The sequence below is a fragment of the Benincasa hispida genome, chromosome 6 (genome assembly GCF_009727055.1).
Source record: "Benincasa hispida cultivar B227 chromosome 6, ASM972705v1, whole genome shotgun sequence".
NCBI classification, from domain to species: domain Eukaryota; kingdom Viridiplantae; phylum Streptophyta; class Magnoliopsida; order Cucurbitales; family Cucurbitaceae; genus Benincasa; species Benincasa hispida.
The window spans coordinates 49,195,651-49,267,739 of NC_052354.1; the positions used below are offsets into that span (position 1 = coordinate 49,195,651).

Consider the following 72,089-nt stretch of genomic DNA (forward strand, 5'->3'; position numbering starts at 1 on the left):
TTGAGGAAATGTAGTTGTACGATCAACTTGCACAAAACTAAGTAGCCTTCAGCTCAGATGATGAGCCAAGCAAGCAAGATTTCTCTGGTTTTTCATTGTTTTGAAGAAGGGTTTTTTCAGTTTTGAAGAATAGCCAGCTTTTCTCCTAATATTCCCTTCAATTTTCAACCTATTTTGATTCTCACAAGTCAATCTAAGGTCCAAAAGAATAATAGGGAAGATCAAGTGGTGATCTATTACGAATTGTTGAGGAGAATCAAGTTGAAATTTGAAGAATTTTGAAGTCTTCAAAGGTAATTTTTGAAACCCTCTTTTTATTCAATAAGCATGTTGTCTTGAGTGCTAAAATTGATGAATTAAAGTGGTTATTGATTCTAATTTCTTCCACTAATTGCATGTTAACTAGATCATAGTTATATAAATAAATAAATATATATATATATAAGTTAATTATTATATATATAATATTTATTTAAATTAAAATTAATTTAATTTAAGTTTAATTTTAAATTTAAAGGGAGGGAAATAACTTCGCTCCCTTTAATTCTCTCCTAATCTCACGTAGAGAGTGGACAATTGAAGTGTGTGATTCTTCTTCTTTTTCAGTTTACAGTATTACGAGAAGATCTCAGAAAAATCTTACAGACTCTCTTTTCTCCTCTCAATCTCTCTTTCAAAGTCTTAGAGTCCACACCTCCTAAAAAATTCTCATCCTAAGAGAATACATATGTAACTTCTTATGATGGTGTCCTCACTAGTGTTACTCTGTTCGTGATTGATCGTGATTGTCGTGGAGAGGAGGATTTACAAGAAGAAAGTATTCTTCAAGGGTAAGTAAAAATTCTAAACTATAACTTTTTTTTCCCCATTCTCAAGCATGCTGTAAAATTAATTTATTTAACTGCATAATTCTGTTATGTAATTTTCATTCTATATAAAGATTAAAAATTGGGTCGATCCCCGCTTCCGCAATGGAACTTCACCAATTGGTATCAGAGCCAGATTTTGATCCCACTTTTTCTTATTTTCCAGAATTGAATTACAGTGAATTGGTGGGATTTGCATTCTGTTTTTAATTCATGTTGAAGAATGTATAAAACTTATGATGGTTTTCAATTTTTGGTTGTTTGTGGGATTGGACCTTAGATTTATTACTTTTCTTTATAAATTGGTTTGTAAGGGCACGATGTTTTGGGCATTTAATTGCAATAAAGTCTGTAATTTGTATGTTTTGAGTCGTTCGTGATCATTTTTGTGTTTTTCTGGAGAAAACGAGGTCTAATTCAAAGAAGATTTGATGGAATTCGCAACTATACAATGGCTACTACACAGTAGCGTTGCAATGCTATGCCCTACATTGTGACGCTGCGAAGGGCGAACAGAATAATCTTTTCATAGCGTTGCAACGCTAGGGCACAACATTGCAACGCTCCAAGACGGAAAGAATAAACTGACTCGCATGCGGTTCAACTCGAGGCTCAGTTAGTTCGCGTTCGATTCGCTTGGTTCGAGCAGTTCGTGGTCAGTTCAAGTGTTGGGCGGTCTGGTTCGTGCAGTTCAAGGCCCGGTTCACCTGTTTTGAATCGGTTGGCTATTAATTTTGTAATAGTTAGTTGTTTTTAATTAATTAAATTAATATAAGTGTTATATTAATCTAATTAGTTTTTTAGGAGACCAATCTCAGTCCAATAATTGTTGTTTATATTATGCATATGATGTATGGTTTAATTTATATAATTATATGTGATAATGTATGCCATATAGTAAGATCCTACCATAGATTATACATTATTCATGCATCATTTATATTATAAATGTCATACTATATAGTTGCACGATTTAATTTTACATGCTCATGCATCATATAATATAAATGTTATAATATATTTTTGCATGCATTAATAATATAGTCATGCATAATTTATATTATAAGTGTTATAATATATAGTTGGATGTATAGATGTATGTATGTTATTAATTACTTCATTACTTTAGTATATAAGTATTATGTATGTTAAGTAATGAAATTGAATTGCGTGAAGCATGTCACTACTTTAGGTTATTTTATAATTGTTATAATTTACCTAAATATGCTTTCATGTGCGATGGTTGGTTTTAATTTATTTCACTTCTTTTATAAAAGTTATAATTAAATGAAATTAAAAATTAAAATCAATAATTCAGAATTGCATGCAAACCTTAGGTTAAAGTCATTTTTTGAAATCGTTTTAAAACATGATTTACATAGACCTAAGATCACATTTCTAATAAGACTAGAAATAAGTTTAGTCTTTTGATCAGTTTAATAGGATGAAATTGGTTTTAATAAAAGATTAAATTTGTAGCAAATGTGTCTATAAGAGACCTTTTATCTAAGACTAGTTTTGTCTAGGTTGATGTATTTCAGTTGACGAAAATGGAATACCCCTACCTAGAAATTGACCTGAAAAGGTGAATTAGATAGATTTGCTACAAACATGCAATTATTGATTAAGATTTATTAAAGTGTTTAGTAGACATTAAACAAAGCTATTTAACTATTCAAAGTAAGTGTTACCTTTTGGCAAATTTAAACAATCACTTATTAAAATAATTAGCTGTATTTTTTAAGTTAAATTAACCCTAGGTAAAAAATTCAGTGGGAGGAATATGGGGTATATGATACTTCATTTTTCTTTTTCTTTTTTTTTGTTCACATTTCCCCTATAAGTTCACACCATAAGATCTATACTCGGCCTCTAGGCATCTTTGCTTTTGTCCCCCTATGGGTGGTGTTTGTATAAGTCAATACCAAGGTGAATGAAGAGAGTGTTTATAGTAAGTGAGAGCAAGATGTGTGTTAACACATCCCACGGTCTCCCTCATTAGTTTGTAGTAAATTTTCATACTCGGCCTCGAGATACCTTTGCTTGTGTCCCCCTACAGATGACATTTGCATGATTTTTTACTCAAACTCTAGAAATGTTGGGTTTTATGTCCTAGAACTCGTGGTTTGTAAACAATAAACATATTCTGCAAATCGATAAAGTTGTTATTGAATATATGAATTGCTTATTTCGTTTTATAAATAAATCAATAAACTAAAAGATCTATGATTATTATATGAGTATTTGATCTTTATGTGGAGACATAAGAGTGGACCAAGTTCGAGTAAATAGTCAACATGATTTATAGTATACGAATAAGGTTGAGTACCTTATTCAGGTAACACTATTGGATGTGGCCCACTCTGTAGTTGTTACAGTGAGTTGTAAAGTGTTACAAATGAAATGATCCTGATTTGTTCATGTGGTGACATAAGGAGTGGGGGCGTCTTATGCAATGAGCTTGCATAAGATTGGACCAAGAAATAAGTCACTTGTACTTTATAACATTGTTTACTGTTTCAAACTGACTATTTCATAACCATGACCTAGGTAACTTGACCTTAATCCCGTGGTAACTATAAACTTCTATTTATTCGGGATTATTCTTAGATTTTCATAAGTGAGGGTTGGCTCAACAAGCCTCCCATTTCAGGGGTAAGGCCGGGTAGATAGCTGGGGACACAGGGTGCAAAATAGAATTCAATCATACTCGCTTTCAAAGATAGTAGAAAGGTTGTTCCCTTAAGTGCTAACTCCAGGTCTTGAACATGGGGCCCCACCCTCTCATTGGCTCGAGAGGGATTTGGTTTGTTCATTGGATCACAAACAAATTTTTCATTAGAGAATCAGTAGAACTTAAGGAACAAGAGGTAATCTTGGAGGTAAAATAGCTATTGACCCAACTGTTATTACGAACAACCTGTGAAGGGTTAACTTACTAATCATGGTTATATCGAGTAGACACAATATATCTACAGTGATGGGAGTGCAACTATTGGGCTTTAGTGGAGTGACCCAGTATTTAACGAATAGGGGTTAATTTAGTTAAAGAGTTTAGCCAATTAATCTTGAATCGTTGGAGTCCATGATCTGTAGGTCCATTAGGTCCCCTAATAGCTCATAAACGAATTAGCCTTATAATAGCATGATAAGTTAATTTGAATCGTTCAAATTTGAATTAAAAGTTGAAAATTTTTTTTCATTTTTGAAAATTAGTTTTCAAATGAAAAAAAATAAATTGAAAAAAATGAAAAATTTCAAATGTGGGATTTTTCCACTTTCAAGCAAGCAACTTAGTCACTTTTCCACCATCAATTCCAACTCAAATCTAAAGTATGAGCTAGAACTTATGCATGCAATTCTGATTGCATGGATTTGCTGGTTAAAATACACTTGATTGAGCTGAAAAATGGCATGAAAATTATAGTATTTTGCTGAGAAATATGAATGTTGAAGAGGAGTCTTTAACACTGAAAACCAGTGATCTTTCTCCTTTCATTCCCTAAATTCTACTTTGTCTTGAGTCCTATAACTCCATCCAAGGCTCCTAGAGGATAGTAAGAAAGCTCTAATGGTGGTCCACAGCAAGAATTCGAGAGAATTGCAGCTGATTATCAACTTTGAGTAAGATCTTCAAAGGTATGTTTGAAACCCACTTTTATCATTTGATGTGCATGCTTACTTTAGAGCTAAAATTGATGAATTAAAATGTTTAATGATTATGTTTTCTTCCACTACACATTTATAAAAACTAACAAGAAATGGATAGAATTGCTTTAGTTTTTGCTCCAATCGATTTTCCCCTATGGTTGGCGCATTGGGGCAAAACTCTAGATCCAAAATGAGGGGTTACACCTACAAGAAAATGTTAAGAAAGTTAACAGTTTCTGGATCAAACAATGGTGACTGATATTTACAGTAACAAGGAGTTGTTCTATATATTGGTTGAGATAGTCTCATTTCAGTGACAAGGTACCTAATCACCTTACGGTAGCTTTTGCCCTACCTCACTGAAACATCATTGCAAAATTGATATCACATAGGGTGTATTATACTAGTTTGCTAAATTTGATTGGTTTTTCAAATGGGTAATGTTTGAGTACTAATTTAAATAAATTGTATGTTTTAGCAAATTCATTATGACTTCCGCAACACTAAACATAATCGTCGCTGACAAACTTATCGGCAAAAATTACGCAACATGGAAAACACAATAAACACAATATGAATTATTGATGACCTGATATTTTTCCTAATGGCGGATTGTCTTCCTATTCCTGATCAAAATTCTCCTCGAAACGTTTGGGAGGCATATAAGTGTTGAGTAAGGGCAAATGAGAAGGCCCGAGCATATATCTTAGCAAGTCTTTCTGAAGTCTTGGTCAAGAAGTATGAGCCCATGATCACTGCCCATGAGACCATGGAGTCCCTACATGGGAGTTTGGACGACAACTCAAACATGACGCTTTGAAAAACATCTTCAATGTTCGTATACAAGAGGAGGCAGTGGGAGGACTCCAACTTACTTTACATAATAGATCTTTTTTTATTAAAAAACATATATGTTGTTCCCGACTTAAAGAGAAACTTAATTTCTGTAAAGTGTTTGATTGACCAAAAATATTCTATACATTTTTCTATGAATAAAGCGTTTATTTCTAAGAATGATATATAACTTTGTTCTATTGAGCTGGAAGATAATTTATATGTGCTAAGACCGTTAGCAACTAAAGTAGTCCTAAACACTGAAATGTTTAAAATTACGACAACTCATAATAAAAGACTTATATTTTCTCCTAAGCAAAATTCTCATATTTTGCACCTAAGATTATGACACATAAATGTCAATAGGATTGAGAGACTGGTCAACAAATGACTTATAAGCGAGTTAGAAGAAAATTCTTTACTTGTGTATGAGTCATTCATTGAAGGCAAAATGATTAAAAGATCTTTTACTAGAAAATGTCACAGAGCCAAAAAACTCTTCAAACTTGTACATTCAGATCTTTGTGGTCCAATGAATGTTAAGGTAAGAGGAAGATTTGAATATTTCATCACTTTCATTGATGATCATTCTAGGTATGGGTATGTTTATTTAATGTAACATAAGTCTGAAGCCCTTGAAAAGTTCGGGGTGTACAGGACTGGAGTTGAAAATGCATTAAATAAAATCATTAAAACATTTTGATCTGATCGAGGTGGAGAGTATTTGGATTTAAAATTCCAAGACTATTTGATAGAAAGTGAAATTCTATCACAACTCTCGGCACTTGGTACATCTCAGCAAAATGGTGTATCAGAAAGAAGAAATTGAACCCTGTTGGACATGGTTCGGTCTATGATGAGTTATGCTTCCTTACTTGACTTGTTTTAGGGTTATGCAGTATAGACTGCAACTTACATTTTGAACTACATTCCATCCAAAATTATTATTAAAACACCTTTGGAATTACGGAATGATCGTAAAGATAGTTTATGTCATTTCAAGATATGGGGTTGCCCAACACATGCTATTGAGATAAATCCTAAAAAATTAAAACCTTGTTCAAAATAGTGCCTATTTGTAGGTTACCCTGAAGGAATGAGAGGTGGTTACTTCTATGATCCTAAGGATAATAAGGTGTTTGTGTTGACAAACACTACCTTTTTAGAAGAGAACCGCATAAGGGAACACAAGCCCCCCCAGTAAGATTGTGTTAAGTGAATTTTCCAATGAAACTAATGAACTTTCAACAAGAGTTATTGAATTATAGAAAATTAGGGGACGAGAGTTATAACTCTTCCCTTAAATGAACTATTTATTAAATTCAAATTTTAATAAGTAAATAAAATTTAAATATATATATATATATATGATAACCAACTTATCATATATTATATATTAAACTATATGTTATATCAAATATAACACATAACCTATAGTTTTTATATTGTATTAAATATAATATAATCTATAGTTGAATATTCTCAATCAATCATGGATATTTAATATGAATCCAATTCATATTAAATTCAATTATATGAATATCATCCATACAATTAGTATTTGAATCATATTCAAATATTTAATTTATCTCAAAATAAACTTTCTATTATGATGTATCGAATACATTATATTAACTATATCACATATAATTAATTTAAATGAATATAATTAAGTTTCAATTAATTTGAATAATTCAAATAATCCAAAATTAATTCTCAATAATCCATGTTGAGCTACAAAGGGGACCCTATGGACCTATAGATTGAAGCTTCAATGGTACTTGGATAATTAATTAAATTACCTAACATTCATTAACTGTCGGTCACTCCACTAAAGACCGACAACTGCACTCTTCGCACTACAGATATATTTTTGTGTCCATTGGATATAAACAGTCAACAGTGCGATGACCCTTCACAAATTACTTGTAAGTACAGTTTGGCCAAAATTACCGTTTTGCCCCTATGGTTACATCTAACTCTTTAAGCATTATTGATTCCTCTAATGAACAATAAATCATATTACAACTATGACTAAATCCCTCCCGGGCCAAGAAAGAGTGTGGCCACATTGGTCAAGCCCACCAATCATCGATTTAGTGAGAAATTTATCTACTTACCCCGACATTAGGGAATGAGTGAATTTCGTCTTGTGTAGTTGTGTTCCCAGCTCTCTAATTAGATGAATCTCCAAAATGGTGGGCATATTGAATAGGCGATCTGGCCACTATCACCCATACAAATCAAATGACCGCCTTCATAGGCAGAAGTTCACAATTCACCCAGGATTCAGGTCGTGTCATATATGGTCATCCTGATGAAATGTAAGTCTCTACTGTTAAGGTTATATAATGAGATAGTCATTTCGTAGTCTGGTCTTATATAAACTCTTTGTATATGGTACCCCACTCACATGTCTCCACATGAATGATCAAGATCAGATCATTTGTAGCACTTTACAATACTTGTAACATTTACAAAGAGGGTCGTATCCGTAGTGTCACTATGATAAGGTACCCAACCTTTTCCATCTACTACAGACCATTTAAGTTCTATTTTAAATATGATCCACCTATATGTCTCTACATACATGTTTAAATTACATAAAATAACATAGGATATTTGTTTATTAGATTAAGTGTATGCTCATAAAATAACAATCATTTTAATAATAACTATTTGTTTATACAAAGTTTACAAACTACAAGAATAAAAGAGAGATTTAGAACACCAATTCCAACAATCTCCCACTTGCCCTAAAGCTTAAAGAGTCAAATGTACAATACAAATAAAGTACAAAATACAATAAACTAGAGCAACACTATACCCTAGTAACATGTCCCACTTGCCTTAGACAATATACCACATATTTTGTAGACCTGGACTTTCTAGATGACCCTCGAACACTTTAGTCGTGAGAATCTTTGTAAACGGATTAGCAATGTTGTGCTTCAAAGCAATCTTCGTGACAATCACGTCATCTCGATGCACAATCTCTCGAATCAAGTGATATTTTCGCTCAATGTGTTTGCCTCTTCGATGACTTTTAGATTTTCCACAACACCATTGTCATCTTTTATATCATTTCTAACTTTTATATTAGCCATTTACTTTTTATATTTAACTAAAATTATATCCATTTAAAATTTGATGTTCTAAATATTTTAATCGGTACATCACACGTATTCTTTGATGGAGTTAGCATACAATTAGTGGAAGAAATCAGGATCATCAAGCATTCTAATTCATCAATTTTAGCATCTTAGTAAGCCTATTCACAAAATGAAAAGAGGGTTTCAAAAATTACCTTTGAAGAACTTCTTCAATCCACGAAATTAGCTTGAATCTTCTTAGCAATCTCTCGTAGACCACCACTTAATCTTCCCTACTATTCTCTAGACCCTTAGATTGGATTGTGGGATCCCAAATGAGTTTGAATCGAGAGAATTATTGAAGATAAGAGGTCATAATTTTTTTGGGGTTTGCTGAAGAGTTTTCTTCTTCAAAACCAGCCAACTATCAAAATTGGATGAACCTCATCCATTGAAATTGGATTTTGTCAACTCGAGCATGCATTCCCAATCCATCCAATAGTGACACCACCTCCTTGAGAAACTAAGTGGAATTTTGAGTTTGTAAGTCAAATGTGGGACAAAACCACTTTCACTATTTTCCATTTTTATTTAATTAAAAATCAATACTTGAAAATTAAATTTTATAATTTCAATTTCAATTGATTTTTAAACAATAAATTTAATACAAAATCATATTTCAATTTTGGAAAAAAAATTCTAAAATTAATCTTAACCAAGATTAATTATAATAATTGATTTTAATAATATTAATTCTAAATAATTGATTAAACTAATTAATTAATAAATTAAATTAATATAACAAATAAAATTAATTAAACACCGATTCCATCATGGATCTCTACTCATGAAATCAATATTTAAATCGTATTCAAATATTATTCAATTCTCCAATTTCGTTTAATTCAATAATCAAATGTATAATTACATCGTATATAATTACTAATTCTCTTAATTCGAATTTGAACGTTTCAAATTTATTCATCACGCTGTTATAAGATTTAATCCGTTTATGAGCTAGTAGGGGATCTAATGCACCTACAATTCTTGGGCTCCAACGATCCGAGATTAATTGACTGAACTCTTTAAACCTAATTAATCAACATCTGTTAACTATTGGGTTGCTCTACTAAAGCTTGATAGTTATACTTCTGTCACTGTAGATATATTTTTGTCCACTTGATTTAACCATAAATGGTAAGTCGATCCTTCGCAGGTTGTTCGTATTAACGGTTGAGTCAAATACTGTTTTACCCCAGAGATTACATCGTACTCCTTAGTCCTACTGATCCTTTAATGAACAATTGGTTTGTGATCTAATCACCAAATCGAGTCCCTCTCAAGCCAATGAGAGGGTGGAGCCCATTTTTCAAGACTCAGAATCAATACTTAAGAGAACAACCTCTCTACAAACCCTAAAAGTGGGTAAGAATGAATTATGTCATGCACTCTATGTCCCCAACTATCACCCCGTTTTATCCCTGAGATGGGAGACTTATTGAGCCGACGCTGTTGAGCCAACCCTCACCTATGCAAATCTAAGGATAATCCCGAATAAACAGGAATTCATAGTTAGCTCAAGATTAAGTTGAGTTCCCTAGGTCGTCGCTTTGAAATAGTCTCTTAAATAGTAAACAAAGTTATAAAGCAAGAGTGGCTTGTTTCTTGGTCCGATCTTACACAAACTCATTGCATAGGACGCCCACACTCGCATGTCTCCACATGAGCGATTTAGGATCACATCGTTAGTACTAAATACAAAACGGACAACATCTAATAGTGTTACCAGAATAAGGTACCCAATCTTATTTGTGTACTATAGACCGTTTTGGCTATTTAATTAAACTTGATCCATTTGTATGTCTCCACATAAAGTATAAGCATTCACGTAATAGCCAAGAATCTTAGTTTATTGGATTTAGACTTTTACAAGTGCAAGTTACATATTCAATAATATATTTATTGAATAAAACTCAATAACATTTTTATTTCAAATAGAATATATTTAAATTTACAAACGGTAAGTTTTAGGACATACAACCTAGCATTCACTAATTAATATATCTAAAAACATGAAATATAACTATTTAACTAGCCTATTTCCAAACATGAAATATACCTATTAATTTCATCCAATTTTTTGTTTTCAATTCCCTACCAATTAACCCTAAACATGGTGAAGGGAAATACTTGTCCACGATAAGGCCACAACAATCTTCGTTTCCAAACACGTTCCAATTTCCCCATCTGCGTCTCTCTGTTTGGCTGTGTTTGCCCAAAGCATCCGTACACTCAACTTGCCTGCAGAAGAAGCTTTTTGCAGATCTCGAAACTCCCTCTTCTTTGAACTGACTAGCCGGAGCTCTATCGGCCATGGGTGTCCCAGCCTTCTACCGGTGGCTCGCCGACCGGTACCCGAGGTCGATCGCCGATGTGGTCGAGGAAGAGCCAGTCAATGGCCCTAGCGGTGTCCTTCTGCCGATCGACGTCTCCAAGCCCAACCCTAATGGAATGGAGTTTGACAACTTGTATTTGGATATGAATGGCATAATTCATCCGTGCTTTCATCCTGAAGGCAAGGTATTCAATTTTTGTCCTCCTTTACATTGGCTTCAGTTTCGAGATTGTAATGGAATTGGTTTAGAAGGGGAAATGAGCTTTATCTTTACATTATATGGCTTAGTTTGAGCTTCTTCCGGTGTATATGTGTTTGGCTTGTCTTAGAGTAGAGCAGTATTGACAGAATAGTGGAGAGCTTAGTGGGTTTTGCGAAATTTGACTGTTAAGAAGGAGAATTCTGTATCTTAAGTTCTAGCTTGTGGTCGTTGGCGTGGGAACTTGTCTAATGCGGAAACTGGATTAGCATATATTGTTGTTTTTGGCGTTGGTTATTTCACAGAGCGAAGTAAATTTGATTTAGAAATGAAAATTTGCCAGTGTCGATCAAAATGCTGTTTAAAATATAATCTGGTTGTGTTTGAGACACAAGAACGATGGCATGGTTTCTTCTCGAAATGAAATTTGAAGTTACGCTTCTACTTTTGCTTTCCGAAAAATTATAAGACAGTAAGAACTGTGATTGTTTTGATTTGGCCTATTATGAATGCATTGCTGACAAGTGACGCTAGAATTGGCCTCCATCTTTGATTTATTTTCAATAAGAACTGCTGAAATTGGTTGCTGTTGATTTGTGCTTAATTTATATGTGCAGCCTCCACCCACTACTTATGATGCTGTATTTAAATCCATTTTTGATTACATTGACCATCTCTTCTCATTGGTTCGCCCAAGAAAGGTTCTTTACATGGCAATTGGTATGAAGTATTTTAGGTTCTTGGAGCACTTTTGTTCTCTTTATGGGAGGTCTATTTATAAATTTAGAATTTGGCAGATGGTGTTGCACCTAGAGCTAAAATGAACCAGCAACGTTCTCGACGTTTCAGAGCTGCAAAAGATGCTGCTGAGGCCGTGAGACTGTTTATATGCCATTTATCATCATTTATATTTATGATCAATGAAAGAATTTTAATTACTTTTCGCTCACGTGTTAGGAAGCTGAAGAAGAAAGATTAAGAAAAGCGTTTGAAGCCGACGGGCAAACCTTATTGCCTAAGGAGAAGCCTGAAACATGTGATTCTAACGTTATCACCCCTGGAACTCAATTTATGGGAGTGCTCTCAGTAGCACTTCAGTATTATGCGCAATCAAGATTAAATCACAACCCAGGGTGGAGGTTTACGAAGGTACGACTGGAACAATTTTGTTCTTCTCATTCTTTTATCTTCAATTGGCTTAAAGATTGGATAATTCCTTATTGGTGGAGTAATCCTTTCTGTATCTTCCACCTTTTATACTTCTGGCTTTCAGGATACTTTGTCTCTCTATGTTTATTTATGGGGATGCATTGGATGGTTATTTGAAGGTTATTCTATCTGATTCAAATGTTCCTGGTGAGGGAGAACACAAAATTATGCAATACATTCGCCTACAACGCGATTTACCTGGTTTCGATCCTAACACTCGACATTGTCTGTACGGTCTGGTGAGTGTTGTCCATCTTAGCTTTTCATAGTTTCCTTTTCTTAATTCTTCTTGGCTGCACGCACAGAAAGAGTTATTGCATTATAATTCCTGGACTCTTTATTTTTGAACTAAACTATTTTTGTGTATTAATTCCAGGATGCAGATCTGATTATGCTTAGTCTAGCAACACACGAGGTTCACTTTTCAATCTTAAGAGAGGTCAGTTGGCTGTCTTATGAGTGCTTATGTATTTCTAACTTCTAGCTGATCTCCTGCTTCAAATTGATCGATTACTGAATATACACATTAGTTGTGCAGGTAATAATGCTACCTGGGCAACAAGAAAAATGTTACAATTGTGGCAAAGTTGGTCATTTAGCAGCTGAGTGTCGTGGAAAGTCTGATGGACCAGAAGATTGTAATGCAGCCGATGAAACTCCGATTCATAAGAAGAAATATCAGGTGGGAGAATATGTTATCTTGTTTTCAAAGGTTCAACGCACCTTATATAGTATGTTCTACTGTATCCTGACATGATGTATTCCGTATGCAGTTTCTCAACATTTGGGTTTTACGAGAATACTTGCAGTATGAATTGGACATTCCCAATCCACCTTTTGAGATTAATTTCGAGCGGATAGTGGATGATTTTGTGTTTTTGTGTTTCTTTGTTGGCAATGACTTTCTTCCACATATGCCGACCTTGGAGATAAGAGAGGTAAGGGCATCTAACTATTTTCTAGAAGCATACTGTTATTTCGTTGTTTCCAAAATGGCTAAAGGCACATATTCAGTGATTTGAGTGCGCTTTAAAGTCGTATTTGCTGCCTCTTTTCCATAATTTTATCTTTAACGACAGTATCATGACAGACGTACTTTTCTGGTTCAGGGTGCTATTAATTTACTGATGCACATATATAGAAAGGAGTTTCCTGCTATTGGTGGTTATCTTACTGATGCGGGTGAGGTAATGGTCTATTCTTATTTCTTGCAAACTTGTTCATCGTTGCAGACATATTTTTCTCTGGAAATGGATTTCATCTGAACTCACTGCCTGAACATATCTCTACCCTTTTTCTTCTTCTTTAAAACCTTGTCGCTTACTTTATGTGTGAACCATGTGCATTTCGAGAGCCAAAGTTCAAATCTGTTATGCAGCTCAGTGGAACTGAAAAGTAGCTTCTCTAATTTTTTCCCCTCATTTTATTAATTTTGTAAAGTGCCATTGTGTTGGGTCGAAATAATTTACCATCTCCTCATCTATTGTTTATATGATGATCAACAAGGAGAGTGTTTTGTCACATTCCTGCATTTGTTTGTTTATAGTTTCCCCTTCTTGAGGCTTCGGGATTAGATTACTATCTCCTTGCCAAATCTGGTTATTCTTTTTTGCATTTATGATATGCTATATATCTATTTTCAAAAAGAAAAAAATCTTAGAAAACAGGCAAATTTCATTTTGCTTGCTCTTTATTCTGTGAGTGAGGCATCTATGATATTCCATGCATGCAAATTGGTTGTTAAGGGTTATGCATCGTGAAATTATTTCCTGTTATTTCCTCACTTTCTTCTCTCTTGTGAAATATTTTTGTGTGCTTGACCGTGTGTAAGTTAATGAAGTTCTATTCTGATCAATCTTCCGTTTCTGTTTTCTGTGAACTGACTAGGTTTTGTTAGATAAAGTGGAGCATTTTATCCAAGCTGTAGCTGTACATGAAGACCAAATCTTTCAGAAAAGAGCCCGGATTCAGCAGGTCTATGGCCATCTCTTGTTCTGCGTGCTATAATTTCAAAGCATTTTAAATCTTATCTACTATTTGTTATACTTTGTTTCGTTAGTGCTTTGCTCTGACCCATGCTTGTCCTATACCGATGAAAACTGAACCTATAAAAAAAATGTAGCAAACGATAAGTTTGTTTCCTTTAAATTTGTGGTTCAATAATTATAATGATGACTACCTATAGTTATAATATCTTCTCAAGTTTGCAGCATTGGCCTCGTTTCATTTCATCAATGAAAAGCCTCGTTTCTGTTTAAAAAAAAAAATATCTTCTCAAGTTTGCATCAAACAGAGAGCACTTATGGATTGATTGGTTTGGATGTAGAGATTTTTGGAGTTTGGAAAGAGGGCAGTAGGGTTTGTAAAGGAAACCAGGGTAATAATAGAGTCTACCTTACAGAATACACATTGTTTTTATATGGATCATTTGGTCATTGAAAATTTAAGAAGGAAGGTACAAAAAGGATGGAGAGAAGAAACATACATATATTGGACTAACATAACTTACAAACTCATCCCTTGGTTTACTCACTGCATAACCTTCTGGTTGTATGATGCTTGTAATGATGTCTAATGTATTCTATTTGTATGATCTTTGCGATTATCTTCCACTTGACTCCTTCAAGTTATAGTATGGTTTGAATTCAATTAATTGATCTCCTACATTCTTTGAAAGATTCTCACATCCCTCAGAAAGCGTAGTTTTAAGGATATGAACACGCTATTCCTAGATTATACATTAAAGTAGCTTTAAATAAAACCTACACTATTTCTGAAATGTTCTTATCTAAAGAAACAAAAAAGAAATGTATACTATTTCTCAAGGATTTACAAAATTTCTTATGTATAAATAATATTAAATTCAGTAAAATATTTTTTTGAAATATAATGAATAAAGTCATTTATCAATTAAATGTCAAAAAAGAAATATGAAGAATAAATATTATAATTAATTAATTTATTTGTGATTTTGTAGCAAACTTATAAAAAAATTTGAATACCCAATAATGCATTTTAATTTGTTTCTAATAGCAAAGACTTGATCTGCATTTTTTTGTACCTTATTGGTTCAATGCATTTGGATACTCGGTGGTGTTTCAATAGTGACAAATTTTGTTGCTATCTACCTCTTGTTCATCGTAATCATCTATTTTTTTCTACTTCAAGAACACTTTTGCAATCAACCAGACCAGACTAGCATCCTTCTCTTTCTTAAACATGCCCGTCAATGGAAGTATATATGAGAATGTAGGTGTGCATGTCATTAGGCATTACATAAACAAGAACTTTTCCTTTTCTTTCTTTCGTTCTCCTTTTTTTTTTGGAAATGTTACATTGCATCTTTTGTATCCTCGTGAAGATTTGCATTGTAAGGTAATAATGTCATGTCTTCGTCTGCCATATGTGTATATCTTTCCATACTCTGATCTTTAGCCTTTAGCTATTCATATCTTCAATACTATAATGATGTCCATGGACGTAAAAATTCTGATATAACATGCTGGTCAACAGGCACAGGAGAATAATGAAGAAATGAGAGGTAGAGCTCGGAGAGAGAATGGACCTGCACCCCCACCTCTGACAATTGACAAGGTCTAAAGCAGAACTTTTATTTCTCAATAGTTTTGTATGTACGATAACAGATAGCAGGGATCTATTTGGTCATACTAACTCATTATATCTATCTTTCTTGAAAAAACTAATGTGTAAATTATGTATAAGATGCAAGGTATGTTTTTTACAGGAATATATTAAGAAATTTTAAGAACTAATCCTGTGGATGTTTGTTGTGTTTGATCATCTGCTATTGCTTGTACCAAGAGCTGATTATTTCTTTAAAATCCCTCTAGACTGTAGTATAAAAGTTGGATCGACTAAACCAGGGGTCAGCATGCACTCATTCCAATGATTAAAATATGGACATCAATTCTATCCACTTAGCATTGTGTGTGAGAGAGTGGAAGAGAGAGAGAGACGGAAATTTATGTCTCATGAATGGAAAGGATGAACAATTCCTCCCTTTTGATAGATTTTTTTTTCCTTTTGAATTGGAAGACTTACATGTAATCTCATGGTGATGGGATTTTTGAAATGTGTACATTTTGATGGACGTCTAAATATGGGTCTTGTATTCTTTGCCATTTCCTTTGTTCCAGATCAAGTTAGGGGAGCCTGGATACAAGGAGAGGTATTATGCCGAGAAGTTCAATGCTAGCCCAGAAAACATTGCTGAAATAAAACAAGATGTGGTAAGTCAATTGCTCGTGCTTGCTTCACTAATATAATAATAATGATCATTATTGTTTGTCTATTTTCTGGAGGATGTACTTCTTAGTGGTTCTCACCCTCTTCAAAGTTTAAACTCTACACATCTTTTAATTCTTGCTATTCTCCTACCTATTTAGTGCGGGGAAGAGTATGATTGAGTATTCTCCAACCACACATCCTCCCAGAACTTTAAAGTTAAACCATGGATTACCTGAGGACTCCCGAATAATGTTTTATGTAGATAGTTTATGTTCTATATTTATCATATTAATTTAGAGTTAGCATTTGATTTATTTTTCCAGGATCATACTGTCGATAAGTTTATCCCAAGTGTTGTACATTAGTGGTGAAAGACTTTTAGATTCAACCAAGGTCCAAAAGGTGATGGGTTTGCTGAACCTCGTTGGACACCTTACATGGAATATTCCAGATAGTTCTAATTTTGCTAGCTTCTTATTAGACTATGAATGATTTATTATCATCTAATAATTTCAAGCGATGAATTTCATGGAAATAAAATTAAAGAAGTTGATGTGATTTCTAGGACTAAGATGAGTGGTAAGTTAATAGTGCTGAATGTCAAATTTGAAAAAGCCGGAAAAAAAATTTGAAGTTGCAGAATGCAATATAGCATGGAAATGAGAAATTGGGTTAATAATTTATAGTTTAGCAATAGATAAATGCATTGCTGAATTCATGTTTTACTGTTTCCTTTTTGGTGATTTATATTTTGGAAAACCTGTTTTGGGTCTTAAGGAAATATCTCACGACTAATTTATAGTTGTAGATTTACTTGGCCTCTATTACCCCAATCCTCTTGTCATGAGTTTGTATAAAATATTTAATTTGGCTTCTGTGTGCTTCCATGTTGTGCGCTTGTTAGATTGGGAGCTTGCAATGCTTTTAATTCATCAACAATTGGCAGATATTATTTGAATTGGATGCTGAGAATTTTTCGTTATCAAATAGCATTAATAATTACCTTAAACAAATCCCCCTCAAGTAGTTCTGATGAACAGAAGTAGCTGATGGGTTTATTTTTTGTGCAGGTCCTGAAGTATGTGGAGGGTTTATGTTGGGTCTGTCGATATTACTATTCAGGGGTTTGCTCTTGGCAATGGTAACCTTCACTTGCTTATTATAACAAATGGGTGCATTCTTCAGCGAACCATTTCTTCTTTTGATTTTAAAGTTGTCCATTAATTTTCCGTGGATATGCATGCAATGTCTTAGGTCTTGATTTGTTTTTTGAGTCTTGATTGAAAATCACCATTGAATTAAAAACAAGGGCCAATAAGCTGTTTGGTATCCGTGTATTTTGGCATGGCAATGGGCAGTGCTCACGTTGTTGATGTTTCAACTGAAACTTGCTTTTTTGGTTCAGGTATTATCCTTATCATTATTCACCTTTTGCCTCTGACCTTAAAAACTTGGCTGATTTGGAGATAACCTTTTTCATCGGAGAGCCATTTAAGCCTTTTGATCAACTGATGGGAACTCTACCAGCTGCAAGGTTCTATCCTAATTTATCTGTCATTTATCTTGCTAGTCTATTTAAAGTTTATATAGCTAAATAAAGATGAAATTATATCTGACTTTTGTTAACGAGAAGTGAAAAACACTTTCCATTGAAAGCATAAAAAGTTCAATGGCTAAGCCAACAAAAGAATAATGTTGGATTTTTTTTTCCCCTGTTGGCGCTAAGTAAAAAAGTAAAGCAGAATACTTTCTTTATTTGAGTACACTTATCAGAAGCCAAAACCGAACTAAAGCCTGACTGATCCTTGTATGATTTTGTCTCAAAATATTCTCTATTTTCTTTTCAGCATGTCCTCCTCTTACATTGCCTCGTTTAGCTTATCCACTTTCTTGATTTTTATGCATCATGCTAATTGCTTTTATCGATACAGTTCAACTGCTCTTCCTGAGAAATACAGGAACTTGATGACTGATCCGTCATCGCCTATCCTTGAATTTTATCCTTCAGGTAATCACTTTTTTAACAAAAATTTAATTTTTAATAAAAATATCATCTTTGATTAAGGGAAAAAAAATGAAAGAATACAAGCATACAAAAAATTAAGCTCACAAAAGGGAATGCGATAAAAGAAAAATGCTCCAACCATGGAAGATAGAGCTCAAGGAATAGTAACAAAAAATCTTCATAATCGAGCTCCAAAAATGAAATATGAAATCTAATGGTGTTTGTTTTCACTTGGTCACTATTTGTTTTGTTTTCTTGTAATTTTTCTTTTTTCCTCAAATGGTGTTTTCTTTTTGGGTGTGTAGACTTTGAGATTGACATGAATGGAAAGCGTTTCCAGTGGCAGGTACTGCTTTTTTTTTCTTTTCCCCAATGAGCTAGAAGCTTATTTATTTTTTTAAAAGAATATTCTGAAGTGTTATCTTTTCAAGAATCTCTTTTGATGTTTGTTAAATTGATGGAAGCCACTGAATCTTCTTCCCTTGTGAAATTCAGGGTGTTGCCAAATTACCTTTCATTGACGAGAGAAAGTTGCTTGCTCAAACTAGGAGACTTGAAAGCTCTTTGACGGTATGAAAGAACGAGTTATGTACTTTTAGCTTTTGAGTCGCTTCTATTCCTTTACTCTTATCAAACCGTATTTTGATTTAGTCTGTACTCTGTGAAGAAGGTGAAATTACTTTCTTGTGTAGTCAATCGAGTTTCAATGCTGAGATTATTAATTTGCAAATTTGGTACATTATGCAGGATGAAGAGAAGAATCGGAATAGTGTGATGCTTGATTTGCTTTATACACATTGTGCCCATCCATTATCTGCACAGATTTTCTCTTATTACCAAGTTGCTAGTCAACTACCTCCACATGCAAGAACTTGTTGGGTGATTGATACAAACGCCAGGTAAGTTTAGTTTCATCACGAGTGCCGTCCATCTTTCTGGATGATGAAGCCCTGTTTGCCAACATTTCAGATAGTTGGTGGATCGGGAATCTAACCCAGCGAAGCATTTTCATTCAAATTCCTGATAATTTGTCCCCCTGTATGTGCTTACCTTGCTGCTCGATCCTTCTGTTGTGTTCATCTTACAGTGGTGGGATGAATGGATACCTGTGGTTGTGTGAAAGAAATGTAATCCGTAATGTTGTTCCATCACCGATCAACGGTTTGCCAGACATCCAATGTAATCAAGTCCTGTAAGTCTTTCTTTAATTTGGTAAACCTGAGACACACAGGCCTCTCTCTCTCTCTCTCTCTCTCTCTCTCTTTCTCTTTCTCATCTCTCACTCACATTTTATTTTTAACTGTAGAAATGTTACATATCTTAATCCCCAGAAGCATAAACATATCCCTGAACCTCCGAAGGGAGCAATCATCCCGAAAAAGGTGCGTTAGATATGAGTCCTAAGTCCCATCGAATTTCCTTTCAGTAATAATGTCTCTGAAACAGATGTGAAAAAACTACAGTAGTTCATTTATGCATTGCCATTGTGCAAGGATTTTTTTCATTAGCATAATTCTAGTTTAGGATGCCCGCATGATGACTTTTTCGATGATCATTCCTTTCCTTGCCATTATATTAGCTAAAAGTATTTGAAATTTGCCTATAGCTTGATGTTTTGTTGTATTTGCAGGTTCTAAGTTCCTTGGATATCAAACCGTTCCCTACATTATGGCACGAAGACAATAATTCCCGGCGCTATCATGGCAGAGAACGGTAGTGTACCTAAATTTGCCTCATCTTTACTGTATGAAAGTTAACCGTACAAAATTTTAAGTTCATTGAATAGATTTTGGAAAATCCATATGGAATTGTTTTCAAGCTTGTTGACACAATTATACATAGTTTTAATGACATAGAATTTATGGATGTCAACCTTTTTGATAGGTTGTATTTTTACCGAATGCACCTCTTTTTCAGGCCCCAAGTACCTGGAGCTATTGCAGGCCCTCTATTGGGAGAAGCAGCTCATCGTCTTGTCAAAAACACACTCAATATCAAACCTAATGGCTCATCATCGGGATTATTTGAACAACCCTATTCTCGCAATTTCCCAGGACTGCCTATGTTCTCTCGTCCACGACAAGTTGGATCTCCAGGTTATGAAACAGGGTATGGTGAAGATCCAAATTATATCTACGGCCACTATAGTAATTACCAGAGTGCATCAGGTAGACCAAGATATTCCCACTCTTCAAATGGTATGCCAGGTGACAGGCAAAGTTCCCGAGGAAATGATAGGGTACCGCAACAGGAACGATACAATGTGAGGACTGGAATGTCTGCTTTGACGATCGAAGAGAGTGTAAGGAATCGATCTCCTGATGTTTTAACTCGTGGCCCTCCTCCCGTGATGTTGCCAAAGATGCTGAAGGTTGGAAACTCAGCAAATCAACAGAATTTTTCCCAGGCTACTGACGCTCTTCCTTCACCACCACACAAATGGATTAATAGAGCGCCAAGTGCAAGCTTAATATATACAAGACAACAAGAAAGTTTTCTGGGAGGGGTCAACGAGAAACAATCGAAACAAGTGTATCTAGCAAAGAGTCCAGCATCCCAGAGCGGGTCAGGTTCAGGAAGCAGGCAGTAACTGTAGTTTGTTCGGTTCTTGTTGTTGGCTGTTATTTAAGTTACCATAATGTGAAAAAAAGCACCTGCAGCATTCCTCAAGTTGTACCTAACATGGATTTCAGTGAGGCAAACCCTAATACAGGTGCTCCGGGGCAAGTCATGCGAGCTGATCATTCATTTGGTGGAATCTCGTCTTGCATTCTCATCATGAAAGTGACTTTATTTTTTAGCGACCGGGTGCGACATTTAAAGATGGAACTATTTGCATGCATGAACAGATTCAAGCCAAAACAATGGGTAAGATCATTTGATGAATTTTGTGCATATTGTACCAATGAATCATTTCATACTGTAGTGCACCTACAAGTCTTACCTCTAGAAATTTCCCACCTTTGTTTGGGGTTTTGAAGAGGAATTGTAGAGTAGACATGTTTGATTATAGTGGATCTCATAGCACAGAAGATACGTGTAGTTAGTTACTAGGTTGTATTTGTACCTTTCCCCCCCTTTTCCCCTCCTGAGAAAGAAAAGAAAAACTAAACATGACCAAAGAGACAAGGATTCGACATGTTTATACCTTGACCATATTCTATTTTCGTGCTTATTGAAACTATTTTTGATTGATGCCCGTTTTAAGACATTCTAAAGCCTGTAAAGCTGCATGTATCAAGTGTTACATGTTACTCTTCTAGTAAAAGTACCAGATGCTTTTCGATGCTCGTGTTTTCCAAGTTACTCAACTTCTCATTACACTCTTTGGCTCAAATCCTTTTAGTTTTAACTTGAGGGAGCATGGGTTCAGTTGGTATTGACGTTTTCATTGCATGCCATCAGCCAGGAAGTTCTTGACGCCACACATTGTCAGTTGTCAGTTTTTTGTGTCGTGAGTTGAGATATGTTCAAGTCGGCTCAAATTTTAATATATATATATATATATATATATATAAAAGAACAAAAACTCTGGACGGAAGAAAGAAAAATGACTCAAGGAAGTAAAATCATGCATTTAAAAACTATTTTCACGTTATTGTGATATCTCATTAAGGGGAAAAGGAAATTAAACATCCCAAAACATGGCATTTGTTATAATAAATACAAAATCAAAGTGGGTGTCAGCCAATATAATGGTAAGTTTTTCCCAAATTTTGGTGGTTAGCAAACTCTAGAAGTCATTTTTTTTACCTGACGAGATAGAAAATGTCTCATTTCTCGCGGTTGATTACATTTGGCGAATTCATTGACTTCACCAGGATCAAGAAGATTGAGAGTGAAGTTTATATATAATTCAACAGTATGCTTTGTTTTTGTTTTGTCTAACACAAAAAATTCAGTGAGAATTTGGAGTCCACCAAACAAGATACACAAACTCCTATATAATTTATTCAATCCACCTGAAATTCCACAATTTTATGCATTAGAGTTTGCAAGTACACATGTAACAAAATGAGAAAAAGAAATACAATTATCAAAATCATTTGCCATGTGTCAATTTCATCCTTAAACCTTAAATTGTCTATTACAATTGTTAGACTTCGAATCATACTAATCTTTAGTCTCTACAATATTCTTTCAAAATAATAATAATAATAATAATAACTCTCTACAATAAACACGTTTTTACTAGTTATAGCAAGTATATCTGATTCCACATGCTAGCAATTACTATTTACTCATAATATTAGTGTATTACCTAATCGACACCATCACCAATCTACTTAATCTCTCAAACTCTAGTTCCAACTTTAAAGTATCTTCGAGTGATTTTTTAAGCTAACCACAAAAGATTAAAGAGTATAATTCATAATCAGTCAACTTAAACATAACTCAATTAGTTAAGACATATATCCTTGATTGAGAGATCACATGTTCTTGTCACTTCCATGTTGTTGAACTCTAAACAAAGAGAGAAAAACTAAAGTCCCGCTTGGTAACCAATTGGTTGTTGGTTTTTAGTTTTTAAAAATTAAGGCTATAAACACTCATCCCACCTCTAAATTCCTTACTTTGTAATATATATTTTTTTATCTATATTTTCAAAAACCAAATCAAAATTTGAAAAGTAAACAAAGTTTTTAAAAACTTACTTTTGGTTTTAGAATTTTCCTAAGATTTCAACTATTTTACTTCAAAGAGATAGAATAGGTTTAATTCTCAAAATACCAAAACAAAAAAGGAAATAGTTACGAAACTAGACCCAAATAATTCAAAGGATTCTATCGTTTTTAAAGTCAAAACTAAGACTTCATTTAATAACTATTTTATTTTTTATTTTTTTTAATATGAAGGGTTAAATTTCTTTGTTTTATTGTTCACTTTCTACCCTGTTTCAAAAATCAAGCTTTTTAAGTTTTTGAGGAAAAGTAGAGTAATTTTTATTTTGATTAAGAATTCAAATGGGTATATACACACACATTATTCTTGAAATAAATAATGAAAAAATCAGGGTCTGTTACCTGATTGATCATCCATCATCCATCATTGCAAGAAATAGCCAGAAAGGAAGAGAGCAAAGAAGAAGAACAAGCTTCCATATATAAGCACAGCTTTCTGGCCAGAAGTCAAAGTGTTCCCTCCAAGTCCATACTGCTGATTCTGAGCAAACCCAGCAATCTCCACACTCTTACTCTCAAAGAAGCTCTTCGCCGCCCCACACGTCGGGCACCGCCAATCCTCCGGCAGCTGCTCAAACGGCAGTCCCGGCGCTATGGGATACGTTGGATCCCCGACCGCCTCATCGAACTTATGCCCACATGACCTGCACTCATATATCCCTGTGTTCAGCACTGCAAATTTCTCCTCCAGCCGCCGCTTATCAAACTTCTCCTCCTCATCCACCGCCACAACCGGCGGCGGCGATGGCGTATTTGGGTCATCAGAAGTGGGTTTATCTTCCTTAGAGACGTCGATAGAGTTAAGGGTAAAAATGGAGTTGGGTCTCGCCGCCGCCGATCTCTGCAACGGCGGAACGGCAGGGACGGTGGCGGCAGCGGCAGAGGCGGAGGCGGGGGGTTTGAAGTTGAATCTGGGAATTGGAAGGGAAGGTTGGGAGAGATGGAAAGAGAGAGTGGGTCTTGCAGAGGAATAAGCAGCCATTGATGGAGGTGGAGAGTGTCAAGGAATTGGAATCTGAGAGGGATTTTGTCTTTAGGGTTTTGATTTTTGTGTGTGATTGAAGGAGAAGGGGAATTCAAAAGGAAGAAGAAGAATCAGAAGGATCCATGGAATGGGGAAGGGTATATGCTGGTTTTTGTTTCTGTGTGGGAGGAGGAGGAGGTGGAGGATAAGGTGGGGTGGGGAAGGAGATGCGACTGGGAGTCTGTTCAATTGGGCTTTCTTTTTGGGCTTTACTTTTACTCATCTTCTTGGAAACCCAAAATATGAATCAATTTGAATGGCAGTTAGTCAAGATTTTTGTGTATGGTTACAAAAAAAATCTTTATAAAAGAATTCTGAGATAGTCTCATCAAATTATAGCTCAATGGATAAGATATTAATCATCGGTTAACGATTTAATCTCCATCTCATGATTATTTAATAAAAAAAGAAAGAAACAAAGATACATGTATATTCCTACTATTCAATCGTGAGAAATATAAGAGCTCTTTTTGAATGTAAGGTAGTAGGATTTTTTAAATGTGTTTTTCTAGATATGGTTGGAATTAGTTTGATCATAAAATAAGAAAAGAGATCTCAAGTGTTTCTAAAAAATAGAAAAAATAAAAAAAGAAGGGAAAAAGGAAAAAAAAAAGGAAAAAAGAAAAAAATCAAAGAGGCCTATACTAAAATAACAAAATTGCTAATTCCACTAAAATTTATCTAACGAATATGTTATAGTAGTATTATGTTAAATTTTGTCTTAAGTACGATAAGTGCGATAATGGAGGACTGAACCTCAATCTCTATAGGAAAAACCATGCCAATTACCAAACTCACTTTGAGATGATAAAAACATTTTCTAGAACAAATTAAAGAACACTAACTCATTTTGTTTGGGTATAAAACCAAATGTATCAATAGCATCTTTGGAATGACTTTAAATACTTAACAAAATATTTTCAAGTGTAATTTCTTTTTGTCATTCCAAATAAACTGGAGAGTGTTTGCTCACAAGTCTAGCTTGTGCAACCAAGTTAAAAAACCAAATCTATATTTAGTATGTGATTTTACTTAATTCAAACTATTATTTATTAATTCTATTGTCCATCTCTTCTATTTTAATGAAAAATTTGTTCAAACTGCATGTCAGAATTGCCGTACATTCTAAGTATGAACAAACTAATAACCTACAAGAGCTAATATAATCTTAGAATCATAAAATTCATATTTCATATTAAACTAGTTTCTTCGTAATCAATTTGAGTATAACTCAACTAGTAATCAAGATATTATATACTATCTTAACATGGAAAACTCAATTGCCCACCCTCTCATCAATCAAGATTTATGAATAGGATCTCTCTGTCATAATTTTAAGTTTGAAGCTGTCCAAAAATATAAAAACTAAAGTAGAGAGAAAATGATACACCAATCACAGACAAAGAAGTTGGAATGATACAATGAGAGGAAAAAAATACAACAAACATTGTATACATTTCAATTAGTAGGTTTTTTAGCGGTTAAATTTTCTATAGAATTTCTCTGTCCATTTTCAACCGAAAAAGGGAAAACAAAACAAAACAATAATCAAACACTTGTAAGATACCTAACCATTTGTGACCAATAATATAGGGATTGTTCATATCCTTAAATTCTCTCCCAAAATTCCCCATGCAATTCACAAAATAAGAAAGAGAGATGGAGAAATTTATTACCTCTTAAATCGAGCGAAAGACTAGGTCAAGATTCTTCTTCCTGCAAATTGCAAACAAACAAGAACAAATTTACTCAGACGGAAGCAGATTAAACAAAAAGTTTGGAGCAAATTAATTATGACATGGCCACTTTCTGGTTGGATTTTTTCTTCTTCTTCTTCTTCCTCCATGGAAGAAGATCAGAATATCCAACTCTCTGATTCTGATGAACATGAAACGGATCTTAAAAATGACGACGATGAATACCAGGCCGATTCTTACCGAGAAGATGCACAGAACAATGAACAAAACGCCACCGTTTCGGACGAGACAGACGCTGCAGATTTACATCAATCTAAAACCAACAGTTTTTCTCCGATCGAAGATCACATTCCAACCGCCATCGCTATCCCTGCTAATGCTACTAACAATGTTGTCACCGTTGCCATTCCGGCACGACGGAGAACCACTGTCTGGACCAATGAAGATGAAATCAAGCTCTTGCGCGGTTTTCTTGAATACACATTGGAGAATCGAATCTCCGGTCACCGCCTCCAGCAACAAGACGCCGCCGCGTTCTATCGTAAAATAAAGCCGAAAATTCAACTATGTTGCGACAAAAATCAATTAATCGATAAGCTCCGGAGATTGAAAAGGAAGTATAATATCACTTCGAGCAAGATCGATTGCGGCGAGAAACCGGCCTTCAAAAGCGTCCACGAGCGATTAACTTTCGACATTTCGAGAAAAATTTGGGGCAGAAATTCGGGGAAAAAACAAACATCGGCAGAGGATAGCATTCTAGACGAAGTGCTTGCGGACATTAATCCTAATTTCACTGAAACAAAGGTGAAAACAGAAAACGTCGAAGACGAATACGAAGAGCGAGACGATCTTCATCAATCGATAAAACGGCGTCGCACGGCGTTTCTCTCCGGCGAAGCGAGCAATTCGAACGAGATTCCGGTGAGGCCGAATAGTATACTTAACGATATCGGAAAAATTTCAGGATTGGTTGAGGAAGTGGCGAAGGGCTGCTTGACGCCGTTTTTCAAGGAGTTGATGAGTAACGGATGGCCGCCGGTTGGCCTGGCCAGAAGGATAACGAATTTGAGCGGAGGAGAGGAGGCGGAGGAGCGGTGGCGGAAGCAGCATGCGATGGAAATGGAGGTTTATTTGAAGAGATTGGAATTGGTACGGGAAGAAATTAGGATTGCATTGAAGGAGTTGAGATCAAAGGAAGAAGAGAGTGAAAATAAGCTTCAGAATGATAATTAACAAATATTTAAATTAGATTTTTTTTTTTTCTAATATAGTTATAAGTTCAAACTTTAATTTTAATTGTCAAGTCTTCACACTTTGCACATCGAAAGAGAAAAAACGAACACTATAATGGGTTAATTTGAACCTAATTCAACTTCCAATTACCATTTCAAACTTTTGAAACAGCAATGGTTGAATTAAGGAAAAATAAACACTTGAAATATATAAGACTATTCATTTCTATTTCTTTATTAAATTATAAAAATCTCTGAAGTACCCTTATACTTTTAGAAAGAGTTCAAAAATACATCTGCCATTAGTTTTAGATGGAAACCGTTAAATTTTTGTTTAAAAAATCCTCTTTAATTTTTATAATGTTTAAAAAATAACCTTAACTTAATAAAAGTTCAAAAATATTTAACTGTTAGTATTTGAATAAAAATCGTTAATTTGTCGAGACAAAAATGACTTTAAAAATAAAAAATTAAAAAATGTTCCTAGTGATCAACTTGTTTAAAGTTTTCTTAAGTTCGAAAAGAACAAGTTTAGGGTAAATTATATAGATATCCTCATTTTACTTACATGTGTACTCTCATATTTTTCTTAATTTTTCAATTCTTAGCTTACACCAATTTTCTAAACAACCAAAATAAAAACCAAAGTTTTAAGTTAAAACATAAAATATAACAAAATCAAAATCTTCACTTGAAACATACTAAAACGATAAATAGTTAAATTAAAAAAGTATCAACCTAAATTGTATTGGTTCTTAGGAATTTAATATTTATTTTAATTCTTAGATAGGTTATCGAGCAAAAGAAGTTGTCAGGCGTTTCATATGCAATTCGGGCTTAATGGAGCAATTAGCAAGCAATAGGAGTAAAATGGTGAAATTGAGCAAGGAGGCACGACGTTGCTTAAATGCTATGACACTTGTGCCCTGTGTCATTCACAGCGACAGTCTGCTAAGCAAGCATTGCAGTGTTGCCCTGCGGCGCCACAACGCTTTCCATGTAATACGCGCGCATGAAGAGGCACTCCTTCCAATTTGCTCTCCAAGGCGCTTTGTGAGGGGGGTCTTCAACATCACAACATTTTGGTATGTTTTAGTTGTTGAGAAAATTGATGTAAGTTAAGAATTAGAAAATTAAGAGAAAAGGAATATTTTTTATTTTTTTTTAAAAAAAATTAAAGTCATTTTTATCACGATGAATTAACGGTTTTTGTTCAAATACTAACTATTTTGATATTTTTGAACTTTTATTAAGTTAAAGATATTTTTGAAACATTTTGAAAGTTCAAATGTATTTTTTACGATTTTCATCCAAAACTAACAACAAAGGTATTTTTTAAATTCTTTTTTAAAGTTTAAAGGTATTTTTGAAACTTTTAAAACTTCAGATGCATTTTTGGCATAAAGTATAAAGTTCAGGATATTTTTTATAATTTAACCAAAAAAAAAAAAACCTTAAGTTGTGATGACGATTGAAAATAATTTATAACATACCGGTATAGTTGAAGTTGAAGTAGAATGGATCACAATTGTGTCTTATGGAAAAGAAAAAAAAATAAAAAATAAAAGAAAGAAAGAACGTAAATTACAATTGCTTAAACAATTGGATGTATTTTAATCATTTTTTTTTTAAAAAAAAAATTACAATGAAAGATTAGATTTAAGCTATGTTCGCTTTGATCATTAAGTAGGGCAAGCCAGGGGCTTCTCATCCTCGTCCTCGTGAGGAAAACCAATCTACATCAATGTCGAATCCGTCCTCGTCTTTATCTAATTTTTTATTTACTATTATTTTTATTGTACATTAAAACAAAAAAACAATACTTTTTAATCGGAGTCGAAACTTCTTCTTTTCTATATGAATTTCATTTTCTTAGTGAAATAAGAAATTTGCCTCGATTTGGTATGGAAAAAAAAATGAAGGGGTATAGTGTATATTTAGTCTCTCAGATTCAAAATGTTATACATTTAGTCCTTGAGTTTTGAGTTTAACTTCAATATAGTACCTAATTTTCAAAATATTATAATTTTATTCTTGACATTTGAGTTTTACTTCAATTAGGTCCTTATGTTTCAAGATTTACACTTTTAAACTCATTTATTCACTAAATACTCATTTTTCGTTTTTAATATTAATTTATGAATAAATTAAAAATAATTAAAAGAACTATAATTAATTAAGTTTCACTATTTTTATCACTTTTAAAATTTTATTTCATAATTATTTTTAATTAATTGATAGAAATTGATGTCAATGATTGAAAGTGATCATTTAATGAAAAATTAAAGTTAAAAATGTAAAATCTTGAAATCTAAGAAACAAATTGAAACGATCCAAATATCAAGAGTAAAATTTTATTATTTTGAAACTTATGAGCGTTTGTTTGATACAAATTTTTAACTTGGCAATGGAAATATCTAATTACAAGACATTTCATATTCCCATCCATAGAGGTTTTTCACAACCATCCAAATAGATGGGATTTCTCCATTTCCAATAGTTTTTTCTCTCTCTTTTAATTTTTATCTTTTAATTTTATTTGTTTTTCTTCTTTGTTGATATTGGTTGATTTATTTAATTTTTATAAACACGTTTAAATTAAATTTATAATTGATATATATAATTAATTTTATTAATAATAATACTAATATAATAATTTTTCTATTATTATGAATTAATATGAAAAAAACATAATCTTTTTGACAACAAAAATATAAGTAACCATAATTATATTTACTTAAATCTCTTTTTATTAATAATATATATTAACTATCATACATTATTTACTAAAATTATTGATTAGTCTTTAAAAAATATTAATTAATTAACTAATAATAAAATAAGTAAAAAAATTTCAATTAAATAATCTTGTATATATGTACTTCTAGTTTTAATCTATAGAGATTGTTATTTTTTTAAAATTAAAAACATTATTTGATGATTTAAAATCAATTATTTTATATCAATTTCTTTTGTATATATATAAGGCTTATAATTGACCTTAAACAATTAGTTAATTAACTCTTCAATAAACAAAATTACAAAATAAATAAATAAATAAATTACCAATATTTTTTTAATAAAAAATGATAAATGTGCAATCTAAAAAATTTAATTGATAATAAATATATTAAACTAGAGGGTGAGTGAGTAAATTTAGTTAAATTTTAATGGTCTAAAATTAATTTAATAATCTACAAAATATAAGACATTCCAGAATGACCCAATTCAAGAGGTTTCGTCTCTAAACAACCCGAAAATGAATTTAATCACTTCATTGTTTTGATCAGAAACGTAAAATCTCACGAAAACTCAAATCAAGCAAAACTCTCAAGCTCTCAAAATATTGGTGAAGAAGAAGAGAAGTAAAGCATGATGATAGGAAGAAAAACAAAAAGATTTTTGAATGATTCAGCCTTGGGACAGGTTTAAGGACTTAAATCGATGAAGAAGAGAAGTAAAAAGCATGTCTTAACTTAAATGGCTGCGCAAAAGGAGGTTTGGGCCTTAGGATAGGTAAACAAAACGTTTGTTTTCATTGATTTTTTAGAATTGAGAGTGAAGAACATTGAAATGAGATCATCCACCATACAAAAATCTCTTTTTAAATCAGAACCCCAACGTGAAACCAATTCACAAATTTCCAACAATCATTATTCATTTAAAGTTTGCTTACTGGTATATTATTTGTTATTCTTGATTCACACTACATAAAATCAAATCAACTTGTTTCAAAAAAATTAAACTAAAAAATACTGCTTCCACTCATCAAAACATAGGGTCAAATTGAGCAATCTATTTTTATCAGTACACTAAAGTTCTATGATGCAAAAAACTCCATGAGAAAAAATTGATAAAACTTTGGAATATCCCATCAATCAGTTTTCATAATCTACCAACGATAAGCCTCAAAAATTCTGTCCTCTGCAAAGAACAAAAGTTTTCATTTTCATATCACTAATCACCAACAACCAAACCACTGATTTAACATAATTTAATTTAGGAGTAAAAAGATAACTAAAAGAGACTCTACTAAAAGGAAAACACAATTCTGCAGATTATCCTTGGCGATAGGCACAAAATTCCAGCAATTTCATTTCTTCTTTCCTGCCTTGGCAGCATCCGAAGCCTTGGTCTATAAGAAGATATAAAAGAGTGGTGTAAATAATGATAATGTATAATATCCAAGTCAATCTATCATTTCAAATTCATTCATCAACTAGCCATAAATATACACTTACCTTCTTAACACCTCTGATTTTCTTCGCCCTATTCTTCCTTTCCTTCATTTGCTTTCTTGATTTTTCTACCTTGGTGTCGAGTCCATTCTGAGATAATAAAGTATAAGCATGTTTGAGTAATGTCATTCAATGGAAAGAATAACAAATTTTAAGAGATAGTAGATGTTTTGCTTAAAAGGAGATAATTACCCTGATTAGCCTGTATTTTGGCTCATACTTCTTTGCATTCTCTACAGAATCGTAGATCAAACCAAACCCAGTGGATTTTCCACCACCGAAGTGAGTTCTGAACTTGAAAACAAAGATAGCATTTGGGTCTTTCACATCATAGATTCTAGCTAGCTTCTCCTTCAGCTCAGCCTTAGAACAAGAAATAATACACAGATCATAATGAGCACCACAAACCAAAACAAGTCAAAATATTAGCAACATGAATGCCAAAACAGTTCTCTGATTCCATAAAAGTGACCGCAAAGAAAGAATTCACGATTTCAATAAAAATGGGCTAAATACAACACGAAGTTAAGGATCCTTGGGGAGAGGGATGGGGAAAGGAAAGTAACCAAAAAGATTGTTTGGATTCACGTGGTTTTCATTCATATTTTGAAAATGCCATATACACCAAAACATTCACAAAAAGTAAAATAACACAAATTAAGAAACAAAGATATACAGAAAGGCGTTACCTTTGAGACGTTGGGTCTGCCTGGGTGAAGAACATCAATGATCTGCATTAATCATAAAACAAAGAGATTATAAACAAATATAAATCAAATCCCTGATCAATCAAGGAGCACATATCGTTCACCCTAAAGTGATTTTCACGTCAGTTAGATATGCAACACTAGAAAACCTAAACTCAAGATCAAACTACACGCGAATCCACACCGAATCCACAAACTTACAAAGTCCAAACTCAAAACCCCATAAAGAAAAACTACACACGAATCCACAGCGAATCCACAAACTTGCGAAGTCCAAACTCGAAACCCTAAAAAGAAATTACAAGAAAAAAAACACGTACAGAGAAAAATAAAAAACGAAAAGGAACGTGGAAAGCAAAAACGAGGGACTCACGAATTGCTTTCTGGAGAGGAGCCTGTTGGTCATAAATTTCCTGGTCCGGATGGTGACTGCTTTGTCCGCCATTGCTGAAGACGCTCTGAAGAAGATGGAAGGCTTGGAGCTCGAAGAAGGCGAAGGCGAAGAGGAGCGGCTGGAGAGTCCTGAGTTGCAGCACAACCCTAGCTGGTTAATAAGGTTATTGGAAGGTGAGGTCTAGGGCCTTTTTCCATTGTTCTATTTGGGCCCAAAAGTTAATGGATCTTATTTTGGGCCCTATTTGGATCAATTTTATTTTTAAGGAAATTTGACCCTATGACATGTAATAATAAAATTATAAGAATTATGGCATCTCACGCCACATTCACGTGCAAGATTTTGGGAGTATATTTTAGGGATGTATGTGGGTTGTAAAACTTTTTAGATCAAATTTAATTATTCGAGTTGTAAATTTTTTTTAACTTAAATAACGAATCAACCCAATTCAACCATGAAATATATGGGTTGGATTGGATTTGTTCAAGTTATTTGTCATTTATTTAAAATTTTGCTCAATATAAATATGTAAAAATTAGATTTAATTATTTTCATATATTAATTAAGATTAACAACTCAATTTCAATTTATATAATGAAAATTTTCTTTTTGAAGTACTAAGAAGCTATTTGTAAGAATTGTTGGAGAATAAATTATTAAAAAAATAATGATATTAAATAAAACTAAAATCAATATATGAATAAATAATTGTATTATAAGTAGCAAAAAAATATTTTAGAGTTAATAATAAGTTTGGATTAATTTGAGGTATATTAGGTGAACCCATCAACCCAATCCACCCATCAAATTTTCATTTATTTCATGCACAAATTGGATTGGGTTGATCATTTTTTTCGATCATTGGGATTTTTGAACTCTCTAGAGTATACCAAAAATATCTTTCGAATGAGATCTCTAACTTAAAAGAATCTTAAATTTTAGATAAAATAATTAAAATTATATTAATTTTGGTTTTCGATTTTTCAAAGATATCATATCTATTTCTTTCCTTCTTTCTTTCTTTCTTTTTTTTTTTTTTTTTTCAAATTTACTTTTATATATAATGACCATTTTTACCATATCTATAGACTGCAACAATGGTGGAAACTGAGATGGAAGAAAGTCAGGTCTCATTCGTTTGCTGTGAAAAATGAGGGTATTCGTTAGGTTTGTAATCGTCAAACGATTTATAATATTAGGGACATTAAATTTACTTATTTAATCATAACCCTTTTACTGGACGTATATTATGGGCCCAAGTTGCAAGTAAATGGATCTTGAGAAATTTAGTCCTACGGCACTAAATTACACTTGGACTCACTTGTATTTATGTTTGCTTATTCTAAAAATTTATCTTCAAATTTTGATTTGAATTTTGAAATCTAGTTATTACTTTTCATAAATCTCTTTTCTGCTAACTGTAGAATTTTCTTTTAAAATATTTATAAATTGTTTTTATTACTATCTTTAATAGAATTTCATTTTATCTATCTCGTTTCTCACCAATTTTTATTATTTTTAAATTTAGTATTATTATTATGTTTATTGTAATTTCCTTTTAAATATGAAATGTAGATTTTGGTTCATAATCACTTGTCTTTATCAACGACATCAGCCTCATATTTCATTAAAATTATACTACAAAACGGCCATAATTAAGTTTCAATTAAGTGTCTATTAGCTCTTTCATTGTTTTTAATCTCTCATTGCAATGGTTAATCATTGATTAAGAATTCTGTTGAATGGTATGTGAGATGAAAAAAATAACTATCATGACTTTTGGACTATTGAAATTTTTGTCACGGTAAACATCTCTTTTAATCATTTTGTTGATTTGATCCAATATAAACTTTTTCCTACTTTTGAATATAGTATTTCTTGTTTAACAATGTACCATGATGGTTGCAACAATTATAACATTTTTAGTATCGTGGAGGACAAAAATGTATTTAATTTCATTTTAAATGCTCTGAATAGCTCCTTTAATGGTAATGTAATTAATCTAACAACTTTTAATTGCACTGTAATTAATTCAACAAATTCACAATTCGGACTCCATTGATTTCCATTTAGATATTCAACATGAGTTAATTTCCTCTTCCTGTGTGAATATTTGGCATAAATCTCAGTTTGTAATTTGCACATTTTTCAAATTTGTATTTAAAGAATCTTCAATCTTCAAATGTTGATTTGATTTTTTGTTACGTTCCTAAACTTAACTTTGTAATTTCACTTTGTTTGAGAAATTTATCGAAAGATTTGAATTCAGAAAGGAGAAGAAGAAAATAGCTAAAGTCAAATTTAGGTTAAGAGTTGATATGTGTGTCTTTATGTGAGTTAGAAAAAAAGAGAGAGATAAAAGAAACTTACGTAATTTAGCCTAAAAGCGTCACATAACCCCCATCCATCCATCCCATCCCATCTTCTCCTTCACACAAACCACCTTGAACACAAACTCTATCTTTTCCTTTTATGTGAGAAATGTGAAATCATCACTGTATTTCTATATTTCCGTGTAAATGATAGGTAAATATAAGGGTATTTATCTACACAAGAATGCCCAAAAATAGATACAAGAAAACATCAACAACCATATATTCTAACCTACAAAAAACGTAACTATACTAACAAACAAGATAGGTAGAATCCATCAGAGCGAGATGAGACTTTAAGGCTAAGAAAGTAACTGAGTGGTCCCAAATCTTTCATCTCAAAGTGTTTTCTCATATAGGTTTGCAAGTCAGATATAGCCTGAGGATCATTGCCCGTAATGATCATATCATCAACATAGAGAAGGAAAAAAATAACACCATGAAGGGTCTGCCGTGTAGAAAGAGCCGTATCATGGGAACTAGAAGTAAACCCAAGTTGGGTAATGCTCATGGGGTTTGTTTCAAACCATATAAGACTCGATAGAGACGACATACTTTATGAGGTGGAAAAGTCGTGCCAAGCGGAGGTTTCATATACACCTCTTTGGATAAAGTTGTTGGGGTTGATGCCTTAAAGTCTCGTGTCCTGTAGTTTGTAAACAGTTTGTACGAACGCTTTTGTTGTTAATATATGATTTTTACTTCACATCTTGTTTTTTGCTCAATTGCTTGTTTTATTTGCTTTACCACAAATCAATAAACATAAAATCCCTAGTTATCTGTATGTGACTCAAGCATGTATGTGGTGACATACAAGTTGATCATGTCTTGAGTGATAACCAAAATGGTCTGTAGTATATGGATATAGGAGGGAAACCTTATCCTGGTAACACTACGGACGTGACCCGCTTTGTGGATTGGTCACAAGTGTTGTGACTTGTCACAGACGATCTGATCCTGATCATTCATGTTGAGGACATGCAAGCGGGGGCATCCTATACAAAGAGTTTGTATAAGACTTGACCACGAAATGTTAACGTCTCGTTATATAACACCGTTCATGATAGAGACTTCACTTTTCATAGGATGACCATAGGTAACGTGACCTCAATCCTGAGTGAGTTGGGAACCCTACCATTGAGGGTGGTCCTTTGATTTGTATAGGTGCGATGGGCCAGGACGCCGATTCAAACCTACCATTTTGGGGATTCGTCTGATTTGGGAGCTGGGAACTCAGCTACACAAGATGGAATTCACTACTTCCCCGAGGCAGGGGTAAGTAGATAGATAGCTCCTTTAGGGCTGATTCTAGGGCTCGAACGATGTGGCACCACACACCTTCTCTTGGCCCGAGAGGTGTTCACACATAGTTGGACTATATTGTATTGTTCATTAGAGGAATCAGTGGTACTTAAGAAGTGAGATGTAATTACAGGGGCAAAATGGTAATTTGGTCCATTTGTACTTATGAGCATCTGTGAAGGTTTATCGTACTTATGATTGGTTATATCTGATGGACATAGAAATATATCTGTAGTAAGAAGAGTTCAGCTGTTGGTCTTTAGTAGAATGCCTGAACAATTAACGAATGGTGGTTCTCGTGGCTAAAGAGTTTAGTCAGCTATTCACAAATCATTGGAACTTTGAGCCACAGGTCCATTAGGTCCCCTGGATAGCTTGGATAAAGTCGAGAATCAGTGTTTGAGTTAATTTGAAATGTTCAAATTGACAAGAGAGAGGTCGATTATATATGATATAATCGGACTGGTTAATTATATATGATATAATTGGCTAAATGTATGATATACATTATTTTGGAGGATGATTATATCAAGTAGAGGAGAAAATACTATAATAGATATGTGATATCAAACTATAGGATAAAATATAATATGATATAATTATTATTAATTAATTGGTTAATTATATGATAATTAAGTCAATTTTTCACGTTTAGACGTGGGTTAGTGGGGCAGGTCGATTATTGTAACCGATGAATTAAAATGAAAATAGTTTTCATTTTGAATTGCCCGTCCAAAAAGAAAAAGAGATCGTGCTGGTGAAAAGTAATTGATCGCTTAAGTATTTTGAGAGCCTATATGATAGTCACTCTCCGCCTAAATGATCGTCCACTTTGCGCCTAAACGATCGCACACTAGTTCTTACACGATTAGATAGCTTCCTTAAACAATCTTAATGTGTGCCGAGTTTGCTAAACGATCATATACCATTTTCTAAACGATCGTTCTGTAAAACCTACACGATCGTGTAGTTTCTCTTAAACGATAAGCATCGTGCTATACGATAGCGTATTTTTTCCTCCCACTTGCTTATCGCCTACACGATTTGGTCTTCCTCCTTCCTCTACCAAATTCACCAAAGACCACACTTTGGGTTCTCACTCTGAGAATACCTGGGGCTCTTTTCTGGTGGTGTCGTCCCCTTTGGATTCGTGAGTTCGTGGTTGTTCGTGCTGCTGTAGTCGACGCATCTGTTCGGGCGTTGGTTGATCAGGTAGAGATTTCCGCTGCGTTGAGTTCCAAAGATTGAAACAATTGGTATGGAAACTCTCTCTCGTTTATTTAATTCAAAGCATGTCTTTAATTGGCTGTTCGTTTGCATAACTATGCGTTTGAATGTATATTGTATATTTTGGTCACTGTGAAATTGGAGGGATCCGAACGGGCTCATAGAACTCTTCGGTAAGAGATCCTTAAAAAGTTCCATTGAGAAACACATTTTTTACATACATCTATAGAAGAGGCCACTGTTTGACGGCGACAACAACTAAAAGACTTCGGATAAATGTCACTCGAGATATTGGAGCGAATGTTTCTTCATAGTCAATGTCATATTTTTAGAATAGCATTTTGCAACAAGTTGAGCCTTGTAACGTTCAACAGAGCCATCAGAATGTGTTTTGATTTTATAGACGCATTTATAGCCAATAGGTTTCTTGCCTAGGGGAAGATCAAATTAATCTTAATTATGAGTCTTTTCTAATGCCTGAAGTTCCTCATCCATTGCTCGCTGCCAAAGAGTGTTCATGCTAGCCTCATGATAAGATGACGATTTGACTAAAGACTGAATAGTGGATAAACAGTGAAATTCCTGAAGATGAGGTGAAGGTTCACTTACTTGGGTTGAGCGATGGATAGGAAGGATTGGTGTTGGTTCATAATTAGTAGCAGAGACAAATGTTGATGTCGAGCGAGCAAGAAGAGGGGTAGTTGAAGCAATCTGAAAGGTTGTGTTAGATGATGAAGTATCATGGGAATCCAATGTTGGGTCTGGGAGAGGAGAGATAGAGGTGGAATTCAATAATGCTAGGTCTGGGAGAAGAGAAATGTGGGTGGATCAAGTCGAGGAAAAAGAACACAAGAGGGATCAATAAAGAAAAGTGGTGAATTAGATATAGGGGTCTAGAAGGAGGAGAAACTGGAAAACATACGATGCTCCTAAAAAGTAACATGATGGGAGATACGTAACCGTTTGGAGATAGGGTCCCAGCAACGAAAGCTTTTATGCTCAGATCCATATGTCACGCCCCTTCCCAGATTACCCTTCTTAATCCAGAAGTAAATGTGACGACAGTAGTTACCAACCCTTTTGTGACACTTACTACCTAACTAACATCCTTAACCTGCTTAGATCCCTGAGTACATATATAACATTCACCAGACTAATGAAACTTTAAAAATAACCTCAGAACACCAGGGATCAACAACAACATAATTACATCATATTAACATATATAGAGTTCAACGGTCCCAATATATTTTACTAGTCCCTAATATGAGCAACATATATGTACAGACATTTACAGAGTAAACGCCTAAAACTTTTCTCTAGACTTTGGACTTTTAACTGGAGTCCTTGAGTGGCAGAGCAGTAGGACAGCTAACCTCTGGGGAGATGACCACTACCTGGGAAAAGAAAAAAACATTTGAAAGAATGAGCTACTCGCTCAGTGAGTGACTTAATAAAAACATAAATCTCATGCTTAAACTGAAAGCTAGAAAACATAATACTGGAACTAAAACATGCCAAGCAAACAACATTATAAAGCTTTTAAAACCATTGTATCTGAAAACATAGCTAAACCGATTCCCGGTTGAGAGATAACCCTTTTGCTCGATCTCTCAACGTCGGATATCATGTTTAAGAGAGAACCCTTTTGTTCGATCTCTCAAACATAAGCCTGGGCAGAGGTGAGAACCCTTTTGTTCAACACCTAAGAGAGAATCCTTTTGTTCAATCTCTCAAACATTAGCCTGGCCTGGGGTGAGAATCATTTTTTTCAACACCTTCTAGCCAATGCTAAGAAAGAACCCTCATGGTTCAATCTTATCGTCTGGTATCATGTTTAAGAGAGAATCCTTTTGTTCGATCTCTCAAATATAAGCCTGAGCTGGGGTGAGAGAACCCTTTTGTTTAGCACCTTACAGTCAATGCTAGGAAAGAACCCTTTTGTTCAATCCTACTAAACTGATTAGCTGTCATACGTGCACGTAGACCAAACTGGATCCTGATGTCAAGGATCATAACTGAAGCAGAGTACCACTGCTTATCACTAAACTGAATGAATTATTCTGATACCTTCTCTATGTACTTCAACATCATAACTATAACATAAATGAAACTAGGTAGTACAGCTCGGATACCTTCTCCTTGTACTTCAGTATTGAGCTGAAAATACCTGATAGGAAAACATTTTCATAAAACATGCTTACTGAAAGCTTGATCTCATAAATCATAGTTTTCACAAGAACATCATTTGCTAATGCATGCTCAACAACATTAAGAGCACATATGCTTTATAACATAATACAAATACTTGTAACATAAACATATCATAGAATCTCCTTTTGAAAACTACCATGGTTTCAACCATTCTACCAAAGCATATTTCATGAACTTTGTAACTAGCATGCATTTATAAACTTTAAAGAAATGTGTTGCTTGTAACTTCCTGTAAAATAACCAACATAAAATTAACTGTTAATAAAGCATGGATTATTAAAATATTTATAAACCATTTATAAATCATTTATAGTCATTCACGGGTCCTTCAAGTTTGCTTTCTTAAGGCTTGATAGGCTTCTCCAATGGGAGTTGAACCTACACATATAAGCTTACTACTTAGTGTTTACATTAGCCTTCTTTTTAGGTCTACTCAATAAATCAAGCTCGCATGCCAAACCATCACATTGTGCCTCCTACCATTCACTTTGAAGGTTAGACACTTAGTCAATTTGGAGGGATTGGTTGTCAAAAGAATGCACCCTTTGATCACCCACACTCCTCACACTTAGAAAAACTACAGATTCAATTCCAACAATTCATAACTAAATTTTCAGAACTGATCTCAAGGAAATTCCTTTTACAAACTTTCTTAGAATCAAGTTAAAAATATTATCTTAAAATTTCAGCTTGAAATTTCTCGTCGTTTTATCTGGAGATTCAAAACTTCATCATTGGCCCCAATTCAAGCAGCTGCCTCATTTTACAAACTTCATCTTTCAATTCAAACTTCAAAAATATATAACTTGCATTCCAGGCCTCGTTTTAAAAAGTTTTATTCTACAAATTTGTTTATAACTGAACATTGCCTCAAATTTTTAGCTAAAAAATCTTCGTGATTCGTTCTGGAGCTTCAATTCTTCACTGATGGCCTAGATTCACCCGAGAAAAGAACCCTTTGCATTTATTTTGCTCCTCCGGCCTTATTCCGTGATTTTTCCCTCCAGCAGTATAACAAAAAAAAAAAAAAAGACTTTCAGAGCTTTCGAATGCCACTGAAATTACATAAATAGCCCAAGTAATTTGTTCAAACCAATTAAATGAAGTCGGCCTTCCTGCTTACCAACGCCCAAAATCCTGCATGAAATCTCCTTGGGCCACTTAGCCCACTAATGAAGATTAATGGTTGAGATTTGATTAAGCCATTTTCTTCTCACTCTATCATAGCACAATTCAACATTAAATCTCATAGGATAGCATGGTCTTCTCTTGGTTTCCCATACCTAGCCAAAATTTGACCATTCTTTCTTACATAGCCATCCAAGAGTTCTCTTGTTCTTTAGTTTACTTTATTTCTCCATCACTCCTAACCAAAACATAATCTCATTACAACTCATTGGAAGACATCACATAACTTACACTTGTTTACTTAAGGTAATTAGGGTTCGGGTTTTATAAATTCCTCCCCCATAAAAGAAATTTCATCCTCAAAATTTACCTGAACATCAACTGAAAAATTGAGGATATCTCTGCTTTACTTGCTACTCGGGCTCCCAAGTTGCCTCCTTAATGCCATGATTGTTCCATAACACTTTCACTATAGGTATCGTCTTGTTCCTGAGTACCTATTCCTTTCTCTCTAGAATCTCATCCGATTTCTCTTCGTCTGAAAAATTCTCTTTGAGCTGAACTAGTTGTTCTCTTAACATATGCGTAGGATCAGACACATACTTCCTCAACCATGGAATACGTCATGTATAGGAGCTAGTTCTGAAGGTTACTGCAATCTATAAGATGCTGGGCCAACTCGTTCCATAATCTCATAGGGTCCTATGTATTGAGGACATAACTTACCTTTTCTTCCAAACCTGAGAATTCCTTTACATGGAGGTAATCGAAGAAATACCTGATCTTTGACCTCGAATTTTAGTTATCTTTTTTGCTTATTAGCATAACTTTCATGTCTATCTCGAGCGACTTTTAGGTTATCCCTAATAAGCTTTACATTCTCAGAGGTCTGCTGAACTAACTCTAGACCCAATAACTTCCGTTCTTTAACTTCATTCCAACACCCAGGGGTTCTGCAAGGCCAACAGTACTGCTTCATATGGAGCCATTCTGATACTTGAATGAGAACTGTTATTGTCCGCGAATTCAATAAATGAAAACTATGTATCCCAACTACCTTTGAACTGCAACACATAGGCTCTTAACATATCTTCCAATGTCTGAATCGTCCTCTCTGACTATCCATCCGTCTGCGGATGAAAATCCGTACTGAATTTTAACTTAGTACCCATAGCCTTCTGGCAACAATTCACAATGCTCGAACTCAACAATCTCCAAGATCACAATCAATCAGCAACCATCAGACGAACACCGTGAATGGCCTCCAAAAACCTCGAACTATGTCGAGTTGAGTACGACACCACCACAATGGCTACCTTGGTATTCTTGGTGTGAGAATCCAGAAGTGTGGGCTTTGTGTGGACTTGGTTAGAGGACGAGACCGGAGGAAGAACAATCGTGTAAATGATTGAGCAAGTGGGAGATGACAAGGTCTATCGTATAGACGATGCTCAATTGTTTAACAAATGATATGTGATCGTTTAGCAAAAGCTTCACAATCGTTTAGCTAAAGGCTAGGTGAGTGAACTATCGTATAGTGTCACTCCACGATTGTCTAGTCTCTTTTCAGCTATCGTTTAGTAAATCTAATCCACTTGACAACATCTGCGTGAGATCTTTCCAAGAATGGAAATTCTCACAAATATTTTTCTTACTAATTTTAGGAAAACATTTTTCCTTCTATCTCATGAAACCACCAATAACCTCCCACTCAATAGGGTATTAGAGAAAAAGAGATAATTATCCAATAATTAATATTATTATAAATATATATGATAACCAACTTACCATACTATATTTATAACCTATAGTTTTAATATTTCATCTCATGAAACATATAGACCATAACTCTTTTTCTATTTCATGGTACTTAATGTAAATCTCATTTACATTAATCCCCCACTTGATGTATCTCATACATCACACTGATCATATCATATATAATTAAATTTTCTCTTGTCAATTTGAACATTTCAAATCAACACCGAGAACTGATTTTCAACTTGAATCCATTGAACTACCAAGGGGACCTTATGGACCTGTAGCTTAAAGCTCCAACGGTACGTGAATAACTGACTAAACTCTTTAGTCATGGGATCTACCATCCGTTAACTGCCAGACATTCCACTAAAGACCGACAACTAAACTCTGCTTACCACAGATATATTATGTGTCCATATCAACCAATCAATAGTGCGATAACCCTTCACAGATCACTCGTAAGTACAGCTGGGCCAATAACCGTTATACCCCTGTAGTTACATCTAACTTCTTAAGTACCACTGATCCCTCTAATGAACATAAGTCATATTCCTAATATGATTGAGTTATCTCTTCCAAAAAGAAGTTGTGGCCACTGTTCAAGCCCCAGAATCAGCCCTTAAGGAGGCAATCTATCTACTTACCCCTGCTTCGAGGAAGGAGTGAATTCCATCTTGTGTAACTAAGTTCCTAGCTCCCAAATCAGACAAGTCCCTAAAATAGTAGACATATTGAGTTGGCAATCTAAACACTCTCACTCATACTAATCCAAGAACCTCCCTCAATGGTAGAAGTTTCCAAAACACTCAGGATTGAGGTCATGTCAACTATGGTCGTTTAGGTGAGATGTAAGTCTCCAGTATCAACGATGTTATACACAGAGACGAATCATCTCGTGGTCTGATCTTATACAAACTCTTTTTATAGAACACCTCCGCTCGCATGTCTCCACATGAATGGTCAGAATCTACCATCTATAGTAGTTCACAATACTTACAAACCTCTACAAAGTGGGCCGTATCTGTAGTGTCACTAGGATCAAGAATCCCTCTTTGATCCTTATACTACAAACCTATTTAGGTTATCACTTAAGGCATGATCCACTTGTATATCTCATATACATACTTAAGTTTTCATACAATAACCATGGAGCTTTGTTTATTGGATATGAGTAAATACCAAATAAAATAACTCTTATTTTATTCATAACAATGTGTATAGATTACAAACTACGAGACTTCGGGAGAATTAGGATACCAATCCCAACAGAAGCTGAAGAGAGGTGAGCTTAAACAACCATTCGACCTTGCGCCTCGTACCAACTATTTGTCTCATTTGCTGATATTGAACTTGACAACCAATAGGAGAAAAAGAAACAGTTAAACTGAGAGCATATAGTTGACCAACAAAGGCAAGATTAAAATTTAGATTGGGGACATGATATGTACTTGGAAGATTTAAGGTTGGACTAACTGTTAGGGTTGATGCCCTAAAGTCTCGTGTTCTGCAGTTTGTAAATAGTATATACGAACACCTATGATTGTTAATATATGATATTTACTTCACATCTTGTTGTTTTACTCGGTTATTTGTTTTATTTGCTTTACCACAAACCAATAAACATAAAATCCCTGGTTATCTGTATGTGACTCAAGTATGTATGTGGTGACATACAAGTGGATCATGTCTTGAGTGATCACCAAAATGGTCAGTAGTAAATGGATAAAGGAGGAAAATCTTATCTTGGTAACGCTACGGACGCGGCCCGCTTTGTGGAATGGTCACAAGTTTTGTGACTTGTCACAGATGGTCTGATCCTGATCATTCGTATTGGGGATATGCGAACGGGGACGTCCTATACAAAGAGTTTGTATAAGACCTAACCAAGAAGTGTTAACGTCTCATTATAGAACACCATTCATGACAGAGACTTCACTTCACTAGGATGACCATAAGTATCATGACCTCAATCTTGAGTGAGTTGGGAACTCCTACCACTGAGGGCAGTCCTTTCATTTGTATGGGTGCGAGTGGCCAGGACGCCGATTCAAACCTACCATTTTGAGGATTTGTCTGATTTGAGAGCTGGGAACTCAACTACACATGATGAAATTCACTCCTTCCCCGAGGAAAGAGTAAATAGATAGATGGCTTCTTTAAGAGCTGATTCCAGGACTTGAACGATGTGGCGCCACACACCTTCTCTTGGCCCGAGAGGTGTTCATACATAGTTGGACTATGTTGTATTTTCATTAGAAGAATCAGTGGTCTAAGGAGTGAGATGTAACTACCGGAGAAAAACGGTAAATTGGCCCAGGTGTACTTACGAGCATTTGTGAAGGTTCATCGTACTCAGGATTGGTTATATCCATGGACACAGAAATATATATGTGGTAAGAAGAGTTTAGTAGTTGGTCTTTAGTGGAATCACTGATAGTTCACAGATGGTGGATCTCGTGGCTAAAGAGTTTAGCCAACTATTCACGTACTGTTGGAGTTTCGAGCCACAGGTCCATTAGGCCACCTGGGTAGCTTGGATAAAGTCGAGAACCAGTGTTTGGGTTAATTTGAAGTGTTTAAATTGAGTAAAGGAAGTTCAATTATATATGATATAATTGGACTGGTTAATTATATATGATATAATTGGCTAAATGTATGAGATGCATTATTTTGGAGGAAATTAGATATAAATATGATTTATATCAAGTAGAGGAGAAAATACTATACTAGCATTACGATAGGAACTCCCAATTCTCGGGCGGGCTTTTTCCAGCTGTTCAATGGCCCCCCCACGGAGTTCTTCTGTATGATATCAAACTGTAGGATATAAATATAATATGATTATATTTATTAATTAAATTAATTGATTAATTATTTGATAATTAACGGATTTATCCACGTTCGGACGTGGAAAGTGGAGCTGCGATGGTTATGGTAACCGGCGGATTAAAACAATGAAAATCGTTTTCATTTTAATCATTCGTGCATTCATATTATCGTGCACTCAAAAGAATCTGTGAAAGCGATCGTGAGAGCCTATACGATAGAAGCTCGTCCGTCTAAACGATCATCTATCTCACGTGTTCTCTAAACGATTGTTCAGTCTTTCTTACATGATCGTGTAGCTTTACTATACGACAAGCATTTTCGCTATACGATAGCAGAGTTTCATCTCCCACTTGCTTATCGTCTACACGACGTATTCTCCTCCGTCCTCTACCAAACTCACCAAAGCCCACTCTTTGGGTTTTTGACGTCGAGGATACCCGGGTTTCTCTTGTGGTGGTGTCATCCCCGCTGCATTATTCTTGTACGTTCTGATCGTGCTGTTGTAGTCGACATACTCACCGGGTGCTGGTAGATCGGTGGGAGGTTTTCCACTACTTAAGGTTCAGACATACGAAGAGAGTCTTCATCTGGTATGAACCTTTTTCCTTGTTAATTATTGTATTTTGAGCATGCTGATAATGAGTTTTATATGTATAACTGTTTGTGTTGAATGTATGTCGTTTGTGTTTCGATCACTGTGAAATCGGAGTGCTTTAAACCCACTCATGGAACTCTCGGTATGAGATCCTTCACTAACAACAATATCGATATGAGAAATAGACATGCAATTTCCATTAGCAGCATAAATGGAGGGCAAAGATAGGGCAGGAGCGGGAGAAGACATTAGTAAAATATCAGAGGTCATATGATTACAACAAACAGAGTCAAGAAGCTAAGAATTATTGATTTGAATGCAAGGGCAGAGGAGTTTGAGAAAATTACTTGGTCTAAGAAGTCTAGAATGGTATGGATTGGAAACCTACGAGAAAAAGGGTCATAAGAGGAGGAGACAACTGCAACAATAGATGAACAACTAGTGTGAGACAAATTCCTTGGTTTAATGGATCTATCCAGATGTCGAGGTGGTCGAGTAGGACAATTGACCAAAACGTGATCAGTATATGATAATTCATGCACTCAATTTTAGGACAATTATTAATGTTGTGACCATGTCCTGCACAATTTTTGTAGGGGAGAAATACATAAGATCTCGCCATTATAAAAGAGAATAGTTGGAGCAACCACAATGGGAAAACCAATGCAGTCAAGAATGAAAACCAAACCAGTGAACTAAAATAAGCTAGACCAAATGGAACCAGACTAACTGAACCAGATTGGTCTGATCAAATCGAACCGATTTAAAAATGGGCAACTGATCAGATTGGCTCGGGTGAGGGGCTCGGACTCGACTCAACTAGGAGTATGGCATGGCTCGACTGGAGGTCTGGCGTGGCTCAATTAGAGGTTTGGCGCAACTTGGTTGGGAGAGAACAACTCAGCTCGACACGACTCGAGCTTGAATTAACTTAGCTCGGATTGGCTGAATCAGTGGCATGTAAACCCTCGATGGCAGAGGCGTACTATAGAAACGACTCTCAAATGAAATAGCCACAGATGGAGATCAGGCACAACCGAAATGATATGATGTAGAATCACGCAACAAAAGCAATCAGAATCAATAAGCACTCTAATTACATTTAATTCGAGTTCTAAAAGCATGCAAAACCAAATTTTACAGAAGAGGGTTTTGAGAACATCATACCTTTGTAGAATCCTCCAAATCCAAGCCGCTCTCTTCGAATTCTTAGATTCAAAACCTTAGGGAACCACCAAGTGATCTTCTCTACTATTCTCAACCTTGAATTTGAATGGTGGAACTTAAGATTAAAGTGAAAAGTGAAGGGAATTGATGATGGTTTTTTTAGAGAAAAACTAGAAGCTAAATTTCTGCAACAAAACTATTTTTGTTCAACATCATTAGCTTCTTAGATCAAAATTGAGGTGTTTTTATGTATCTAATACATGCAACTGATCATCTCTAATGCTGATAGACACCTCAATTTGACCTTGGAAGTAGTCTAGGTGTTGCTATGAAAATTAAACCATCTCCTACTTCAAAGAATATGGATTTTTCCTCTATCACAATTTCCATTTTTAATTTCATTTTGATTTAATGCAAAATTAAATCAATTTCTAAAATTGATTTGAAAATTGATAAAATTAATTTGATTTTTAATTAATTAAATAATAATTTAATATCAAATATTAAATTAATCAAACACCTAATTTATACCTGAATCCGATTCAAGTAATCAATATTTAAATATTATAAACTCTCCAATTTCTTTTAATTTCGATAAATTAAACATTAATTATATCGAATATAATTATACAAACCCTAATTTGAAATTGAACAATTCAAATTCAATCCCTAATTTACAATTTGAACATTTCAAATTGAAACCCTAAATACAATTTGAACACTTCAAATTGAAATTGTTTCAAATTCACTCAATTTACTAATTCAAGGTATTCATGTTTTACGAGCTAGTAGAGAGACCTTATGGACCTGTAGATCATAAGCTCTAACGATTTGAGATTAATTGGCTAAAATTCTTTAGACCGATTTAATCAATATTCGTTAACTATCGAGTCACACCACTATAGTTCGATAGTTGCACTGTCCTCACTGTAGATATATTTGTGTCCATTTGATTTAACCATAATCAATAAATTAACCCTTCACAGGTTGTTCATAATAACGACTGGGTCAAATTCTGTTTTACCCCTAAAATTACTTCTTGCTCCTTAAGTTCCACTGATCTTCAAATGAACAATTGGTTTGTAATCCAATCACTAAAATGGATCCCTCCGAGCCAATGAGAGGGTAGGGTCCCTTGTTTAAGATTTGGATTCAACACTTAAGAGAACAACCTTCCTCTTATCCCTAAATCGGATAGGCGTGAATTTCATCTTACACCCTTTGTCCCTAGCTATCTACTCGGTCTTACCCCTGAAATGGGAGACTTATTGAGTTGGCGTCGTCGAGCCAACCCTCACCTAAGAATAATATGGAATAAACAGGAGTTCATAGTTAGATTAGGATTAAGATCGAGTTACCTAGGTCATCTATGCGAAATAGTCAGTCTTAAACAGTAAACAACGTTATAAAGTAAGAGGGACTTATTTCTTGGTCCGATCTTACACAAACTCATTGCATAGGACACCTCCACTCCTCATGTCAATACATGAACGAATCAAGATCACTTTGTTTGTAGCACCTTACAACAAATTGTAACAATTACAGAGTGAGCTGCATCTGATAGTGTTACCAGAATAAGGCACCTAACCTTATTCGAATACTATAGACCATTTTGGCTATTTACTCGAACTTGATCCATCTTTATGTCTCCACATAAAGTTCAAGTATTCATATAATAACCATGGATCTTAGTTTATTGGATTTAGTCTTTACAAGTGTAATTTACATATTCAACAACAACTTTATTGAATAAATGTCAAATAACATCTTTATTGATGATATAAAATGTTTAACTTTATAAACTGCGAGTTTTAGGACATACAACCCAACATGGAACCCACAGACGAAGACGGATCTAGAGGCCGAAGAAGAACGGAGACAGATGGATCAAACCCACAATCTGGAAAGCCACGATCGGAGACGGATTTGGGAGGTGGAACAACCATAGACGGATGAACGGATCTGGCACGAACGAAGACGGATGGAGGGAGGATGACACACGAACGAACGAAGGGAACCCACAATCTGACGGAGGGATGTGTGATTTGGCGCACGAACAGATGAAGGAACAAATGAAGACTCGGACAGAATGGATGCGCACGATTGGAGACACGGAGGAACACGATTGCAAAGGCTATTGATGACGCTAGCAATAATATGATGATCTAACCCTAATTTCAGGCTCTGATACAATGTGAAATTATCACTATATGTATATATTTCTGTGTAAATGATAGGTATAAAAAGGTATTTATATACACAAGAATACCTATAAATAGATACAAAAAAACCTCAACAACCCACATATTCTAGCCTACAAATAAATGTAACCACACTAACAAACAAGACACACAACATACACATAAAAGAAGTATAACTTATCGTTGTTATATGCAACTTTTGAGTTTCAAAATCATATAAAGAACAATTGTGCATAAAAATAATTCTTGAAAACTTCAAGGTACAACTAGAACATATATAAGTGTTGTGAATGAGGAGCACAACAAGAACACGGATACCAATAAAATATAATATAGTAATTAAATAAATAAATATTAAAATAAATTAAACATAATATATAAATATATGAAATAAATAAATAACAAAAGTAAATAAAATAAAAAGGATGGATTTCTCCATTTTCTCCAATCTTTTTGGATTTTGCTCAATGCGTGTATTCCACAACCCAATAAGTGCCACTATTTGTAGACAATTTGGCAAGTAGGTGGTGGATTACATAGACACTAATAATATGTAATGATGAGACACATGGACAACATTTTAAGAAATGAGAACATGACACAGTCAATGACATTAAACATGAACATCTAATGGACATCTATTATCATAATATTTATAATAATAAGTTCTAGTTGATTAATTAAAATTAAAAAACTACACCCATTTCACTATTGAACTTATTATCCATTCAAGAATTGGAGTAAGTTGTCCAAAAAGAAAAAAAAGATTTTCCAATATCCTACCTTCCCAATAGTGTAAAACTATCAGAAAATGGTTTTTTTTTTTTTGGCTATATAGTTTATAATTTGCTTAATTACTATTATATAATTATATTAATCTAAACTAACCTAGATCATGCAATACAAAATCATTTTTTAGAAAATAATGAAGATAAAGAAGAAATGATTGATACATGCAACAAAAATCTCCCCCAAATTGGATTCACATTAATTGATGTAATAATAACAATGAAAAAACAACACCCTTTTGTATACTTGAGATCAAGCAATAACATGTGAAGATATTTGTTTGTTTTCCCCAAAAAATGTTGTAGGATTCTAGAATATTGTTTTTTAACCCCTCTTTGGAGTATGTGATATGGTAGACTTTTCAACCACGTGAATTGAACTTGAAATAAATTACAAATTAAAGTCCTCTAAATTTTCGATGACGGTTGAAATTTGCCCATAGATTGGTTTGGATGGTTTTATCACATCCAAATAAATCATTATTCATCTGTATATCTGTCTACAATCATATTATAAATTTAGATATTTAAAATAATAAATTTAAATCAATACAGACTATCTCCATATTGATTCTCACAAAAAAAAAAAAAATTAGGTTAGTTAATTGAAACAAATTTATAATGAATACTTTATACGAACAAAACATTAGGTAGACTAGGTAGAACAAATTGTTCGCTTTAAAAAACATGCATTAAGAAATGTATTGGTCTATAGTGGAGTTAGGCTTAAAAGGATTTTCTTACATTATGATCTTTTGGGGTTGAACCATATGCATCACAATTAGGTCAGAATGTTTTTTTTTTTTTTAAAGAAAAAAAATTATTATTTTTAAATTCCCATCTTTGGTTGGAGATTGGGAGCCTAGAAAAAGATGGTTGAAAAGATTCACGGAAATAGATTTGAAAATATTTTACATGTTTTATATATTAGTATTAGTTGTTGTTTATTTAAGGATTTTATTTTATTTTAGTCATTCATTTATTTTTTTCTTTAAAATTTAAAATGATTTACTCTTAATAGTTATTTAATTTTTAAATAAATTTGTTGGAGTTCTGTATTGACTATGTTTATTTAATAATTATTGGGGTATTGTTGTTCTGGTTTGGCTGTTGTCTCAGAACATGTCCCATAGGATGTCTCTCAAGATGCTAATCCTACAAATTTATTTTTTTTTCTTATCTAAAAAAGTCTGTAGAGTTATTGTTTTCGGATTCTTTCCTTCTTCATGCTTTGCAAATTTTGAATTGGGTTGTTTTCCTATTTCCGCTATGCCTACTTAAATGTAAGTTCTTGTCTTACTAGGGTTGCTACCTTTGAATTTGTGAAAACTTTATTGTGTTTTGTATGGTGGTAGAACAACAAGTTCTCTAATAATGTTGAGACATATTGTATCGTTTGTCTTGAATGTTGAATCAATCTTGAGAAGATATTCTTGTTCTTAGGGGGAGCTTAAGGCCTTGTTGTTTGGGAAATGATTTTCATCCATAGAGGGGATCCTAAGGAATCATTGATAGAGAATGAGTCCTCAAACTTAGGGGAGCTTAAGTTCATCAAGTAAAGTGGTTTTCATTTGCAAGTGGAAAGATAACAGTTTTAGATGAGAAGCGGTCTCATACTTGGGGGGATCCTAGAGTATCTTGAGAGAGAGTTTCACACTTAAGGGGAGTTAAGTTCTAATGAGAAGAAATCTCACATCTAGGGGAGCCTAGGTGATCAACTACAAGTTAGGGTCTACTCGTGTCAACATAAATTGTCATAAATTTACAGAGAAGTACGTACAACATTGTAAACATTTAACTTTTCATATTAGTGAAATTATCTTTTCCGGGCACACTACCTCCCAAAAGTAGGTGGTATATTATCAAACTGGATTATTATACTTTATATCTCATTCTCTTGATTTACTTTCATACTTTGTTTGTTGTTTTTGTGATTGTTAGGACTTTCTAAGGTACACTTATATTCTGTGTGATAGTACATCTTAATTTAAAAATTATTTAACAATTGCTCGAAAATTCAAAATAGACATATACTAAATTGTAGATCAACCTTTTTGTGCATTTATTTGAACATTAGATATATTTATATTCACAAATGTTTGAAGCCACATTTAAATGTTGTATTTCTAAATATAATTAGATTCTTATTAAATAATTAATTATAAGGATCTAACTACCATTTTTTTTAAAAAAAAAAACTTTAGAAACTAAAACAAAATATTAAAAGGTCTAAAGATTAAAACAAGATATATCTAGTTTAGAAGTCAAAACGAATAGAAAAAAGGTATATTCATCAAAATAAAATTTAAATTTTTATTTAAACAATAATTTAAATTTTAAAATGTTGAAATAAAGATAAATTAATACACTAGAATATTATTTTTATTTTTCTTTTAAACTCAATACACTAATTATAAGGACAAGTAAACACAAAACTATAATTGTAGTGGAACTAAAGTTATTCTGATTTTTTTCCTCTTTATGTGAAGTGGAGGATTGAAACTTCTTATTTTTGAAGTCGACGTATGTAACTTTTTTTACCAATTATTTTGAATCAATGCATAATACAATTACTAAAAAGTTGAGAAGTTTTATCTTCATAAGAATTGCAATTGAAGAGAGTTTGAAGGAATATGGTTTTGTTAAGACTATAAAAGAGCATATTATTTTCCTTTGAAAAGTATAAAGTAGAAAGAAACCTAAATTAGTATCTCAAAAATGAAAAGGAAAAAGGAGAAAGAATCCACCATTTTGACCCAATGTTGTCAACAAATTTTACACTAAAAAAGTTCTATTCATATTGGATAATTTCTCTTTCTCCTTCTCTATCTTATAGTTTTTATTTCATTTTATCCTTTTAAGAATATTATAAACGTATGGGCAAGGATTTAAATTTTAACACGTCTCAGAAAAGTTTTATTTATTCATTTAATTATTATAATAAGATATATAAGAAGACTCACTTATAGGTTAACTTGTAGTGATTATTATTTTGTCTCTCATCTTAAATTATCTATTTAGTACAACAAATGTGCATATGAAAATTTGAACCATCAATTTCAAAGAAAGAAGTATATGTTAAAAAAAAAAGCTTAATACAATGTTTCTTTACTAATTTAAAGTACTGATTTAATTTGTAATTTGAATGTCGTACAAATTGAATGTTAAACTCCATCACTTAGATCACTTTATTTCGATTTTTTTATCATTTTCATAAGAGTTTTCTGTACATGAAACCCTAATGAAGGACCTATGTTTGCCTTGTGATTTGAATCTAAAAATGCTATGAATGAGGATGAAGAATGATTATAAGTGAATAAAGTGAATGGAGATGAATGATGGATCACTTCTCTAAGTAAGAAAAGTAGGTGATGTGTTGAAATGGTTGCAAGCACATATTGTAAAATGGGTACAAACTTTCCTAAATCAGATCCAAGTACAAATCTAACTTAGGTTTCCTAGTAAGTCCAGGGTCGAACATGGGGATTTCAGAATAGTCTAACGCAATCCTTGCGTTTGCCTCAGTTGTAGAGAGTTCCTAGATTAATGTGATTGAAGAGTATTTACACTAACCTCAATGCACGCATACAAGAGGACATCAAAGTTCAAGAGAAAAGAGAGATTTATGGTTGAATGGTGCTAAGTATTTGAGATATGCGTTGATTCCAAGTAAGATGAACAAGCGTGTGTGAATATGGTGAGAATGGGATGAAGATGATATGGTTGCTTGCTTACAAACTAAATGTATGTGTATGTGTTAGGGTTTCTATTCCTTAGATCATGTTGTTCAACATTTCTCAATGCGAATGTCACATGTATTCCTATCTCTAGCGTGCATGCATTAGTCACAGAAATAGGTAGAAACGCAAGTACTTTTATCTCTAAATCTCTTGTGCGTTCTGACTCAATGCATTCTATAGTTAAGCTACTCTCTTGAATGGTTTGACAACTTAATAACTTCAATCAGGTGATCAAGATGATTAAAGCATAGAATTCAAGTATATATCAAGTCAGAAAAGTAGCAGTCACATGCAAATTTGAATGTAAACAGAGAAACAAAGGTGGAATGTTCAATTGTAAGATTGAATTTAAAGATAACAAGTGTTTTTACAACAATCTCAACTTAATCGAATGAAATGTATAGTGAAAGTAAGAAGTAAAAAAGAAAGAAGTCAAGTTGTAGAGTTCAATCTCTTGTCCTCTTTGGCTTGATTTTAATGCTTGTTGCAACCAACTTGGTGAAGAAGTGATAAAGAATCCTCTATCTCTAACAACTCCTTTTTTCTTGATCAACGATACAATAGATCTTTTCCTCTTATCTTCTTCTTGTAACAATAGAGCTTCTACTAACTATCTGAATTCTCTAAATTTTCTAATGTTATCTTTTTTTTTTCCCATTTGGCAACAAGCTTTCCTATTTATAGGCGTTTCTTTAGCAACTTATGACAAGACTTGCATTAAATTCCATATCCTGGTCAGTCGCTTGCCATCTCTGAGCTTTTCAAACGCCGCCAGTCAGATGTCTATACCTGCAAGTGGTGATTTAATAGAAAAAGCGCGAGCCAATGTATCTCTTCTGCGTCGAACATCTTTGGACGCATGCCCTTGCGTTAGCTTGGTCTGCTACACTTAGTGAAATTTCTTAAATTCCTGCAACAAGATGTGTTGGTGAAGCAGATTTAAAAAGAAAGCTACTTATGTATGAGTTTTGGATGTGTAGGGAATTCTATGCGTTTTCATTAGAATGAATGCATTTTTATGACTAAAAATCCTAATTGTTCAAACCTTTAAGAGACAATAACTTGTATTTCTACAAGTTAACAACCTATATTTCATTAGTGTTCACGTTTTTCCTTATTTACAAGAATATCTAACTTTCTTAAAAAATTACAATAAAATTAGTACCAAATTATCATTTAATCTCCAACAATAAATTAATTATACGTTTTCTAAAATAGAAAAGAGAAAAGGGTTTTAAATGGACATGTTTTTTTAGGAAAAATATATTAAATCATAATATTTTTCAAATACCTACAACTTTTAATATTCTGCAATTTCTCTCTCAAAACCCTTATATATATACACACACTGTGATATATGTATTTTTTTTTTGTAGTTTTTGTAGGAATTTTGATATATATCATGATATATGTATTCGTTTATTTGATATAAATGAGAGTTTTTTTTTATTATTAAATTTAGACTTCATTTACTATGATATATACAAATTTGTTGAGATTTCTGACTACATAAATGGAATTGATGATATATATATTGTGATATAAATAAAATTTATGATATATACTGTGATTTTATATCGAACATTAAATCAATATGTGATTTATAGACTGTGATATATTTCATATATTGGTTTATATTGTGATGTATCTCAAGCATTGAGTGAAACTCTAATTTATATACTGTGTTAAATTTCATATATTGGTTAGGATATTTTTAAATACCTAACAAAATGTTATAAAGTATATTTATAATAACTATGAATCATAAACCAATAAGTTGATACATGAAACCAATGTAAATAGAAAATAAAATTTTATTAAATGCATTTTCTCTCTCAAATTAAGCAAAAGTAATAAAATTTCAACAACAAAAAAAATGTATTTTCTCTCTCCGATTAAACAAAAGGAATAAAATCTCAACAAAGAAATGCATTTTATGATTTTTTTTTCTAATGTCACATTCTCTCTCCAGCCACCCACCACACTTAACGGTATTTCAGTTCGAAAAATTTATTAAATCTCATATACGAAAATATAAAAAAGTTTGGACATTTATGAAAATAAATTTTGAAAAGGGATTGAATCTATAATAATCCTTTTTAATAATAGTGATTTAGATATGCTACTTAGGGTCCGTTTGGATTGTCTTAAGAGAAAAATGTTTAAAAGAAACTCATTTTTATTTAAATATCTTTGACAAAAATTATTAAAAATGTACTTCAAAAGTTATTTTGAGTGGTTGTCAAACACTTCAATTTTTTTCAACATGACTTATTTTTTAAATTAAACACTTGAAAATGCATTCCAAACACACTCTTAGTCACTTTAAAAGTATTTGTTTTAATACTTGTACGTTTAGATTGAACTTAATATTTAAAAGTGTAGAGACCAAAATGAATAAAAGTTTAAAGTACATAGGACAAAATGAATATTTTAAAAATATAGGGATCAAAATGAACTAAACTTTAACGTACAAGAATGTATTTAGAATAATAATTTTTCTTTCTTAAATACTTTTAAAAAACAAAAGTTTCCCACTAGGATGACTTTTCATCTTTCGTTTTCTACATAAGATGGTCAATAACCTAAATTAAAGGCAAAATGTATGAATTTCAAATATTAAATTCCCTTTCTTCGTCACATAGAGACGTGCGTGCATATATATGTATATAGTTACTTATTGAGTCAAAATTTCTTAATAATTATAAAAGGTTTCTTTTTCAATTTTTAAAATTTAATTAATTGCTTGAAAAGTTGATGTTATTTTATTAAGATTTGGTCCAAAGTACATGATTATTATGTTTCATTATCTTTAATCAATAATTTATGTAGATATTGAACCTTCCCAATGGTTTCCTTTTTAAAGTTAATTGATATGGTACTTATTGTAGAATAAACTAAAAGTTAATATCATTGTATTTAATAATATATTTCATTTGCATTCAGTTAAAGTACATCCACCATCTACTTCACTTTTTCGTTTTAATATTATTTCTAGTGTGACAATAATATATGTAACATATCTTTTACATTTACGTGCAAAGAAGGGTACCCAAATATTGTACGATGAATGACATAATCGAAGTTATCACAGCCACATCTCTTTTTTAAAACCATTATCATAATTTTAAAATTCAATAATGTCCTTTCTTTCTAAGCAAATTCAATGATACCCTTTCTTTTATGGTTGATATATAAAATTAGTAATCTTTATTGGATGAATGATATTATTATATATATCTTTTTAACGGTGGAATTTGTGCAATTTACATGCAAAATCAACATCTATGTCAGGTTTTCCTTCTTGATGGTCTTGCTGGTAGAGAGGATATGAAATATCTCGTTCCACTTGTCTTTACTTAGAAACTCTACGCTCCTACACTGTCCAAACAATTAAAAGATTTTATGCATATTCAACTCGAATAATATCATGGGACAATCGTTTAACCACAAACCGTTGATGTCAGTAAAAATAAGTCTCATTTGTGCAATATCCTATATAGATGATATTGTGATGGTGATTGCCAATCTGACTTTTTATATAAGTATATGAATTATGATTCATATCATAATGTGGACCAGAGGCAATGCAAAGTAATCCATTGTGTGGACCATAAAGAAAGGTGGAAGGATCTTCTAAGTGATGTGGATAAACATTGTGAGGAGAAAAGTGCGTGCATGACCACATAAAGGAAGAAAAGGAAAAGCAAGGGCCTTTTTGAGAGCTTGGTCTTCACAGCCTATTCAGCAAAATAAACTTTTCTCTAATACTAAATGATAGACAATTTAAACACCAAAATGAAACACAGTTTCAGGTTTGATTCAGTGGGACCAAACCAATCAACCAACAAGCTCAAGAAACTTTTCCTATGAGGTAAAATCTAAAAGAAAATGATGGAGCTTGATAGCTTTTGAACTAACAAAACCCCATTGACTATTCATGGTGTAATGCAAAAGATGAAAAACATATGCTTAAAGCTTGTAATAATGAACTTGGTATTGAATATATGCTTGACTTCACAACTTTAGGCACATTATGAAATCGACAACAGAGAAAATTGAATATGTAAATTGTAAAGAATCGACACGGAGATTTACGTAATTCACTAATAATGTGTTAGTTACATCTACAGGCAGAGGGAGAGAACAGTTTATTATTAGAGAAAAGAGACGCCATTGAGTTAGAGACTTTATATTCGAAGCACCAGCAAGACCCCATGCTTGATCATTCAAAGCGCCATTTAACTGATTTAAGGTACTCCAACAGGGTGACACAAACATAATGTGTGAGGCATGACCCTCTGGCCGTCCTAAGGCTTGAGGGGTTGAGTCAAGAAATGGTAAATATGATATATTTATTTGATTTGATTTAGTGTATAGAATACATAAAAGAATACAAGGACTGATCTTACATTGTTATATATGAACAGCATCAACTGGGAGAGAGATTGTTCTATGAAGGGAGCTTGGAAGCAATGAACCAGTGCAGGCATTTTTAGCAGTGACAACTTCCTCCACAATAGGGGACTCCACGGCCTTGCGATTTCGAGCCCTTTTCTTGTGCGCATCTGTACTGTAACAGCTATTATTGATATAAACATGGCTATCAGTACTAGTTTGGTTCGTGTCGCGAGCAGACCTGTCAAGGATTTGGTTGTGGTTGCCTTGAAGTGTCCCATTTTCCATTTGTTGTTGTCTGTCTTCAAAACTTAAAGATTTTGAAGGAAGATTTAACTGTTGATCTCTGAGCTTGCTTAATTCTATTTGGTACTTGGCCTTAATCCATCTCATTTCTTGTTGGACATCATTCTCATTAATATCTGGAGGAGAAGGGGTTTCTGAGAAAGAAAGGGAATTCATCAGGCTCCTAAGCGTACGTCTCGTATTAGGAGCAGTTTTACTTTCCATTATCATTTCTTTTGTGTCCGTGACCGTAGCTGCTCCATCTGTTTTCTCGTAATCTTCATCCGAATGGCTTTGTCTTGAACTCATTGAACTAAGTTCACGGCTTTCATGATGTCCCCATATTTCAGGATAATTCAAGCAATCAGAACGGCTTGACACATTCGGTGCACCCTCTGCTGTATGATGCTCAGACTCGTCAGCTTGATACATTATCTCCTCAAAACGACCATGCATTGAAGCATATCGATGTCCACAGCATTGAGCTACCTCTGAGTTCTTTCCATCAGGATTTCTCAACAAAAGACCATTTGAAGCACTGTTGTAAGTAGTAGTAGCACAATTATGACAATAGCTCTGATTTGCAAAGCGGGGGGTTTCCTCAATTCCCGGACCTGGCCTCCATTCAGGCACCAAGGAAGCAATTTCTCCGTCAATCATATCAGCAATTCTGGTCACGTCTTGATCTGTAATATCCAGCTCCGCAACCATTTCTGTTGCAACACTTAATGCTGTATCCGTCTCGACATCAAATGGGAAATAAATGTTCCTGATCCGCCCTGCAAAACAAACTCGTTTAGATTCGATATTCGATAGCACCAAATGATAATAATTTGTGTAAAATGTTAACAAGAAAGTATTCAAGATATTTCAACCTTCTTTATCTGCAATTCTGAGTCTTAAGAAGATGCCACCATCTTCACTCATCTTCCCTTTAATGCTAATATCAACATCCTCAGAATGTTCACCTTCACAATACTCAAAAAGTTCAATTCCATTGGTTTCATTATCAATTGGATGATAACCTGATTCACTTGAAGCTTCAAAACTATAATCATATGGATATCCATTACAAAAGGAGCTGCCACTTCTATGAAGTTCTAGATAAGGCTGTCTTATAAGAGGGCAAACATCGTCCAATCCACTTCCGTAATCGACAGGTCTTAGATCGTATTCGCCATTATCAATTTGAAGAAAAGGGTCATTCAAAAGCTCTGCTGCCGAGAGCCTACATGAAACCGTTGCCAAACACTTGTCAATGAATTGCCGCACTTCGGGATCCTTCACTTTGTAAAAGGCGTCAGGTTTTCTCCCCTAGAAATCTATAACACATCAATCTTAAGCATAAAAACACACACAAACATACACACGAAGAATATAAAACACACGCAGAGGGAGAAATCTTCTTACGGATACGACTTTCTTATAGATCTGGGCGGGATGCGTGCATTCGCTGTATGGATATTCAAATGTTATCATCTCCAGAATGCACATTCCAAATGAGTAAATATCAACTAATTCGTTGTATGCCTCTGCATACACTTCTGGAGCCATGAACTCTGGTGTCCCTGTGAATTTGTAACACTCATTATGAAAAAATCTTACACTTTCCATCTTTCCAAAAGAAACATCTCAGATCAGTAATATCTATTTCTAACCCAAAAAAACAACAATAAGAAAATCATCAATAGCATAAGCTTTCAGATATCTTTCTATAAGTTAATGTACTTTTCAGATAAAACTTTGAAGGGTTCTCAGGCTCATGGTTGTAATAAGCTAGAGTTTGTATAATCTATGTTTATTTATCTTCCTCCTTCTATGAATTCATTTCTTCTTTTCTCCATTACTGGTATAAAAGAAACCAACCGTATAGGCCGAGAGGTGGTTACGAAGCACGAAAATTTTGTAGTCCGTGGGATTCATAAACCTGCAGTTTGAGATTAGCAATCCCACATAACTTGGCTTCACACTCTCAGGCTATACAAATCCAACCTGTAAGCCAAACAACCCCTGAAATGAATAGAGTTTCAAGAGGGGATGGTAGAAATGGTTTGGTTTCACAATCTTAAATTACACAAATCCAACTCACTCGTTGGCCGAACAAGCACGGAAACAAATAGAGTTTTCTATAGAACATGGAATAAAGATCAGAAACCATACCCACACAATGATCAGCATGAGATTTCCTGAGGATTGCTGCGAGTCCAAGATCACCAATCTTAACTTCCCCTTGATTCCCATTAACAAAGATATTGTCACACTTGAGATCTCTATGGATTACAGGAGGCTCATGGCTATGCAAATAATGAAGCCCTCTCAAAATCTGCCTACACCAATGCTTCACTGCTCTAATATTAACTCTCTTATGCTTCAGCCTATACCTAAGGAACAAGAAACCAACAAAATTTATCAAAAATCCAAAACAATGACCAGAGAAGTACTAAGATAGCCAAGCAATCACAGAAAACCATCCAAATTCTATAGAACACTCACTGTCTTAGAGTGCCAGAAGTGAACATTTCAGTAACAAAATTAATGTTTCTATTGGCAATATCAACCCAAGAAGTATAGAATTTCATAATATTTCTATGCTTCAGCGTCTTCAAAAGATGAATCTCACAGTAAAGTCTTTCCAGATCTTCAGGACTTTGCAAGAAATCATAGAGTTTCACTTGATTCCAAGCGACCTCAATTCCTTCATATTCATCAAATGCTCTGTAACTGAAACAAACCAAAACCCATTAAAATGCTTCAGAATAAGATGCAAAGTTCTAGCAAATGGCAAAATGGGAAGTCCACAAGATGCAAAAAGAATCAAATCCCTACACTGTTTTTGAAGCTCCTTTTCCCAAAATTTCATTGTACTGCAACAAACAACAAAACCCATAATCAGAAAAAGGGAAAAAGGAGAGAGAGAGAAGTTAAGAAAATGAAAATAAGAGAGAAGGCAAAATACTCTGCCATATCTGCCAGTGGGATCAACTTCAACAAATTCAGAGCAATCAAGCTCAAGATCTGAGAGACCATCCATTTTTTTTTCTTACTTTTCTCTGAAAAATTTCAACACCAAAGCTTTTGATTCTTCTTTAATATGATTGAAATTGAAATGGGTTGTTGTTCAGTTCCTAAAAAACACACTACACAAGGAAGAGGAGGAGAGAGAAGGGGGATTTTATAAGATGCAACAATATATTTATTTCTCCCATGACCCTTTTAGAGTGACTAAGTGAAGAAGATGAAGATAAAAAGCAAAGGGGAAAAGAAAAATAAGGATGAATTATTAAAATAATTGTTCAATCGAGAGAAAGAGAGAGAGAATCCACGTTAATCCACAGGCAAGAACAGTAGCACCCTTTGAAAGTAGGAAGAAAGAGCCAGCCAACCACCACTTCCCAGAATGTGACAATTATAGAGAGAGAGAGAAAAAAAAAGTGAGTAAAAAAGAAAATTAGTTAAATATATCTTTTAATTCTTTAGGTTCGGCAATTTTCATTCCCTCAAGAAAAAAATGTTTTTTAAAAAATTAATCTTTATTTAATTTTTTTTAATAAAAATGGATTAAAATATACTTAAAAAATTATTTTAGTGATTGTCAGATACTCTAATTTCTTCTAAAATGATTTATCTTTTAAATTAATCACTTGAAAATATATTCCAAACACACCTTTAGTTTGATAATTTTAATTTCTTAAAAATAATACAAATGAAGAGTAAAAGAAATACGAAAAATCTAAATGCTTACATCATGAGACACAGCTGTTAAACAATACGAAATTTGAAAAATGGAACTCTTGTTCCTCCAATGCCTTTTGTGCGACATGGTGTGCCAACAACATGGAAGAATAAGAGAAGTCCTAGATTACAACCTCAATCCCTAGCCTCGAAAAAAAAGAAAGAGACTTTAGAAATGTCATATGCCTTATCATTCAATAGATTCATAATCTCCAAACAGTCAAGACTCCTCCAAAAGATTTGAAAGATGAAGTGAGGACATGCTCTCAAATCCATAATACATGACCAATAATTTCACTATATAATAATTTAGTTTTTATACTTTAGAATTTGTAATAATTTAACCTAATTTAGCCTATGTCGTGAAAGATATTACTTAGAATTGACGTTATTTTTTACATTGGTTGATAATAAGGTGATTAGAGATTATATAAATTTATAAACTACAGTTTAATCCTTTTTTCATGATAGAGTTAATTTTTATAAATTTGAAAGTACACTGAATTGGTAGATGGTAAAGTTTAGGGTTAAATTATTATAAAATTGCAAGTATATGAACAAAATTGTTATATACTACAATTTAATGGGAAAGTTGTTATTTTCATAAAAGCTTAGGGAGCGATCAGACCCCATCTTGATTTAGGTAGAATAGGTAATAGTCAACTCAATGTTTGGGCCTCTCGACTCTCATCATAATAGCTGGAATTCTAAATTATTATAACACACTTAGCTATAGTAAAACAAATTAAACACTCTCATTGTCGACCGTGTTTACTATTGTTATCATCCTCTCTTCCCATTCATAGCTTAAATTAAAATAATTTACACACTCAACGCAAGATTATTATAACCTAAACTAAAATAATATGCACCTAAAGCACAAACTATCATATAATTCAGGGATTATAATAACCAACTCAACACCCCAAAACAACACTTAATCCTAATCTTTATATAGTTTCTAATAATTTAAACCTTGAAATCTTAATTTTGTTACAGTTTAATATTTGAAATTGTCATTATACTATTAGATTTCGTAATGATTTAGTCCCTATTTAATTGATATCATTAAAATTTAATGAAATTTCTTATCAATGTAGATCAACCGCTATATATTTAAAGTTGACACTTAATGTTGAAGAAATTTTTTCTAGTAAGGATTACATTGTTACAAATTTTGAAATACAATGACTAAATTGTTATATATTAAACTCGAAATGGAATTATTACCGATCTTAAAAGTATAAAAATTAAAATTTATAGACTAAATTAAAAAAAAAAAAACAAGTTTTTATTAACCTATTAATAATATTTGTATTTTTTAAAAAAGTACCCATCTATAACCATATTTAACTCCAACCATCTTTTGTAATTAAGAAAGTTTCAATTTTGTTTTATACTTGATAGCAATCTCCAACAAGGAAAATTATAAAAACCATGCCAAAACATCCCTAAAAGAATATTTATTATTGATATTTTCATATTTTTGTTTCAATGTTAATTTTCCAATCTGATGACTTTTTCAAGGAAACAGAAAGTAAAATAAAGATTGCCAATGAGAATTCCAAGAAAATAAACAAGAAAAAAGAAAAAGAAAAAAACAAAGACAAATAATTTCTTTTATTTGTCACCATGGCCTTCTTTTAGTACAAACAAAGCTCTTGTGGGTCCTTGTATGAAAATCTCTTCCATTTTTATGAATTTACCCTCTTGAAAAAGTCTTACATTTGTTTCTCTTTTTAGTTAAATATGGCGGAGGATTTGAACCCTCAATTTCTAAATTAATAGTACATTTGTTGGAATATTCTCATTTTAACAAAAAAAAAAAAAAAAAGAAAATACTTGGGTCATATTTTTCTAACTAAATATATATTTTAGTCCTAAATATTTGAGTATTTTTCAAGTTAAGTTATATTGTACCAAATGTTCAAATCTAGGCCCTTCATATACATACGTACATACATTTAGTTTAGTCTCTGATCATCAATGACAAATTCATGACATAAAATTTAATAAATCGATAAAAGTTTTTGAATTTTCTTCACTTAGGTGATTTAAGTATTATTATCAACCAATTCTAATATCTGTCACTGAAGGGATTAAGTTGAAACTCGTTGAGCAATAAAGGCTTAATAAAAAGACGGTTAAAAATCACTTTTGAAGACCAAATTAGAAGGTGACTAAATTTTGAGCACCAAAATTAAATATTCTCCTAGAAAACTAGACTATTTTGGTTTTTGATCTTTTAAACTTGATTTTAAGTACTTTGTTGGTCGTCTTTGCTGTAATTTACAAATTTGAGTTTAGAGGTCAGTTTATTAAAATTCAAAATTAAAACATTCTCATTAAACTAATTATAAGAAAAAAATACTTTTTTTCTATAATAGAATCATTAAATAAGAACTATATTGATGTGAATAGAATATAAACACATTCTTTATCAATAGATTTTATGATCTAATTTCTTATATATTTATTTATTGATATCGATAATTTCTACGGTCGGATGGAAACGAATCACTCTCACTTTAAAGCTCATAAATTCTCATTTCAATGGATGGAAATTGACTTAGGAAGTCATCCATTTTGAAATTTAGCTAAGAAAATTTTGAGCATATCAAGTTTATTTTATTTGTTTCATACATAAGAGCTTTGGGATGTCTCTTTCTTTCCTGACAAAAGTTTTGCAATATGAAGATTTGCTAGATCCATTTTATTAAATTTTCATCGACATGTCGATATTTCCACATTTTCATAAGTTCGACATCGACATAAAAAATAAATTGATATTTCTATTGTATCTTAGAAAAATTAACGGAACATAAATAAGTAAGCAAAAATGCCACTAATATAAACATAATATAAATAATAGGCACCTTAATTTATTCAAAAATCACAAATGTTTATATACTAATTTAAATTTATTTTTTAAATTTTGTGTTTTTATAATATTTCCAAAAATTTTCATCAAAATCGACATTTTCATCGAAATTTTCATAAAATTAAGATCTTGATATTTTTGTCAATATCGACATTTTAAACTTTGCGTTGCTAGACATTCAGCTATGAAAAATTTGCATTTATAATTAATCCCCCTTTTAAAAATTTTGAAACTAGTACACTATTATTATTATTATTAATGAATTAATTGCCCTAGATGCTACTTTTTTCTATACTAATTTTTTTTTTTCAGTGGGTAATATTTGTAATATTTTGTCTTAATTATATACTATTGATGTATTGTTACCACAATACAATACATATCATTTATTTGAAATGAACGTATGAATTTCTCCTAACTGATTTAAAAAATAGAATAATTTTATTAATGTGCAAATGACGATATAAAGTAAATTTTGCTTACTCAAATTTTTTCCTTGATAATATTGTATAAATAATTTTCAATTTCAGGTAAGTATATAATTAATCTAGTTAACAATGCATTTATCATCTGAAATTGAAAACAGAAAATAAACAACATACTCACCCTTGTTAAAATATAGTCTAAATGGACAGATAAAATACAATACAAAATTAAGAGTATAATTTTAAAAAATGTTAATTTGAATATAATATATATAAATTTTAAAGTTTAAAATTAGAATTTTGAATACCTAATTCAATTGACATAATGCTTAAAATAATCTAATTATATATTATAAAAAAAACAATTACTTTCGATTGAATTGAATGTAGTTATTTTTAGATGAGTTTGAAAATTTTCATAATTTATTGAGTGATGATGATGGAAATCTCAATTAATCATTGCCATCATTTACATTGTTTAGTGGGCAGAAAAATGTGTAGTTTTCAATCAGTCCTTTAAGCCTTTTTGTTAGACATGGGTAAAAAGATATTATTGGCCAGCAAGAGATGACAAAAAGAAAGAAATCCTTCCCTTTCAAGAAAAAGAGGGTAAGAAATCCTTCCACTTTCCACAAATTTTCATGAGGGAATGATGAAATAAAGCATGAAGTTATGATTTTAATATTTATGTTATCATTGAAAAAATGGTTTTGTAATGTGATTGGCCTCATTAGAGCTCTTGAAAATTTATACAATTACCAAATTTCATAACCACTAGGTTGAAGATTTTGAATGGATGAAAAAAATGAAGTTTATTTTTTAGAAGTGAAGAAAAATTCAAAGGGCAAAATAGCAGTAATAGAATTTGTTAGGAATGATTTTGGGGGAAAAATATGACATTAAGCAAAAATAAAAACAACATATTCAAGAAGATAGGACCAAAAGTGATAATTTAGGACCAAAATATCGAATGGACCATGTCATGCTTCGGCCTAATGGATCATCTTAGGTTCAAAATATGACTAAGAGAAGGTGCTCAACCTCAGCCTTGATCAAGAATGACCCTAGAAAAACATTAGATAGGATACATCTAAGCCCAATGAGTCAACAGATAACTCCAGTGCAACTCTGAAACCTTATGGAGAACGATCTAGGTCAACTATATCAATTAATACATCATGATAGTTCATGGAAGAAGTAAGTTCATTGTAATACTCAAACTTTCTACCTGTTACACAAATATACTTTCTAACTTAAGCATTAGATCTTGTGCGGTAAGCACCAGACCGGTATGTAGATCTTTTCATCATGTAGGTCTCGTTCTTTGCCAAATTACAAATTTACCCTAGTTGTCACGTGAATGTCAAATGTATTTTTTTCTGTTTAAATTTTGAGAATAACTAGATTAAAATTTATGATAGTTAATTGTAGATTGAAATATTAGTAATTGAGTTTACTTGATAATTTCAAGGGTTAATTTGAAATTGGATTTGCATAATTAGATGTGGAAGGTTTTAATTCATAAGAAATAGTTAATTAGCTGATTCGGGTTGAATACAAGTTATGCTAACATTAGTAAAAGAATTCAATAAATAATTTGAAGTTATATTGAAATAAGTGGTGACATGGGAAGTTTATATTCATGATGAATATTTTTACCAATCCAACTCTATAAGTTCAAATTAATCAATTTATTTATATAATGTTTAAATATTGTTATGCCCTCTAAAATTGTTTAATCTTATTATAGGACATGTTTGGACCAAGAATTACAATGACAGAAAGAGCGTATGAAACGAGTCAATAGGTTGAGAGAAGAAGAGAAGGAGAGGTGTTGAGCTAAAAGGCCCAACTTGTCCTCCACAGCCGAGGTCGAGGCGACATGGCCAATTGGCCCAACTTGCCCACCTCGGCCTCAGCGGCCCAACCCACCCCCTTCCCCTGATCTTTTCTACCCAAAAGGTTTGCTTTTCAGAGACCATGATCCAAATTCCTTTGGCAGCCTCGAATCAACGTTTTCTAATCTCCTCTACCTTTCCTACTCTTTAGAGTTAGGAATCCAAAGCCACCACACTATAAATAGAGGGCCATAGGCACAGTCAGAAGTGAGTTCTTCTCCCCCATCTCTAGTTTGCGCTGACCTGTTACAAAATATTGATGTAGGCATCAGTAGTTCTGTGGCAGGCACCACACCGATATTTTTCTTTTCTTATTGTAGGTTTTCTTCCTTCTTCGAAGTTATAAATTCACCGTCGAAGGGATGTGAGGTTAGCTGAGTCTTCTTGTTCGAATTTTGCCATCAACAAACATTTTTTCTTTATTTTGATCCATAATCTTAAAAAAAAAATTAAATTATTTTGGTCCCTTTTATTCACTTCACACTTCAATATTTAGAATTCTTTTAAATAAAAAGAAACCAAAATGGAACTTAGCAAGAAACAATATTAACAAACAGCACTTTATACCTCTAATGAATGTTGTTATATATGTATATGTGTATGTGTGTGTATATATATATTAAAAAAATGTTGTTTACAGTTAGGTTCATATTAATAATATTTCAATAAGAATTTTTTATATTTTGTCAATATTTTTGCAACTACATGTATGTCATTTAACTCTAATATAGTATTAAATTTTCATCAACATGTCAATATTTTCATCAATATTTATACGTTTTCATGGATTTGACATCTAAATGAGAGATGAGTTAATATTTCTATTATATTATAGAAAAATACATACAATATTAAATTTATGTCAATATGTCATTATTTTCATTGATATTTCAACGACGTGGGTCGATATTTTCATTATATCCTTGAAAAATCCGTAAAATATAAAAAATAAGCAACAAAATGTCACTAATGTATGATATAAATAATAGATATGTTAATTTAATCCGAAAACCATAAAATTTTTATTTACTAATTTAAATATATATATATATATATATTAAGATTTTACCATAAACATCACAGAATATCTTACATTGTATGGATATTTTCGTAAAATTAAGATCTCAATATTTTCGTCGATATAAACATTTTAAACCTTCCTATATGAAAATGCAGATGATTATTTAATACCTTCTATTAAATTTATATACACACAATCTATTTGACCTCGTTTCTTTTATATATATATATATTNAAAAAAAAAAAAAAAAAGAAAATACTTGGGTCATATTTTTCTAACTAAATATATATTTTAGTCCTAAATATTTGAGTATTTTTCAAGTTAAGTTATATTGTACCAAATGTTCAAATCTAGGCCCTTCATATACATACGTACATACATTTAGTTTAGTCTCTGATCATCAATGACAAATTCATGACATAAAATTTAATAAATCGATAAAAGTTTTTGAATTTTCTTCACTTAGGTGATTTAAGTATTATTATCAACCAATTCTAATATCTGTCACTGAAGGGATTAAGTTGAAACTCGTTGAGCAATAAAGGCTTAATAAAAAGACGGTTAAAAATCACTTTTGAAGACCAAATTAGAAGGTGACTAAATTTTGAGCACCAAAATTAAATATTCTCCTAGAAAACTAGACTATTTTGGTTTTTGATCTTTTAAACTTGATTTTAAGTACTTTGTTGGTCGTCTTTGCTGTAATTTACAAATTTGAGTTTAGAGGTCAGTTTATTAAAATTCAAAATTAAAACATTCTCATTAAACTAATTATAAGAAAAAAATACTTTTTTTCTATAATAGAATCATTAAATAAGAACTATATTGATGTGAATAGAATATAAACACATTCTTTATCAATAGATTTTATGATCTAATTTCTTATATATTTATTTATTGATATCGATAATTTCTACGGTCGGATGGAAACGAATCACTCTCACTTTAAAGCTCATAAATTCTCATTTCAATGGATGGAAATTGACTTAGGAAGTCATCCATTTTGAAATTTAGCTAAGAAAATTTTGAGCATATCAAGTTTATTTTATTTGTTTCATACATAAGAGCTTTGGGATGTCTCTTTCTTTCCTGACAAAAGTTTTGCAATATGAAGATTTGCTAGATCCATTTTATTAAATTTTCATCGACATGTCGATATTTCCACATTTTCATAAGTTCGACATCGACATAAAAAATAAATTGATATTTCTATTGTATCTTAGAAAAATTAACGGAACATAAATAAGTAAGCAAAAATGCCACTAATATAAACATAATATAAATAATAGGCACCTTAATTTATTCAAAAATCACAAATGTTTATATACTAATTTAAATTTATTTTTTAAATTTTGTGTTTTTATAATATTTCCAAAAATTTTCATCAAAATCGACATTTTCATCGAAATTTTCATAAAATTAAGATCTTGATATTTTTGTCAATATCGACATTTTAAACTTTGCGTTGCTAGACATTCAGCTATGAAAAATTTGCATTTATAATTAATCCCCCTTTTAAAAATTTTGAAACTAGTACACTATTATTATTATTATTAATGAATTAATTGCCCTAGATGCTACTTTTTTCTATACTAATTTTTTTTTTTCAGTGGGTAATATTTGTAATATTTTGTCTTAATTATATACTATTGATGTATTGTTACCACAATACAATACATATCATTTATTTGAAATGAACGTATGAATTTCTCCTAACTGATTTAAAAAATAGAATAATTTTATTAATGTGCAAATGACGATATAAAGTAAATTTTGCTTACTCAAATTTTTTCCTTGATAATATTGTATAAATAATTTTCAATTTCAGGTAAGTATATAATTAATCTAGTTAACAATGCATTTATCATCTGAAATTGAAAACAGAAAATAAACAACATACTCACCCTTGTTAAAATATAGTCTAAATGGACAGATAAAATACAATACAAAATTAAGAGTATAATTTTAAAAAATGTTAATTTGAATATAATATATATAAATTTTAAAGTTTAAAATTAGAATTTTGAATACCTAATTCAATTGACATAATGCTTAAAATAATCTAATTATATATTATAAAAAAAACAATTACTTTCGATTGAATTGAATGTAGTTATTTTTAGATGAGTTTGAAAATTTTCATAATTTATTGAGTGATGATGATGGAAATCTCAATTAATCATTGCCATCATTTACATTGTTTAGTGGGCAGAAAAATGTGTAGTTTTCAATCAGTCCTTTAAGCCTTTTTGTTAGACATGGGTAAAAAGATATTATTGGCCAGCAAGAGATGACAAAAAGAAAGAAATCCTTCCCTTTCAAGAAAAAGAGGGTAAGAAATCCTTCCACTTTCCACAAATTTTCATGAGGGAATGATGAAATAAAGCATGAAGTTATGATTTTAATATTTATGTTATCATTGAAAAAATGGTTTTGTAATGTGATTGGCCTCATTAGAGCTCTTGAAAATTTATACAATTACCAAATTTCATAACCACTAGGTTGAAGATTTTGAATGGATGAAAAAAATGAAGTTTATTTTTTAGAAGTGAAGAAAAATTCAAAGGGCAAAATAGCAGTAATAGAATTTGTTAGGAATGATTTTGGGGGAAAAATATGACATTAAGCAAAAATAAAAACAACATATTCAAGAAGATAGGACCAAAAGTGATAATTTAGGACCAAAATATCGAATGGACCATGTCATGCTTCGGCCTAATGGATCATCTTAGGTTCAAAATATGACTAAGAGAAGGTGCTCAACCTCAGCCTTGATCAAGAATGACCCTAGAAAAACATTAGATAGGATACATCTAAGCCCAATGAGTCAACAGATAACTCCAGTGCAACTCTGAAACCTTATGGAGAACGATCTAGGTCAACTATATCAATTAATACATCATGATAGTTCATGGAAGAAGTAAGTTCATTGTAATACTCAAACTTTCTACCTGTTACACAAATATACTTTCTAACTTAAGCATTAGATCTTGTGCGGTAAGCACCAGACCGGTATGTAGATCTTTTCATCATGTAGGTCTCGTTCTTTGCCAAATTACAAATTTACCCTAGTTGTCACGTGAATGTCAAATGTATTTTTTTCTGTTTAAATTTTGAGAATAACTAGATTAAAATTTATGATAGTTAATTGTAGATTGAAATATTAGTAATTGAGTTTACTTGATAATTTCAAGGGTTAATTTGAAATTGGATTTGCATAATTAGATGTGGAAGGTTTTAATTCATAAGAAATAGTTAATTAGCTGATTCGGGTTGAATACAAGTTATGCTAACATTAGTAAAAGAATTCAATAAATAATTTGAAGTTATATTGAAATAAGTGGTGACATGGGAAGTTTATATTCATGATGAATATTTTTACCAATCCAACTCTATAAGTTCAAATTAATCAATTTATTTATATAATGTTTAAATATTGTTATGCCCTCTAAAATTGTTTAATCTTATTATAGGACATGTTTGGACCAAGAATTACAATGACAGAAAGAGCGTATGAAACGAGTCAATAGGTTGAGAGAAGAAGAGAAGGAGAGGTGTTGAGCTAAAAGGCCCAACTTGTCCTCCACAGCCGAGGTCGAGGCGACATGGCCAATTGGCCCAACTTGCCCACCTCGGCCTCAGCGGCCCA

At 32.8% G+C, this 72,089-nt stretch overlaps 5 protein-coding genes across 7 annotated transcripts; 2 read left to right on the plus strand and 3 right to left on the minus strand.

The window, feature by feature from the left end:
- Positions 1 to 10,626: 10,626 nt before the first annotated feature.
- Positions 10,627 to 21,785, plus strand: LOC120080566 (5'-3' exoribonuclease 4). Of its 3 annotated transcripts, none has more exons than XM_039035267.1 (22): positions 10,627 to 11,023; positions 11,655 to 11,757; positions 11,835 to 11,911; positions 11,995 to 12,186; positions 12,366 to 12,485; positions 12,623 to 12,685; positions 12,785 to 12,928; positions 13,020 to 13,184; positions 13,356 to 13,433; positions 14,134 to 14,220; positions 15,760 to 15,840; positions 16,404 to 16,496; positions 17,565 to 17,635; positions 17,900 to 18,028; positions 18,426 to 18,502; positions 18,805 to 18,845; positions 18,995 to 19,069; positions 19,247 to 19,398; positions 19,587 to 19,691; positions 19,806 to 19,881; positions 20,130 to 20,212; positions 20,417 to 21,785. In XM_039035267.1, the coding sequence occupies exons 1-22, from the start codon at positions 10,817 to 10,819 to the stop codon at positions 21,087 to 21,089; spliced, it is 2,892 nt and encodes a 963-aa protein (XP_038891195.1). In that variant the 5' UTR covers positions 10,627 to 10,816; the 3' UTR covers positions 21,090 to 21,785. The 3 variants fall into 3 exon arrangements, with proteins under 3 accessions (XP_038891195.1, XP_038891196.1, XP_038891197.1); XM_039035268.1 differs by having other exon boundaries at positions 10,885 to 11,023; positions 11,825 to 11,911; XM_039035269.1 differs by lacking the exons at positions 10,627 to 11,023; positions 11,655 to 11,757; positions 11,835 to 11,911 and having other exon boundaries at positions 12,048 to 12,186; positions 12,311 to 12,485.
- A 342-nt stretch (positions 21,786 to 22,127) lies between these two features.
- On the minus strand, positions 22,128 to 24,374 carry LOC120080568 (rubredoxin). The gene is made up of 2 exons (XM_039035271.1): positions 23,524 to 24,374; positions 22,128 to 22,461 (listed from the first exon to the last, which is right to left on the minus strand). The coding sequence occupies exon 1, from the start codon at positions 24,161 to 24,163 to the stop codon at positions 23,546 to 23,548; it is 618 nt and encodes a 205-aa protein (XP_038891199.1). The 5' UTR covers positions 24,164 to 24,374; the 3' UTR covers positions 22,128 to 22,461; positions 23,524 to 23,545.
- Positions 24,375 to 25,998: 1,624 nt separating this feature from the next.
- Positions 25,999 to 27,138, plus strand: LOC120080567 (probable transcription factor At3g04930). Its single transcript, XM_039035270.1, has one exon. It carries the CDS (start codon positions 25,999 to 26,001, stop codon positions 27,136 to 27,138), a length of 1,140 nt encoding a protein of 379 aa, XP_038891198.1.
- A 3,820-nt stretch (positions 27,139 to 30,958) lies between these two features.
- On the minus strand, positions 30,959 to 32,631 carry LOC120079495 (40S ribosomal protein S24-1). The gene is made up of 5 exons (XM_039033698.1): positions 32,456 to 32,631; positions 32,065 to 32,106; positions 31,568 to 31,738; positions 31,379 to 31,465; positions 30,959 to 31,272 (listed from the first exon to the last, which is right to left on the minus strand). Exons 1-5 carry the CDS (start codon positions 32,525 to 32,527, stop codon positions 31,231 to 31,233), a joined length of 414 nt encoding a protein of 137 aa, XP_038889626.1. The 5' UTR covers positions 32,528 to 32,631; the 3' UTR covers positions 30,959 to 31,230.
- Positions 32,632 to 58,021: 25,390 nt separating this feature from the next.
- On the minus strand, positions 58,022 to 61,888 carry LOC120079811 (probable serine/threonine-protein kinase WNK9). The gene is made up of 7 exons (XM_039034221.1): positions 61,440 to 61,888; positions 61,310 to 61,347; positions 60,977 to 61,204; positions 60,644 to 60,864; positions 59,894 to 60,051; positions 59,359 to 59,797; positions 58,022 to 59,262 (listed from the first exon to the last, which is right to left on the minus strand). Exons 1-7 carry the CDS (start codon positions 61,512 to 61,514, stop codon positions 58,217 to 58,219), a joined length of 2,205 nt encoding a protein of 734 aa, XP_038890149.1. The 5' UTR covers positions 61,515 to 61,888; the 3' UTR covers positions 58,022 to 58,216.
- Between the last annotated feature and the right edge of the window lie 10,201 nt (positions 61,889 to 72,089).

Bases quoted from the DNA above. Each gene is read 5' to 3' on its own strand.
- LOC120079495 (XM_039033698.1), bottom strand. From the start codon at position 32,527: ATGGCGGACAAAGCAGTCACCATCCGGACCAGGAAATTTATGACCAAC. The intron at 32,107-32,455 runs GTGAGTCCCTCG...TGATTAATGCAG, and splicing joins TCCTCTCCAGAAAGCAATTC to ATCATTGATGTTCTTCACCC. The intron at 31,273-31,378 runs GTAAGTGTATAT...ATCTTCTTATAG, and splicing joins AAATCAGAGGTGTTAAGAAG to ACCAAGGCTTCGGATGCTGC.
- LOC120080566 (XM_039035267.1), top strand. From the start codon at position 10,817: ATGGGTGTCCCAGCCTTCTACCGGTGGCTCGCCGACCGGTACCCGAGG. The intron at 11,024-11,654 runs GTATTCAATTTT...TTATATGTGCAG, and splicing joins GCTTTCATCCTGAAGGCAAG to CCTCCACCCACTACTTATGA. The intron at 19,882-20,129 runs GTGCGTTAGATA...TTGTATTTGCAG, and splicing joins GAGCAATCATCCCGAAAAAG to GTTCTAAGTTCCTTGGATAT.
- LOC120080567 (XM_039035270.1), top strand. From the start codon at position 25,999: ATGACATGGCCACTTTCTGGTTGGATTTTTTCTTCTTCTTCTTCTTCC.
- LOC120079811 (XM_039034221.1), bottom strand. From the start codon at position 61,514: ATGGATGGTCTCTCAGATCTTGAGCTTGATTGCTCTGAATTTGTTGAA. The intron at 59,798-59,893 runs GTAAGAAGATTT...ATAGATTTCTAG, and splicing joins TCTATAAGAAAGTCGTATCC to GGGAGAAAACCTGACGCCTT. The intron at 59,263-59,358 runs GTTGAAATATCT...TTTGTTTTGCAG, and splicing joins CAGAATTGCAGATAAAGAAG to GGCGGATCAGGAACATTTAT.
- LOC120080568 (XM_039035271.1), bottom strand. From the start codon at position 24,163: ATGGCTGCTTATTCCTCTGCAAGACCCACTCTCTCTTTCCATCTCTCC.